Here is a 72089-nt window from a genome sequence, read left to right on the forward strand (position 1 = left end):
AAGGAAGGGAAATGGCAAGAGCAACCAGAGTGGGACAAAGAAAAATAAGTCTGGAGAAAAATTCAAACTTGTTTACGCTACTTATACTGACCTAACGAACACTAGGGAGCGCATCCTCCTGGCAAATTCTACTCGCCTCCCATGGAAGAAGCCAGAACCATTGAAAAACTAGAGGGCGAAGAGAGATTCTTCAAAGTTCTGTCGGCTCCATAATGACATCGGGCTCAACACTGATGACTGTTGACAGTTGAAGGATGAGATTGAAACTCTCATTAGAGCAGGACTGTTGGCCTAGTATGCCCGAAATAGATTGGTCCCTAATCAGCCCACAGGACCAAACCCTCCATCAATCCCCAAAGGTCCAGTAAGTCAAACTGAAGCTCAAGAAAATCAGGTCTACCCTCCTCTGATAGTAGGGGAGATATAACTACCATTTCAGGAGGGCCTCATTTGGCAGGAACGAGCAGCAGGGCCCAGAAGAGGTACATTAACGAACTAAAATCCCATAACGGGGTGGATTTTTTCCCTGAACAACGGTTGTCAAAACAACAGCAATTGGAAAAGCAACCAATCACTTTCACATAAGAGGATAGCCACGTCCAATTCCCACATAACGATCCCTTAGTCATAATCGTTCAGCTCGCCAACCGGAGGGTCCGGAGGACACTAGTAGATAACGGGAGTTTTGTGAATCTACTTTTTAGGTCCACCTTGGAAAAAATGGGGTTGTTTGTAATATAATTGAAGGCGACCTCAATGACTCTGTATGGGTTTTCTAGTGAAGGGTCAACAGCCATCGAGACGATCGAATTAGTGGTAAGATTGGGAGGGGGCTTCACGAACTGTCTCTAAGTTACTTGAGTTTGTGGTAATCAACTGTCCAGTTGCATACAATTTGATTTTGGGCCGACCTAAGCTGATGGCATTTGAAGCCATAACCTATATCCGCCACCTAGCAATAAAATTCCCCTCAGCTGCAGGAATATGCACCGTCAGAGGTGATCAGCTCATTGCCAGGGAATGCTATAGCATTTCTATGAAGGGAAAATCATAACTCGGGTAGCAAGCTATGGCCATAAATAACGGAGGTGAGGAGTCCCAGGAAGTAGAAGTTACTTGTGGGGTGGAAGAACCTCAGTAAAAAGAGGACACTAATGACACCCAACGCGATGACATTGATCCATAGATGGGCAAAGACAGATCAGAACTCCAAGCTATAGAGGAGCTCGAGGAAGTAAATATTGACCCCAATGAAGCTTCAGGAGTTGTAAAGATTGGGAAGAATCTTAATGATAAAAGGAAAAAGAAGAAGCTGGTCAATTTCTTACAAGAGAATTTGGACGTTTTCGCTTGGTGACATGAAGATATGGTGGGAATAAGTCCAAGTGTAATCATGCACACTTTAAATTTGGACAGGAACATGCCTGCGAAATCCCATAAATGGAGACGCCTGGGAACAATCCGAGCTGAGGCTCTTGAGGAAGAAGTAGCTCGACTACTAAAGTGCGGGTTTATCCATGAGGCAAAATACCCGATCTAGGTCGCCAATCTCATGCTGGTCCCAAAGCCAAACGGGAAATGGAGGACTTGTATCGACTTCTCTGACCTGAATAAAGCTTGTCCCAAGCATTACTTTCCACTACCAAGGATTGATCAGTTAGTAGATGCCACGACAGGTCACGAGCTCATGTCATTCATGGATGCGTATTCTGGATATAACCTGATCACGATGAATCATGCAGACCAGGAACATACCAGCTTCATGACCCCAAATAATGTATATTGTTATAAAGTCATGCCTTCGGGCTGAAGAATGCTGAAGCTACATATCAATGCTTAGTCAACAAAATGTTCGCTAATCAGATCGAGAGAAGTATGGAAGTGTATGTCGATGATATGCTTGTTAAATTAAAGGTTGTCGATAACCATGTGTCTGATCTTGAAGAATGTTTTGGAATATTGAGGAGGTATGACATGAAGCTGAATCCTCATAAATGCACCTTTGGAGTGGCATCTGGAAAATTTCTGATATTCATAGTCAACACGAGGGGGATAGAGGCAAATCATGATAAAATTAGATCGTTGTTAGAAATGCCCTCACCCAGGTCGCGTAAAGAAGTTCAAATCCTGATTGGAAATGTGGTAGCCTTGAATCACTTCATTTCAAAATCTACTGACAAATGTTTGCCATTCTATAACTTGCTCAGGGGAAACAAAAAATTTGAATGGACTAAGGAGTGAAAACAGGCATTCCTCGACCTAATAATGCACCTGGCCGAGCCCCCAATATTATCTAAGCCTATGTTTAAAGAACCTTTGTTCCTTTATTTGTCTGTGACAGAAAATGCATTCAGTATCTTGTTAGTCTGAGAAGAAGATCGTGCTCAAAAACCAATATATTATATAAGCAAGAGACTTCTTGGAGCTAAGTCACAATACCCACTGATAGAGAAACTGGCGTTTTTTCTGATATTGGCTTCTAGGATGCTCCAGCCATATTTCCAGTCCCATTCAATCAACGTCATGACCGATCAACCTTTAAGGCAGGTGTTGCAAAAACCTGAAATGTCTAGATGTCTTTTGAAATGGGCTATCGGCTTAGCCAATTTGAGATATTGTATGTGCCACGGACCTCAATCAAAAGTCAGGCCCTTGCTGATTTTATGGCTGAATGCACCGGATTTCAAGAGGAGCTTTTGAAGGAATCGGTACAGGAATTATGGAAAATTTTCGTGGATGGATCGTCAAACGAGAATGGATCGAGAGCTAGGATCATCTTAATCTCCTCAGAAGGGCATCGATTTCATACAGCTCTAAGATTCATATTCAAGGCATCCAACAACAAAGCCGAATATGAGGCTTTACTTGCTGGGCTGAAGGTGGCAAGGGAGCTCAAAGCGAAAGTCGTCCAATGCTACAGTGATTCCCAGCTCGTGGTTAATCAGGTGTTGGGGAAATATCAAGCTCATGGTACCAAGATGGCGACCTACCTAGCTAAGGTGAAAGGAGAACTGTTAGAATTTGAGTACACTACTGTTGAACAGATCCCCCGCGAGCAGAACTCTAATGCTGACGCTTTGGCACGGCTTGCCACCACAAAAGAATTTGAGACATTGAATGTAGTGCCAGTGGAATTCTTGGAGAATCCGAGTGTAACAGAAATGGTAGAAGTCAAAATGATTGACACAAGACTGACCTGTATGACTCCCATAATGGAATACCTCACAACAGGAAGGCTACCTGACTATAGAAAGGATGCAAGAAAAATACTATATCAAGCTCCACGGTAGGTGATAGTGGATCGGACGTTGTACCAATGTGGTCATTCATTGCCTCTCCTACGATGTGTTATGCCTGAGGAAGCTAAAACCATTTTTGCAAGAAGTGCACGAAGGTTTTTGTGGAGATCATGCTGGGGGGAAAAACCTAGCACTGAAAATACTGAGGCGGGGCTATTTTTGGCCCACTCTAACAAAAGACTCAATCTCGTATGTTTTGAAGTGCGACAAATGCCAGTGTTTTGACATAGTTTCCCGAGCTACTCTAGTTGAGCTAACGATGATCTCATCCCCATGGCCATTCACAGTATGGGGAATCGACCTAATAGAGTCCTTACCTATGGGAAAGGGAGGAGTTCGTTACGCGGTGGTGGTGATCGACTATTTCACCAAGTGGGTAGAAGCCAAACCTCTGGCAACCATCACTTCAAAGAGAGTCCTAGACTTCGTAGTGAAGAGTATTATATGTCGATTTGGGCTTCCTAAAAAGATTGTGCCAGACAATGGGACACAATTCGATAGTGATCTCTTCACTGACTTTTGTGAAAAATACGACATTATTAAGAGTTTCTCCTCAGTAGCATATCCACAGGCCAATGGAAAAGTGGAGGCTGTGACCAAAACCCTAAAGGCTAGCCTGAAGAAGAGGTTAGACGAGGCCAAAGGATTATGGCCTGAACAACTCCCGCAAGTACTTTGGGCCTACCGAACTTCTCACAGAACCTCCACGGGACATACTCCTTTTTCCTTAACTTTTGGAAGCGAGGTCGTCCTTCCAATCAAAGCCATGGTAGCCACTCACAGGCAAAGTACATTCAACCAAGAGCAGAATGAGGGACTACTTAACGCATCCCTCGATCTAATTGAAGAAAAATGAGAAGAGTCGCAGTTACAGCTCACCCATTATCAACAAAAAGTCACTCTCTATTTTAATTCTAAAGTTAAGATGTGTAGATTTGGATTGGGCGACCTGGTTCTTCGAAGGGTATTTCTAGCAAATAAAGATCCCAAGGATGGTTGTTTAGGCCCGAATTTAGAGGGACCATATCACGTCGTTGAGGTTTTGCGTGAATGAACTTTCAAGATAGCTCGGCTAAATAGGGAAGTAGTCCCACGGACCTGGAACACCCTACATATGAAAAAATATTATCAATAGCACCACCATCAATGTAAGGATTATTTATAAAAAGTCATTTTATTAAATAATAGGTGGATTATTAAATAATTTTTAAGATTGTATGAGTTCGTGTTCTAGTGTTTGTAAAAGCAACTAAGAAAGTTTCTACATTCTGGTTACTTGGGGGGCATATAACACGAGATTGGAAAAATTAAGCTTGCTTGATAAGTTTAAATCATTAAAATCCCTGGACACAACCATGTCCAAAACTTAGAGGCTTGGAAAAATTGATTATTCGACGGCTTTTTAAGAGCTCGGGTTTTCAATAAACCTATCGCAAACTAAGTTTAAATCATTTAAAATCCTTAGACACAACCAGGTCCAAAACTTAGAGGCTTTGAAAAATTGATTATTCATCGGCTTTTTAAGAGCTCGAGTTTTCAATAAACCTGGCGCGAACTAAGTTTAAATCATTTAAAACCCTGGACGCAACCAGGTTCGAAACTTGGAAAGTTGGGAAATTTTTTTAATATCAATGGCTTGTTAAAGCTCAAGCTATCAATAAACCTAACAAGAACTAAGTTTAAATTATTAAAAACCCTCGATATAACCAGGTTCAAGGCCTAATTCTTAACAGGTATGATACAAATCAGCACACAAAACTTAGATATAACCAAGCTTGATAAATTCTATCCCGATCTAAAAATCAATTCCTAAAATCTCGAATGTATAAGTCTAAGGATTCATAAACATGAGAGATAATAAAGGAAAGATAAATGGATTAAAAAGTTAGATTTATATTGAAATAAAGCAAGCAAATTATCCCGAGGAGAAAAAACCTCGAACTAAGCCCGAAGGCAATTGTTTAATAAAAAAAATGTTAAACAAATACAAAAGAGCTATCATTGACCTCCATTAGCTCGCCCCGAAGAGGTGACCTCATCGCCATCTCCCTCCGCTGCTCCAGAAGCGTCACCAGTCTCCGACGGTTCTTGCAAGAGTCGAGCCTTGAATCTTGTAAGATACGGATCCCACAGCTCGGCTCCCATGAAAGAGAAGTTCACATCCGGGTTAAAGGCCCATCACTCATATAGCATCTCTCCCATGGCCGATGATGAGGCCGCCTTTTCTTCTTTGACTGCGGCCTCAGCCTCAAGCAGTTTTGCTTTGTCTTCATCAACCTCGCCCTGAAGTTGTGCAGTTTGAGCCTGGAGGGCAGAAAATGCAGTCTTTGCAGCCTGCTCACTTTCTTGGGACGAGGCAAGAGTAGCCTTGGCATCATGCTCACTCTTTTGAACTACCGCCAAGGCAGCTTTGGTGGCCTGCTCGCCTTCTTGAGCGGCAGTCAGGGCAATGTTGGCAGCGTTTAGATCAGCCTGAAGCTCATCATATCTAGCCCTAGCACGGTGTAGGATCTTGGAATTTAAATCTAGATGCATGCTTCCTATTATTTTTCCAAACACATAATAGAAACATAGAATAACATGACATACATATGAACATTAGATCCGTAAATTAACATAAACACAATGATGTAGAAACTTATGAATACGCAACAGAATTGGAACAACTCCTTCCTTCAATCTCTCTAACCCTTGATTCCTTTCTGTAGCAGAGTATTATCAAGAGATTGAACTAGATCAGCAACACGGTCTTCCTCACCAAGCCTTTGATCAACCTAGAACTAGTGTGGGCTGGTTCTCAACACATGAGATAGAGATCTAGAAAAGAAGAAGAGAAAGTGGCTAAGAAAGGATTAGAGTGTCTAGGTTTTCACTTACCCAATGAATCAACTGAGACTGACCTCTAAAAACCCTAGATATCATATTCCTTATATAGACAACTTAATGGGCTTTATTTAAATTTAAATTTTGAATTAATTAAAATAATAAACAAAAAGATAAAAGCCTTAGGCTCCTACAAATGGACTTGGGCCCAATACCTTTATTTTGAATTTAAATCATTATTGGACCTAAATTCAAAACTTTTTATTTATTTTTTATTTATTTATATTGGCACAAATTTATCAATATTAATAAATTTACCCAAAGATTCTCTTTTATTATCTAAATCTTACATCTCTATAAATTTTCCAAAATTGACCTAGTCAACTTTAAAAAATCCTAATTGATAATTAAATCAATTAATTGAGACATTCTAGATGATTTACTCAAAGGTGATGCGGGGACCATGGATCCATGAAATCAAGCTCCAATAAGTTACCGTGAATTTATTTACGAATAATTTCACTACCTTATTAATTCCTCGTGACTTCACTATAGACTTGGAATTGAACTCTTGAATTCATAGAATGTATTTTCCAAACCATAAATACGTTATCCATTGTTATAACCATTACAGTTAGTCAATCCTCTATCGATGATTTACTAACAAGCTAGGTGAAAATTACCGTTTTACCCCTCATCAGTGTTTTATCCTTAACTCCCACTAAGTTCCTTATAAATGATATTTCCGTGAACTTAATCACAGAAATGAGATCTCAATCATTTAACCTTTTGAACAAAGCAATTACGGAAATCATCTTTTCACTTCTCATACAGAAGTTATAGATTTCATACTTATGAATAATACTCCCACTCAATTACATTACTAAATCTCCAAGATGTAAGTATGAGCTAGACCGTAGGGTAAGCTGGTAACGAACAAGTCAAAAGATTTAAATAATATAATTAGCAGAATATTATCACTCAGAATTAAGATTGACTTAACATATGGTCAACGTTGTGATATTGATTAGATTCGATAACAACGATACTTATTTATCAATCAATAATCAATATCGGTCCTAGTCCGATGTAACCAAATACATCCGATCATAACTACTTGGTCAATGCCTTGGACAAGACATCACACTCCTAATGTGTAAGTAGATCATATCGTAGATTTCCTAATCAGTGAAAATCCAATGCACTGATCTAATCTAGGACTTGTTCTTTTGAACATATAATTACAACTATAATCTACTGTGACCTAGTCACCATAATTGTAACTATCCATATGTTCAGGATTTTATGAATGTTTGTATTAATTGAATAAACATGTAATAAAACAAGCAAACAATGCAATTGAATAAACAAAATAATTTCTACTTCTTTTATTGATAATAATAACGTGTTACATAAGAAATATGGTTTTATTAAGGGCATAAAACCCAACACACGGGCTATGCTGCGATACTGGGCCAGGATAGACTGCAAAATAACAAAACAAGTCAGAGATATACCCTTGATCACAATTAGAAGAATTTTTTCACCAAGGAAAGACAACTTACAGTGAGGTTTATCCCCCTAATTCCATGACATTCTCTGGGCTGCGCTCCTTGATGGTCCCCAGATCCCTTGAGCTGGCCTTATATGCGTGGTTCACCATATGGCTCGCAGTCTCATAAATGATACCCCGAAAGGCTTCAGGGATCTTCTCCAGGTCCTAAGGATCCACTGGTATTCAGACGGTGGGAGCTGGGACTGTAGGAGCTAAGGGCTCAACTTGTATCACTTAAGCCTGAGGATGCATGAAGCAAGGCGGAGGAGGAGAAAGTTGCTCGGTAGTGACCGTAGCTGTCAAGGCTGACTCTCGAGTCGAGCTCGTCTCCTTATTTTTGGTAGGGGATTTTAAGGTGTTTCCCGCTACAGGGGGTTTTCTTCATGATCCTGAGCCTCTTTACGACGAGGCCTAAGCCGACTTTCTTGGTCTAGAAAGCAATTCAGAAGTCAGGAGCTCTGAGTTGTTCCATCTCTTCACCTGAAAAGAACAAAAAGGAATTAGTTCACAAATAAGGTTGTCAGAAATCTATAAAGAAAGAAAATAAACAAAGATCCTACCCTCTGGGATGGGGGAGGAGTCTATTATCATGACCTCCAGCCTTGAAACTAATGGAGGAGAGGGGGATTCTACGACTAATATTGTTGGGATCCTAAGGGGTTCAAGTTCAGGTCCTTCCTTGGGGCAGGATTCCTCTACATACTGTATAAATCTAGGGGCAAATGCACCCTAGAGCAGAGAAGGCCAGGTCCTACGGTTAGTTCCATACTCCTCAAAAATGGTGGATCTAAAGTTTAAAGTGTTGTGTACAACGACTGTGCCCTTAGGATAACTGCTATCATGGCGTACCACTAGGCGGTCTACGCACTGCAGTAAGGTTATATTTCGATCTGGGTTATAGGGATGATGATGAACGAGCTGGTTTGGATTAAAATGAACTAACCTAAAATTGGAAACAACCCTATCTAATTCCCTAAAAGGGTATGGGTAACCTTGGCCGGAAGGGTCGGCTGCTGCCCCTGATGCAACTATTTCTAGATTGGGTTCCCGGTCAACCTCGGGAGCCTGCCTTTTTCGCACTAAAGGCACTTCGTCCTCTTCACCCTTCTCGTCCTCAATGGCTGGCAAGACCTCTTGAGAGGATGGGAGCTCGGGGATCGCCAAAAGGATAGCCTGGGTCCTCAAGGCCAGTGTTTGGACTTCGCCAATCGACTGGCAAGCCACCTGGCGGTAATCCTTCTCATGGGGGGGGGGGGGGGGGGAGCCCATATAGCTTTTCATATTGACCCCCGAGGGTCACAGACCTTCCCATCCTTGCAAATATGGCTGCACGAGAAACAAATTCAGTTAAGACAAAAAAACAATATATGTCTTAAGAGGAATAGAAAGTCACAAGCTGAATTCGCAAAGATAGAAGACTTACGAGGTCAGTTGAAGTAGCGGTGTTCGCAGTTACAAAATCCATTCGACATAAAGAACAAGTCTTTGTAGTCATTTGGATGATTGGGAAGCTTGATAACGGAGGCTGAGTTAGGGAACCGCATGAGGTAGTAGAATCTGTCACCGCGTCCTTTTTGGTCGGGGCTTCCCTTGAGGCAGAAGAAATAAAGAATGTCTGCTGGAGTGGGGACCTCCCACTCGTATTTCAGGAACAAATACTTCAGCCCTCCCAAAAGTCTATACGAATTTGGAGGGAGCTGAAATGGAGCCAGCTTCACATAATTTAGAAAATCCACGAAGTACTGGTCCAGGGAGAGGAAGGCCCCAGCCTTCAGGTGTTCATCACTCCAAGCTACGAAGTCATCTTGGAAAGGGGAGCAGCTCCGTTCCCCTTTGAATGCAGGTCAGGCAAAGAGAGTTCCCGTTCTGACCTTTATGTTGTGGCTCAACATAATTTTGTTCACTGTCCCCTGAGTCGTGATCTTGGAAACGATACGCTCAGCCTCGAAGTATGCACTAGAGTCAACCATGATCTCCTTCTCTACCACCGGACCAAAGTGCGGGATGGGAGATTCTGGGGAAATCTGCTTCCCTTTGTTCTTTTGTTGGGAGGACAAGCTCGAGGCATTCTTCTTTGGGGCATTCTTCTTTTGAGAAGCCATCAGATCGCCTAACGATAGAACGACCTAGTTAGTAGGCGACCTATGATGATCTAAAACTGGGACGCTAGAGTACGAAGAGGGAAACAGTTTACTTATATATTCGAGCTAAGGTTAGCCTCAGCCCCATCGCGTGATGCCATGCAATATTCTAAGCTGCGCGCCTCGGTTTCCTAACCGACCCCTGATATTTAGGGATCCGTGTGTCAGAAGGCCAGACCACTACTTTCCTTGGGAGGCGATTTAGTGCAAAACCACCCAAGAAACGTAACCTCTAAGCTATCTTATTCTAAACCTAAAAACCCTTCATTTTCTTTATCCCCAAATGGGTGTTCTTTAAATTAAGGCACCATTAGGATTACCCAGATTTACCCAGAAATTTCCCAGGTTTATGAACGTTCTATTTCTAAAACATTTTAGGATTCGCCCGTCGAACCTAAGTCAAAACCTATTCCCTAAGAACATTTGGAAGTAGCCTAACAGTAACTACAATGAATGTTGTGGATGAACGTGGTGAAGAACAAAAATTCCATTTAAAAAAAAAAAGAAGAAGAAAAAACTCTTCAAACCAAAGAATGAGATACTTATAGTGTGTTCTTCGACGGTAAGGTGTAGACTCGGTGACGGGAAGCTCCTGGAAAGCTTCTGAGTGACTAGGTAAGATGAACGGTTTTTGGGATTTCTAGGAAAGAAGAGAAGCTTGGAAGTGCAGAAAAGGAAATTTTTTAAATGAAAGGTGGTGAAATTGGAACTCTGACCACCCCTTTTATACGTAAATTGTGCAGATTAATCTGGGCCATCCAATTGGGTTAGTTCAAGATCCAAGGGCCAAGGTTAAATAGACCAAATGGCGACAAAAAGGTGACAATACAATTATTGCAGTCCTCAAAACCCGAACAGACGCCAATTGCAGTACACCATGTGTCCAGTACTCAAGTAGTGGGAAGGATTGGTTTTGTGTAACAGAAGTCTAAAAGCCCCTATTGTGTAGGTAATAAAGTGATGACGTCATACACGAGCAGGAGCTTGGGGGCAAATGTTGTACCCTAATTTTAACCCCAATTCATTCACTCAGCTTGGGTAAAGCTGGCAAATATATATACGGAGAAATAACCAAGGGAATGATATTTACTTATTATCCACGTGGGCAACTCCAGTGTTATGTGGTCACGCATGGTGATTAGGCACCCTGGGTTTAACTCGAGCTACGAACACGAAGGTTGTGAAGCGCAAGCTCTGAATATTAAAACAGCTATTGAAGCACGAGCTTGGATGGGATATCCAGCTCGTGGTAGTTCTAGTATATTGCATATCCGCGGATCCCCAGCGACTCGGGATCCCTTTATACGCATATTTATGACCAAGCTGTCATATTTAATATCCCAGATATTAGGAGTGCATGATCAGATCATATCCGAATATAAATGGGAATTATTTGTATTAAATGTAATAATTATGTAAATACGTGACCCTGTCCAGAGAATTCCCTTATAAATACTGGGAATATTGGACAGAAAATGGATCATTATTCTGTAATACTGAAACTCTGCCAAAATAGAGAGAGAAACAACAATAATATAGACTAGTGGACTAGGTGGATTTTAACCACTAAACCATGTAAAAGTTCTGTAACGCCCTAAACTCCAGGGACGCTAAACTCGCTAATCGAATCATTTGGCCATAATCGTGTAACTAAGTATGATTAGCGGTTTAGGGATTAAATTTTTTGATTAAGATATAACATTTCATTAGAATGTTTACTGTATACATTAGGATCCCAAAAATATAATTTAAAGGTTTGTTACAAGGAAATATTTACAACCAGCCGATCTAAGCGGCAAAATAGGGTTTAACCCTAGTTCCTCTTTCAACCCTTGGCCGTGGCAGTCGAGCAGCCGTATATGTACACATCGTCACCTAAGCTCTCCAACTCAAGGATGGTCCAGCTTTCTTTCTTTACCTGCACCACATAGCACCTTTGAGCCGAAGCCCAGCAAGAAAACTCAATATGCTCATGAACAATGATAACATGTCATCAAATCATAAAGTGCATGCCTAGCAATAATAGCCTTAATCACGCATGCAAATAAGTTCTGATAATGATGGGTATATAACATCAACCGCTGATCATAATAATCATCCAGGGCTTTTAGCCCTAAATAGAAGACTGATAGTTGTAAAAGTCACTAAGGTGGGTTTCGTTCCCACTAGCCATGTGACGATACGGTCACCTGGGCTTTACAAATAAGTGATCGCGTCACTAGCTTAAACAAAATAAGTGATATATAAGCAAATCACCAATGCAAACCAATCGAGTGACCATAGAGTCACTACTGTGGGTTTTGTATCCTCTAGCCATGTGACGATAGAGTCATCTGGGCCTTCTGGCCCTGGCTCTGAGTAACTAGTCATAGAACTAGGCAAGAGGGAGTGACCATAAGGTCACAACTGTGGGTACCGCTCCCTTATCCATGTGACGATAGGGTCACCTGGGCCTTTGGCTTCAGATCTGAGTAACTAGTCATAGAACTAGGCGAGTCATTAATGCTCCATATGAGTCATTCAATGCTGATGTCGATTAGATATAATCTTTTATCGGCTCTGTGTTCATGACGCTTATGTTGTTTCTCACTCTTAGGTTAGTAACACGCGACCAGTGCCGATTCTGACTAGTCAGTGCCATACACAAGTAAGCAATGCTACCACACATATATCATATGTCAAATATTCGAATGTAGGGCATTCAGCATGCTTACTTAATAATTGCTAGCATAATTAGGATCATGCACAAACACAGAGACTCAAGCTCTGGTCAATCTCATATTTAACATTCATGGCATGCCCTAACCACATATATCTCGTGCATCACTAATAGGCAAGATTTGTTAAGCATTGAATATGCAATCAATATCCACATTTAAACACTCAACATGCCTCAATAATAACTACGCATGTCATATATATAGGGTGCAGTTTTCTTACCTTTAGTCCAAGCACATGTTACCAATAAACGAGCCACAAGCACGATCCTGATTCCAAGCCTCTAGTGATAACCTAGTCACAACCATAAATGATGATTCAATGATTTCAATCTCTAAAACCCAATCCCGAAACCAAGACCAAGCCTCCAGGACGTCGAATCCCACTAAACTGGGTAGTAGGAACGATCCCGAGGCCTAAGGTTTGAGTTCCCATGATCAAAACATCACTTCGGCCACAAATGCCCTCAAGTGTTGCAGCCCCAACTCACTGAGCCACGGCCCCTAGCCATAACAGAGGTGCCAGCATCAGGCACCTGCACCAATCGCCGCAGCCCTACTAACCAAGCGTCGCGGCCCACAGGCCTTTCAGAATCCTCTGTTATATTATTTCATATAATATAATATTAGATTAAATAATGTGACAAAATGTGATTTGTCACACAAATGTGATTTGTCAAACCTTGTAACATATTATTGAAAGTCACAAAATTGGACACATGTGTGATCCCAAATGTGACATATTTTTGGAGTTACAAAATCAGTTACAAATTTGTAACTCCCAAATATTACCTAATAATGTGTATATTATATGTTACACATTTGAGATTGGATTTCACAAAGTCATGATGATATATGACTATTGGAGACATGTTTTTAACTCCCAATAGGTGTTTGGAGGTTACAAAATCATGTGGGAAAGGATTTGGGACATTTTGGAATGTTTTGGAAAAATCACATTTTTGGCTGAAAAAAGGCTGTGGCCACGGCCACTATCTTTCCCTGGCCGCAGCCTGGGGGACAAAGGCCAGTGGCCGCGGCCACTGATGATCCTCGTCGCGGCCAGTGAGGCTGACAGCCTATGTGAATTTTCAGATTTTTTCCAAATTGAACGGTTCTAACATCCCAAATAACTCTCAAATCTCCATTTTAATTCCATAAACATCCAATTAAACATTGGTAACAGCCATGGGGGTTGGTGGAATTTGAAATTCAAAGGGGTATCTCAAACTCTATAAATAGGAGCCTAATGCTCACTTGTAAGACACACCATTTTTCCATCCACAAAGCACTTGGCTGGAAAATACACCTTGAGGCTTGATTATTCCAGAAAGCATTTCCAAAAATCTGTAAGAGATCCCTTAGTGCTTGAGTTAGGGGGAAATAAGCTTTTGGACAAAGGTTTTAAACCTTGCTCAAGTTGGTGATCCCCAACCCTCTTCGCTTAGGTTGTGTAAGTGAGAGTTTACTATTGTTTTGTTCTTGCATTTTTTCTCTATTTGCTTTTCTTCTTATTTTCATTTTCTATTTAGTTGTAACTTTTGTTTAGAGTTGTAATCTTCTTTTCTTTTGTTTCAAACACATTTCCTTTACTTTTAATCTTTTGTTTAGAGTTGTATCTTTCACCATTCTTTTCTTCTCTTTCTTCCTCTTCCTTTCTTTGTCTGTTTGTATTTTCAGTTATAGAGTTGTAACACTCCTTTTAATCAATTATTATTTATTTGTAATATATTTCATAGAGTTATATTATCTTACCTTTTCCATTGAGGCAATCTATTTTTTCCTAACATCCTCCACCTGCTTCATCGAGCCTGGGCCGCGACGCTCAAGAACAAGGCTGCGGCCCACCCACGAACCAGCCACTTTTCTCCGATTTTACCATTTTAAAACCTTCCAAAAACCTATCCAAACATCTCTAAACTCAAAAATCAAGGTTCCCAAACATCCCCATGTTCCAAAACCCATAAAACCCAAGCTTCAATTCATTCAAAAACTCATCAAAATACAAAATCCAATTCAAGCTTAAAAACTTTAAAAACTTAGAACTTAAAACTTAAATTACCTCTGATTGAGTTGTTCCTAACTAAATCCTCTGGCTAATAAGCTTCCAATCTTCCCTAGGATCGCTATGCGTTGATCCTCACTTGAATCCGAGTCCTAGAACTCAAGTTTCCTTCGAAAATGCGATCGGGAGACGAAAATGGAACTTAGAGGGAGAGAGAACTTACTGAACGTTCTTTTTATTTCTTAACAGGTTGCTTCAAGCTTAAGTAGCCTCAAACAAATCCTAACGCTCGGGGTCCTGAAAACGTCCCCGGGGGAAAAATAGTCAAAACCTCCATAATTTCCCCTGGTCTTACTAACTCCCTATTTATCATCAAATACTTATTCCCATTACCCAATAACCTGGTAATGCTCTAAATACCCCTTAACTCACTCCGAGTCAAGAATAAATCTCGTTGTGACTTTCCCACTAGCTTACCTCCTAGGATCGTCTCATGCTGAGTAACCCTAGCATAACCAAATAATAATAAAGCACCACACACATATCACATATATGCCAAATATGCCCAAAATGGCCAAAATATGAAAATCACCCAATTAATCAAAAATGGGTTCACACGCATATTTAATACACCTAAGCATGCATATAATCATTAAATAGCATAATAAATCAATTACGACCCTCCCGACCTCCTAATCAAGGTTCTAAACCTTATTAGGAAATTTGGGGCATTACAATTATCCCCTCCTTACAGAAATTTCGTCGTCGAAATTTATCTGAACTGCCCAGAATAAGAATTCCGCACAACTGATTCCAGTTTCCCAGGTTGCTCCTTCGACCTCACTGTTCCTGTAACATTACCTTAACTTAAGGTACTCTTTGTTCCTTAGAACTTTATTTTTTCTGTTTCATATCTGGACTGGCTACTCCTTATAGGATAACTTAGCCTCAATCTCCAAATTCTCACCACTCAACTCATGAGTTCCTTTTAACCCATGTCCTCAGCATGGAAATACAAAGTACACTATATACAACTGACAGTACCAAAGACAAAGTCAATCCAGGACTCATACTGTAAAAATAATGTAGGGCTCCACTTGCCTTTATCTCCTCACCCCTTTCCATGGTAATACTTGAAGGAAGATACAATCTTCTACTTGGAACTCCATGTTCCTACTTTTCAATTTAGTAATATTTTTCCATTTACTCTGGGAAGCGAGCATCCAAGCTCCAACCTCTAATAATTTCAATGGTCCCTTGAACTACCTCAGGATCCAAACTCAACACCTCATCTCATAAGGTACCTTTCCAATACTGGATGACTCTCTTTCTCTCTCTGATTTACCATCAGTATGAGAATAATGAACTGTACTGAATTCCATCTATATACTTATTGCCTTCTACCACTTTCCCCAAAACATGGAAATAAAAACAGAGTCCTCATCTGATAAGACAGACCTTGAATTCTCAAGAAGGCATGTTATCTCTCTCACAGAGAAATATGAATACTGATCAGCTGTATTATTCATCTTTGCTGATAAAAATGAACTCACTTGGAATACTGGTCCATAATGACCCAATGCCATCTCACGTTGACCCACTAACCTGGGCAATCCCACGGCGAAACCCATCGCGATGCTTTCTTATTTCCATTATAAAATACTCAAAGGCTACAATGGCCCCACTGACTTCTAATACTCTGTCTTGACCTGCTAACAGGTTAAGAACTTTGCCATGTATTCCATTATGTCTCTCTCTATCCTAGGCCATCAATATTAAACTCTCAAACTTTGGTACACTATCATGATGCATGAATGAAGTGAATAAGAGAATAGCATGAGATTCATCCAGAATCTCTCAATTAATCTCAGTGTCCATCGAATTCCAAAACTGATCCTTATACCTCAATAAATTCATACCTGACACTGCATAATCCTTAGCTAATCCAGCTAAGACATTCTCCTCAATTTTTCTATCTGTGGTTCACTTAATCGTTTTCCTTTTGATTCTTTCCGAAATTGTAATTTCAAGCATAAAACTGGCCACTCGGCCCACCAGAAACTCTACACTAGTTCTGGTCAGATCCTTTAACCAACATGTTGCATAAGCAATCACTTTTCTCTGTCATTGAGGTGTCATAACCATCTACTAACTAATTCTGATCTGCAAGAAGACTTAGAACTCTTTCCCAAGGCACATATAATATCATGCCCATCCAAGGAAACTCTTACCTACTGAGACATTCCTTGACCTTGGCAAATCTCCACAGGAAATACATCACAATACCATCGTCCAAGACGATCACAAATCCCATTCAAATAATCTTTTGAATGCTCTATCCATCTAATTCATCAAGATAACTCAACATTAATTAAACTCTCAAATCATAACTCAGCACTCCTAGTGCCCTTATCTGATATAAAAACAGTCTTCTGTATATCATTCTCCCTGGTCTCTAATTGGTACTAACCAGATCAAAGATCCACCTTGGAGAATACTACCTTACTCAGCAATTGAGTCCTCATATCTTACCACTCTGCTGAAGCCATTCAAACAACGCCCTAGACCTGACTCCATCCCTAGCAAGTCCCCTGGAAGCACATCCAGAAACTCACAGACTAATCCAATCTGTCCTGATCCCACTATCACAATCTAAGTGGTATCCACCACACTAGCTAAGAGTTATATGCATCCCCCCTGCAATAGATCTCTAGCTCTAAATACAGATGTCATAAGCATACAAAATCCATGCACAGTGCCAACTGTCACAAGGCTTTCCACTCTCAAGCCCAAGAGTTACTATCCTTTCCTTGCCATTTAGCATTGCCCCATAATTACTTAACCAATCCATATCCTGAATCATACCGAAGCCAGCCATAACCAGCTTTATCAAATATCCAAATACAGGGCATTCAACATGCTTACTCAACATTCACTAGCATAATTATGATCATGCACATTTACAGAGACTCAAGCTCTAATCAATTCCATATTCAATATTCATGTCATGCCCTAATCTCATGTATCGCATGCATCACATGCATCACATATTGGGTGCAATTTTCTTACCTTTGGTCCAAGCACAGGTTACCAATAAACGAGCCACAAGCATGATACTGTTTCCAAACCCCTAGCAATATCCTAGTCACAACCATAATATAAAACCTCATCAAAATGAGTAAATAAATACTTCCGGACCAAGTCCTAGCCTCCAGGACGTCGAATCCTACCAAACTCGGTAGTAAGATTGATCCTGAGCCCTTAGGTTTAAGTTCCCATGACTAAAAACTCACTTTGGCCACTTTTCCCCTTTTGAGCTGCGGCCCCAAACATTAGAGTCGTAGCTCCACTCAAGTCAAGGCCCAAAGCCCTTCTTTGACTGCATTAGAGCCGCAGCTCTCCCCAATGGAGCTGCAGCTCAAATAGCCCAGCAGCCCCATTCACCTACTTCTTCAAGCTTGAGTCGTGGTGCCCAAGAACAGAGTCGCGGCTCGACCTCGAACCCAGCCAGAAAACCTCATTTTTCTCATTTTAAAACCTCCATAAACCTATCCAAACAAATCCAAATCCCAAAAACAAAGTTCCCAAACATCCCCATGATCCAAAACCAACAAAACCTAAGCTTCAATCCATCCAAAAACTCATCAAAACACAAAATCCAATCAAAGCTTAAAAACTTTAAAAACTTAGAACTTATAACTTGGATTACCTCTGATTGAGTCGTTTCCCGACTAAATCCTCAGGCTAATAAGCTTCTAATCTTCCCTAGAATCACTATGCCTCGATCCTTGCTTGAATCTGAGTTCTAAAACTCAAGTTTCCTTCGAAAATGTGATAGGGTGTCGAAAATGGAACGAGAGGGAGAGAGAACGTTCTCAACGTTCTTTTATCATTCTAACAGGTTACTTCAAGTTTAAGTAACCTCAAGCAAATCTTAATGCTCGGGGTCCTGAAAACTCCCCCGAGATAAAATAGTCAAAATTCCCAGAATTTCCCATTGATCTCACTAACTCTCAATTTATCATTAAATATTTATTCCCATTACCCAATATCCCAGTAATGTGCTAAATACCCAAAATACCCCTTGACTCACTTCGAGCCAAGTATGGATCTCGTTGTGACTTTCCCACTAGCTTGCTTCCTAGAATCGTCTCGTGCTGAGTAACCCCAGTATAACCAAATAATAATGAAGTACCAAACCCATACCACATATATGTCAAATATACCCAAAATGGCCAAAATATGAAAATTGCCCAATTGAATAGAAATGGGCCCACATGCATATTTCATACACCTAAACATGCATATCTAGTCATATTATAATGTTATTCACATATTCACATAATGATACACATAAATATCACATAATTCCAAAATTTTCCATCCCAGCCCCCTAATCAAGGCCCTAAGCCTTATTAGAAAATTTGGGTCGTTACAACTATCCCCTCCTTACAGAAATTTTCCTTGAAATTTAATCTAAATAGCCTGGAATATCAATTCCGCATAACTGATTCCAAATTCCCAGGTCGCCCCCTTGACCTCACTGTTTCTTTATAATACCTTAACCCAAGGTATAACTTTGTCTCTCAGAACCTTGTTCTTTCTGTGTCATATCTGAACTGGTTATTCCTCAAAGGATAACTTAGCCTCTAATTCTAGATTCTCATAACTCAACACATGAGTCTCATCTACACATGTCTCATTGACATGAACAATATGAAATACACTGTATATGGCCGACAGTGCCAAAACTGAGGTCAACCCAAAGGCAACCTGACTGATCCTATCCAGGATTTCAAACGGTCCTTACTAATCTAAGGCTCAACTTGCCCCTTATTTCCTCACCCCTTTCCCATGATGATCTTCTAAGGAAGATACAGTCTTCCACTTAGAACTCCATGTTCCTACATTTCAAATTACATAACTTCCCCATTTATTCTGAGAAGCGAGCATCCGAGCTCTAACCTTTTAATAACCTCAATGGTCCTCTAAACTACCTCAGAATCCAAATATAACATCTCACCCATCTCATCCAAATGAATGGGCGACAAAAATTCTCTACCATACAACATCTCATAAAGTACCCTTCCAATAATTGGATAACTCTCTCTCTGATTTACCATCAGTCTAAGGATAATAAACTATACTAAACTCCAACTGTATATTCATCGGTTTCTGCGACCTTTCCCAGGACTTGAAAGTAATAACAAGGTCCTTATCTGATAAGACAGACTTTGAATTCCATGAAGGCGTACTACCTCTCTCACACAGAGATCTGTATACTGGTCAACTATATTACTCGTCCTTACTGATAGAGATGAGCTAACTTAAATATTGATCCATAATGACCCAATCCAAATCACGTTGGCCCACTATCCTAGACAAGCCCACTGCGAAACCCATCGCGATGTTTTCTTACTTCCACTATGGAATACTCAAAGGCTGCAATAGCCTTACTGATTTCTGATACTCTGTCTTGACCTGCTAACAGGTTAAGAACTTTGTCATGTATTCCATTATGTCCCTCTCCATCCCATGCAACTACTATAAAGCTTTCATATTCTGGTACATCTTCATGATGTTTGGATGAAGAGAATAAGAGGTAGTATGAGATTCATCCATAATCCCTCGTTTATTCCCAGTATCCATCAGATCCCAAGTCTGATCCCTTTTTACCACAATAAACTCATACCTAACACTGTATAGTCCTTAGCTAATCCAACTAAGACATTCCCCTCAATCTTCCTATCAGTAGTTCACTTAACTGTTTTCCCTTTGATCCTCTCTAAAATAATAAGCTCAAGTGTAAAGTTGGCCACCTAGCCCACCAGTAACTCTACTCTAGTTCTGGTCATATCCTTCAACTAACATGATGCATAGACAATCACCTTTCCCTGTCACTAAGGTGTCATAACAACCTACAAACTGATTCTGATATATAAGAAGACTCAAGACATTTCCACAAAGCACATGTAATATCATGCCCGTCCAAGGAAACTCTTGCCCTCTGAGGCGTTCCTTGACCTTGGAAAATCTCCAATTGAGAGTATGCCACAATACCATCGATCAAGACGATCACAAATCCAATTTAGATAATCTTTGAATACCCTGCTCATCTAATTCATCAAAACATAACTTGGCATTAACTAAATCCTCAGAACATAACCCAACACTCCCAATGCCCATATCTAATATAAAAGTAGTGTTTTGCATATCCTTCTCCCTGATCTCCAGCTAGTACTAACCAGATCAAAGATCCACTTTGGAGAATACCATCTTACTCAATAACTGAGCCTTTAGTTCTTACAATTCTACCGAAACTGTACAATACAGTACCCTAGACCTGGTTTCGATCCTGGCACCAACCTAATCACCATTCTATCTCTTTATGTAAAGGTAATCCTGACAAATCCCATGGAGATACATCCAGAAACTCACAGACTAATCCAGTCTGTCTTGGTTTCACTGGCACAACCTAAGTGGTATCCACCACACTAGCTAAGAGCTATATGCATCCTCCTGCACTAGATCTCTAGCTCTAAATACAGATGTCATCAGTATAGTGCCAACTACCACAGGGTTTCCCACTCTCAAACCCAAGAGTTACTATCCTTTCCTTGCAATCTATCATTGCCCCATACTTGGCTAACCAATCCATATCCAGAATCATAATGAAGTCAGTCATAACCAACCCTATCAAATCAACTGATAAGTCCCTTCTCACCATAACCTAACTTATCACGACATAACCATGAACATCAACTCAATGCCTCTCTATATGCAACAAAGAAAAGGACAACATGGCACCAAAACCAGTCAGCACAATACAAAAAAATTAGAACTAGAAAGCTGACCTGCCACCAATGAGGAACCAGCCTCAATCTCAGTCTCAGTCTCCAACTCAGACTACATCAGAGTGAATACTCGAGCTGGAGTCAAGTTATCCACCCCCTTTTGCTCATCCATCCTTCGTCCTGGGAAATCCTTCATAAAGTGTCCAACCATTCCACAAAAGAAACATACCTTTGCTCGGCATTCTCCCAGATGACGCCTCTGACACCGAGTGCATCCTGGGTAGACTTTCCAATCCTTGTCCTTGCTTGTACCAATAAACGGAGGTATCACTGCTTGAGCCCCGTGCTCTCTAGCACTTTCCTTCCCAATCTGATTTCCTGTGCTCTCAACAGCAAGAGCCTTCCCTACCACAAGAGCATAGGTAGAGATTTCATGCACTGGGGCAACTCTAATGCTCTGAGCTATTCTGGAATTCAATCCCTGGATAAACCTTTCCTTCCGAGCTACATCTGTGGGTACCATATCAAAAGCAAACTTGGCCAACCCATCGAATCTGTTAACATACTCGGTTACTGCTACATTTCCCTGAACGAGGTTCAGAAACTCATTCATCTTAGCAGTCTTGACTGCATCATAGTAATATCTTTCATTGAACAGCTGCCTAAATTCTTTCCAGTCCATCACAGTTGTATCTCGTGTTTGGGATACTACTTCCCACCATGTCCGGGCATCATCCCGCAATACATATGTAGCACAGATCACCCTATCGTGACCTACCACCCCCATACTGTCGAGGATGGAACTGATCATTCCCATCCATTACTCAGCTCTGAATGGATCTAGGCCTCCCTCAAAGATTGGAGGGTAATACTCCTGGAATCTTCCATAGAGAAATTCCCACATGTTCTCAACCCTAGGCTGAGCCAATACTGGTGCCACTCCTGGCATAGCAAAGGAAGAGGTGTTCCCTGACAGATTCTGCTGCTGTTTCAAACACCTAATCTCTTCCTCTTGCCTTTGCAATCTTAATTGCATATCTGTAAACACCTGCTGGAAATTATGAGGGGCAGTTGAAGAACTCAAACCCTGGCTGTAATTCCCAGCCTCAGTATAACCACCACTGGGTCTCATTATCTGCCTTGGATACATACCTGCTGATTGAATCTGCAATCAATAACTTGACCCATTAAACATGATGAGCATATTCAAAATCCTTCCCCACGGGAACAATCATACCGCACTACATTCACAACCACAGTAGTGCTAAAAACATGCCCATAACATTCGTTCATCAATTCATAAGCCCTACTCTTCCAACATACATACCATGCTTTCAACTCCAGCATGCAAATAACACATTTATATATTCACTGAGCAGGTAATCATATAATCATATCAATAGTCAAGAGCCAAGCTCTATCAGAATCTCATGCTCCCTAATATAATATGCAGGTAAAGCATTTAAATTCTATTTAATCAATTAAGCACATAACCACAAAAATAGTTACCATACCCAGAGTGAAGTTGTCTTTAGTGACGAGTGTACATGTCCAACTTGTCTACAGGAACCCTTAACCCTGGCTCACTCTAATACCAAGTTATAACGCCTTACTACCCAGGGACCATTATGTTGTGCATTTTAAATAGTGCTAAACTCGCTAACCGAGTCATTTGAACATAATCGTGTAACTAAATGTGATTAACAGTTAAGGGTTAAAATTTTTGGTTAGAGATACAACGTTTCACTAAAACGTTTACTGTATACATTGGGATCCCAAAATATAATTTAAAGGCTAATTACAATAAAATATTTACAACCAGCCGAACTAAGCGGCAAAATAGGGTTTAACCCTAGTTCCTCTTTAAACCCTCAACCGTGGCAGTCGAGCAGCCGCATATGTACACATCATCACCTAAGCTCTCCAACTCAAGGATGGTCCAGCTTTCTCCTGCCTTTACCTGCACCACATAGCACCCGTGAGCCGAAGCTCAGCAAGAAAACTCAATATGCTCATGAACAGGTAATAACATGTTACTAAATTATAATAGGCATACCTAGCGATAATAGTCCTATTCATGCATCCAAATAAGGATTGTGGGCTCTGCCTTTTGTATAGTTGACTTATGGGCCCTGCCCTATGTATAGATGACTTATGGGCCCTGCCCTTAATATAGATGACTATCAAGTTATAATGAGAATAGATGGCTAATGTGTCCATCTAAAATAAGTGACTCAAATAAGTGATGTTTAAGTCACGCACTAACACTTTATGATTCTAATAATCATGTTGGGGCTTGTAGCCCTAATCAGATGAGTGAGTCACACTTTGGGCTCCGCACCCTAATCAGATAAGTGACTAATGAGTGAGTCACGAACTTGGGCTCAGCACCCATAGCCATGTCGTTGCAGTCACCTGAGCCTTTTGGCCCTTGCTCTAAGTAACTAGCCTTTAGACTAGACAAGTGCTTTTAGTTTTCATCGAACTTGAGGTTGGTCAAGCATTAATGCTCATGATGATTCATTCAATGCTTATATTGATTAGATCTAATCTTTTCAGCTCCGTGTTCATTATGCTTATGTTGCTCTTGACTCATAGGTCAATTCCATACGACTAGTGCTCAGTACTACTGCCGAACTTGACTAATGAGTCACAACTTCACAATCAATACTAACACCATTGTCGATTCTGACTATGGATTCAGTTCCACTCACAAGTAAGCAATGCAACCAGGCATATATCATATGTCAAATATCCAAATACAGGGCATTCAGCATGCTTACTCAACATTTACTAGCTTAATTATGATCATGCACATTTATAGAGACTCAAGCTCTAATCAATTCCATATTCAATATTCATGTCATGCCCTAATCTCATGTATCTCATGCATCACATACTGGGTGCAGTTTTCTTACCTTTGGTCCAAGCACAGGTTACCAATAAACAAGCCACAAGCATGATCCTGTTTCCAAGCCCCTAGCGATAACCTAGTCACAACCATAATATAAAACCTCATCGAAATGAGTAAATAAATACTTCCGGACAAGTCCTAGCCTCCGGGATGTCGAATCTTACCAAACTGGGTAGTAAGATCGATCCCAAGCCCTTAGGTTTAAGTTCCCATGACTAAAAACTCACTTTGGCCACTTTTCCCCTTTTGAGCTGCGGCCCCAAACATTAGAGCCGTAGCTCCACTCAAGTTAAGGCCCAAAGCCCTTCTCTGACTGCATTAGAGCCGCAACTCTCCCCAATGGAGCTGCAGCTCAAATAGCCCAGCAGCCCCATTCACCTGCTTCTTCAAGCTTGAGTCGCGGCGCCCAAGAACAGAGTCGCGGCTCGACCTCGAACCCCGCCAGAAAACCTCAATTTTCTCATTTTAAAACCTCTATAAACCTATCCAAACATATCCAAATCCCAAAAACAAAGTTCCCAAACATCCCCATGACCCAAAACCAACAAAACCTAAGCTTCAATCCATCCAAAAACTCATCAAAACACAAAATCTAATCGAAGCTTAAAAACTTTAAAAACTTAGAACTTATAACTTAAATTACCTCGGATTGAGTCGTTTCCCAACTAAATCCTCCGGCTAATAAGCTTCTAATCTTCCCTAGAATCACTATGCCTCAATCCTTACTTGAATCCGAGTTCTAAAACTCAAGTTTCCTTCGAAAATGTGATCGGGTGTCGAAAATGGAACGGGAGGGAGAGAGAACGTTTTGAACGTTCTTTTATAATTCTAACAGGTTACTTCAAGCTTAAGTAACCTCAAGCAAATCCTAATGCTCGGGGTCCCGAAAACGCCCCCGGGATAAAATAGTCAAAATTCCCAGAATTTCCCCCTGATCTCACTAACTCCCAATTTATCATTAAATATTTATTCCCATTACCCAATATTCCGGTAATGTGCTAAATACCCAAAATACCCCTTGACTCACTCCGAGTCAAGTATGGATCCTGTTGTGACTTTCCCACTAGCTTGCTTCCTAAGATTATCTCGTGCTGAGTAACCCCAGCATAACCAAATAATAATTGGAGTGTCTTTAGCTTGGACAACCCGCACTAGTTCTTTATAATCATCACCTAATGTTTCAAGGATCTTATCAGTAAGATCTTCCTTATCAAATGGAGAACCCAGGAGAGCTAGTTCATTAACTTTGGCTTTCACTTTTTGTAGGAATTCAGTGATAGTTTCATACCCTTTTGTCATGTGTTTGATTTGATTCTTCACTTACTTGATGTGACCACGGGATGGTTTGGCATAGGTGTTAGCTAGAGTAGACCATGCTTCTTGGGAAGTTTTGCAATTGGCTACAAATGGAATAATAGGAGGAGTAACGGAGTCAATAATAGCATTGAAGATGAGTTTGTCATGTCGAACCCAGAGAGAGTGTTCTGGATTGGTTGAATCAGTGTTATTGTTTGTAATGGTAGAGGCTGGACATGGCTTTGAGCCATCCATGAAGCCTAATAGATCATATCTGACAAAGAGGGTTTCAAATTGCAATTTCCATGAAAGGCAGTTGGAGGATGATAACTTTAATGGAGTTTGGGATCAAACATTAATAGTGATAAGAGTATTGTTTTGGTCATTTGTGTTTCAGATGGTGGGTGTGGAACCAGAGTTTTCAATGGACATGGTGAAAAAAAATTGACAAGAGAAGAAAGATGAGAGGATCAGTAAAGTTCAATGCTCTAATACCATGATACGATTTGTAAAGTGATGAACTCATATTATTCCACACGAGATTTGATACATATTTAAAGACAATAGCTACAACTAATTGTCCTATTCTAAATGCAAAATGTACATAGTAAACGATACAACTAATTGTCCTATTCTAAAGGCATGGAAATATACAGAGTAAATCAATTGAGAAATATTCAAAAAAATATGAATAATATAGTTACATAAAGAAGTTGTGATCTGTGGAATATATTACGCTATTAAAGTCATGTTATAGCATCATGGAAACACTTAAATCCCAATCCTCCACAAGATTTGGGATTGTGTAGAGACTCCCAGGAGGCCAAACTCAAGAAGCATTTATCCAATATATCATTTCCACCAGAACCTTCTAGCTAACATATCAAGCTCATTACATAACCCCTTTGGTAAGTAGAAAGAAGATATACTATATGAAGGGATACTCTACACCACAGAATTAATCAACATTATTCTTTCGCAAGCAGAAGCTTGGACCTCCATCCTTCCCATTTAGAATAACTTTCATCTTGGTGAAATTGAAGTCATTCCTTGTTCTTGGTTGGGAATAGTGGATTGCTCAGGATTGTTGCAGAATCTGGTGTTTCACCATACCCCAGAAAGTCCATGATTTGAGACTTATGCGCTACTTTTGTTTTTGGGGAGAAAAACACAATAGATTTAGTACTTGACCAAGTACAATATTTCTTCAAACATTCTCTGACCACTTGAGCTTTAGACACGCTAGTTTTGCAGAAGATTATGGTGTCATCAGCATACATTAAGTGAGAAACAGGGTGCATGTGCTACTTCAAAACCGGTTAAACTGCCAAAAATCTCTACTTTTAGAAGCAGTCACGAGAGGATCTCACTGCACAAAATAATCAAATATAGAGACATTCAATAAAGTTGTATATTTAGGAACATTATAAGAGCATTGGAGATGGAAATTTTTGATGCATTGTTAAAATATAGCACATTTCAAAGAAAAACTTCTCTAATAATGTGCTAAAAATTATGTTAAATTTGACACATACTAAAAATTGATCAAATCAATAATCATTTTTTTAATATAAATATTAATGAATGAATTTAAATATGCAATACTGCCATTAATTATTATTTTTTAAATATTTAATTTATTAATAATTAATAATGATAATTACTTTTTATATTAATCTATATCTTAAAATGTTACTATGTATTGGAGGAGTACAATTACGATCAGTGTGAATTCATTTTTTGTGCGATTTTCTTTTATTTGACGGGGATGATATAAGCTGTATACACTACAAAAAAAACGTTCTATACCGAGAACATGTTACCGAGTACAAGTTCTCGGTATAGATCATTTAGACAACCGCCTCCTTTACGCGGTTTTTTTGTTTTAGTCTGTGTACCGAGGACCTTATACCGAGAACATATTCTCGGTATAGGGTCGTTACCGAGGTCTTTACCGAGAACGTGTACTCGGTATAGATAATTCAGACTCCCGCCTTTTTTACGCGGTTATTTCATTTTAGTTTGTGTACCGAGGACCATATACCGAGAACATGTTCTCGATATAGGGTCTTTATAATCTTCATCTTCCCCAAACAGAGAGCTCATTTCTCTGAAACGGAAAAAAACCCAAAACCGTTTTCTCCGCCTCCCATTTCTATTTTCCTGGATTTCGGCCCCCACAAACTTTGTTTTCGGTCAAAGTTTCCCTTCCAAAGGCGATTTAAGTGGCTATAAGGTTTATTGAGGTAATTATTTACAAATATTTCTTTTTTTTTTTTTGTATAAATGTTTAAATTTTTTTTTCAGTTTTGGTTTTTTATAATGAGTTTTTTGTGGTATGATTTTCAGGTTTTGCATTGTATACCAGCGGTTTTAGAGGTATTTCACATTTTCTTTGTAATTTTTTGGTTTTATTTATATTTTTTGCATAAATATATTTAGGGTTTTATTTATAATTTGTTTAATATTGTTAATATATTGTTATTTGTTATATTATATATATAATTTCTGATTATGTAATTAAAATAGGTAAAAATAATAATTTGTGATGAAAATTTGTTAAAAATTTAGTGATATCCAATTTAGAGGAAATAATATATTGTGTAGTATTTTAGTAAAATACATATATAGTTTTAAGATTTAGTTAGTTTAATCATATGATAAATAATTAATTTATTAGTATGAAAATTTAATAATTTATTTTTTAGGTATATAATTTGACTTTTAGTTATAAATATATGTTTATATGAAAATTTAATATTTGATTGTTTGTTTTTTAGATTGGGTTAAATAATTTTAGTTTTAGATTATTAGATTTGGTTAATAAATTTTGATTATTAGAGTGAGTTTTGTTTATTTAATTTGAATTTTGTTGTTGTTGTTAATTTTTTTATTCTTAGTGTTGATGAATATTGATGCTTTGTTTTTGTTGTTAATTTTTAGTAGAATTATGATATTTTAAATAGAAAATTGAATAATTAATAAAATTTAGAGTAATAATTATAAATTATATAGTCATTTACAATGTATTTGTATTGCTTTGTGTATATTCTGCGACTGGATATTTTTTTATGTGTTATTTGCAGGTTTTTAAATTTTGGGATATATGAAAATACAGTCGTTATGCTGCCCAATTTTTTTTAGAATTAAAAATACTCAATAAAATTTATAATTTAAGAAATAGTTAATTGATAAGTTGTATAATATATTTTTAATCATGATTAAATCAAATTAACAATAACATTATGCAACCAAATTGTATAATGATATTTTGTAATTTTTGTTTGAAGGTTGGGTATTCGGTTTTTGTTGGACTAAAGAGATTGCTAGTAAAATATTGAAGGCATTGGTAAGTTGTTTTTAATTTTTCTGTATTTTTTTAATTTTTTTTCAATTTTTGAATAATTTATGTTTTTTTATATAAATAATATAATATTAATTTTAATAGAAATATGAAATTATTATATTAGATAGAATGTATTTATTTTTAGGTTTTCAAAATAAGTATTAGTAAAAATGATATTAGGAATTAGAAACTTGTTATATGATTAATTAGTATTTTTTTTAAATAAATTCTATGTTGTTTTGGTGAATTTTATGTGTAGTAAACATATTAGTAAACATATTTAATATTTTTATAGAATTGTAAAATTTAGAGATATTGTCAATATTAGTAGAAGTACTCAATAAAATTTCTAATTTAATAAATAGTGAATTGATAAGTAAAATAATATATTTTAAAATTAACATTTAAAAAATTAACATTAACATTATGCAACTAAATTTTAATAAAAATAAACATTAATTAAATAATTTAAGTAATAATTAAATCCTAAAGTAAATAAATAAATTTTAAACAAATCTTAGAAATTGTGTTTAAATTAATCAAACTATTCAATAAAGCATAAGTAAAATATGTAATTTAATAAATAGTAAATTAATATGTAAAAAAATAATATTTGTTAGTTGTTTTTAATTTTTCTGTATTTTTTTAATTTTTTTTCAATTTTTGAATAATTTATGTTTTTTTATATAAATAATATAATATTAATTTTAATAAAAATATGAAATTATTATATTAGATAGAATGTATTTATTTTTAGGTTTTCAAAATAAGTATTAGTAAAAATGATATTAGAAATTAGAAACTTGTTATATGATTAATTAGTATTTTTTTTAAAATAAATTCTATGTTGTTTTGGTGAATTTTATGTGTAGTAAACATATTAGTAAACATATTTAATATTTTTATAGAATTGTAAAATTTAGAGATATTGTCAATATTAGTAGAAGTACTTAATAAAATTTCTAATTTAATAAATAGTGAATTGATAAGTAAAATAATATATTTTAAAATTAACATTTAAAAAATTAACATTAACATTATGCAACTAAATTTTAATAAAAATAAACATTAATTAAATAATTTAAGTAATAATTAAATCCTAAAGTAAATAAATAAATTTTAAACAAATCTTAGAAATTTTGTTTAAATTAATCAAACTATTCAATAAAGCATAAGTAAAATATGTAATTTAATAAATAGTAAATTAATATGTAAAAAAATAATATTTGTTAGTTGTTTTTAATTTTTCTGCATTTTTTTAATTTTTTTTCAATTTTTGAATAATTTATGTTTTTTTATATAAATAATATAATATTAATTTTAATAAAAATATGAAATTATTATATTAGATAGAATGTATTTATTTTTAGGTTTTCAAAATAAGTATTAGTAAAAATGATATATTTTAAAATTAAGATTAAAAAAAATTAACATTAACATTATGCAACTAAATTTTAATAAAAATAAAAATTAATCCTAAAGTAGTTAAATAAATTTTAAACAAATTTTAGAAATTTTGTTTAAATTAATAAAACTATTCAATAAAGCAAGCATAAGTAAAATATATAATTTAATAAATACTAAAATAATATGTCAAATTTAAATAATTTTAATAATATTTACACTGAAATATATTATAGTTAGATATCATAAAACAACATAATTAACTTCAAAAAGCATAAGACGTTAAAAAAACATATTTAATTATATTTGCTTTTTTCTTTGGTAATAAGAAATTATTACCAAAGATATAATAGTGTTATTATCACCTAGTGATAATATTATATTTTTTTAGTGTTCATCACAAGAAGCCTTAGACCCATTTAGAGAGGGTGAGTCATTGAAGACTCTTACATTTGCCTCTCTCTGAATTAGGACACACACAAATTGATTGTAAGTTTGATGATTAGTGTTCCGTGCAGTGCTACATTCATACAATGTCGATCGACAAGAGTTGGATTAATTTGACAGATCGATTATCCGATGAGTATGAGGCTGGTGTGATGGATTTTCTCCAGAGAGCTCGGCAGTGCGTTGACTCAAGGGGATTGGTGAAATGTCCGTGTAGGAGGTGTGTCAACGTTGAATTTCAGACGATTGATGTATTAGAAAATCATCTTTTTGTAAATGGTTTTCTACGGAAATATACCAATTGGCATTGGCATGGAGAGGATGAAATAATACCAATGAGAGCTCGGATAGATCAAAATGATGAAGATGAAATGATGGATGTTCTCACTGATCTTATGCAAAATGACAATGACGAACAAGCGGAGAATGAGCGCGGTCAAGAGATACCTACAACAGACTACAGGAGTGGGCAACATTATAACGATTTGTGTGCGACAGTTTAGTAGGAACAATAGTTGGGCTGGAGAATAAGACCAAAGACACAGTTAGTGCCAGAGTAGACTTGGAGAAGATGAAGATGAGACCAGAGTTACAGCTGAGGAAGTTGAATGGTCGGATATAAAAGCCTGCGGCCAAATTCACTTTCACTGTTGAAGATCGCCAAAAGTTTTGTCGATTTCTTAAATCAATGAAGTTTCCATATGGTTTTGGATCTAACCTAAGGAAAAATGTGATTGATAATGACAATAAGATAACTGGTTTGAAATCGCATGATTGTCACATCATTATGCAACGCCTTTTGCCAGTTGGTGTGCATGCATTCCTAGAGAAATCAATGAGTACAACTATTATTGAGTTATGCACTTTCTTCAAGCTCATTTGTGCGAGAACTCTAAAAGTCTCAGATTTAGAAAAAGTCCAAACTTCAATTGTTGAGATTGTTTGCAAGTTAGAGAATATTTTCCCACCTGCTTTTTTCGATATCATGGTCCATCTACTAATACATTTACCGGAAGAAGCAATACTTGGAGGACCGGTTCACATGAGGTGGATGTATCCTTTTGAAAGGTATATGAAAAAATTGAAGAATTATGTCCGTAACAAAGCACGTCCAGAGGGGTCAATAGCAGAAGGATATGTGGTTGATGAGGCATTAACATTTTGCTCCATGTACTTGAAAGGTGTTGAGACAAAGTTCAATCGTCCAGACCGAAATGTAGATGTTGGGCCATCACTTAAAAAGATGTCGGTTTTTCGATCTCAAGGTCGTCCAATTGGTAAGAAATCATTGACAATTTTGGAAGATGAAGTGAAGAAAATAGCGGATTGGTATATTCTAAACAACTGCAATGAGATCTTGCCATATCTTCGGTAAGTAATTAAAGTAGTTCATCATTTCATTGCATGTTTATTATAACACTTATTAGTAGCTCTTAAATTAGTTGTTTTTGTTTTTTGCAGAGAGCATAGGGAAATTCTACAGACTAGAGGTGTTGAAAACCTAGACCAATTACATAGAGAGGAATTTCCTAATTGGTTTTATAATAAGATTTATCATCTTCGACAAACAGGATCCTTGGAAGTAGATGAAGAATTAATCTCTTTAGCAAACGGTTCTTCAACTCGTGTTGCGTCGTACCCTGGGTGTGTTGTAAATGGAGTAAGATTTTTGTGTTATGACAGGGACAAGAATCGCAAAACTCAAAATAGTGGAGTCTTTGTAGCGGGTGTCGAAAATAGTACTTATTACGGCCAGTTGGAAGAAGTTTTAGTGATGTCTTATCTTTCTGGTTGTTCTGTTGTATTATTTAAGTGCAAATGGTTTGACACTAATCGGTCTTCAGGATTAAAGTTTGAGCAAAACATAACGAGTATCAAAACCAGTTCGGAGGCCTTCAAAGATGATAAATTTATCTTAGCAACTCAGGCTAACCAAGTTTTCTACATTGAAGACCTTAAAAATAAATCTCATTGGAAAGTCGTCCAAGAAGTGCATCACAGAAATGTGTGGGACATCCCACTAGTTGAAGAACAAGCGGAGGATGTAGAAGTAGATGTTATGCATGACACTAGTTCCTCTAATTTCCAATTATTCGTTGATCTTGGACCGTTGCCACAAATCAGCTTTGAACGTACGGGGGCTCCATTACAATTTGTTGAGATAGATAATGTTGCAATTGAGGAGGAGAGGGAGGAGGAAATGGAAGAAGAAGAGGAGGAGGAGGAAGAGGAAGTGGAGGAGGAGGAGGAGGTTGAATATGAAGATGATGAAGAGGAAGATGAACACATAGAAACCGATGATGATAGTGAAGATTATTATAGTGATAATTAAGTGGTAATTTTATAATATGTTGAAGTAATTATTTTTAACAATAAATAATTTTATATTGTCATTTTTAACTGATAAATGTAATTTTAATATCGATTAATTTGACAGATATGGCTGATGTTGTTGCTCAATCTCACGGGGGTGATGGTGGAGGATGCGATCCTCCACGTGGACCGTCAGATATCCCAGCTGATTGTGAACGAGGTAATACTTTACACATTGATATACTCCTTAAAATTTAACAATTAATCCATATTAATTTTAAAATATTGAATTTGCATACAATAGCGCCTCCAAGTAAACGTGGACGCCATAAATGATTGAACACGCGGGAAAAGAGGGAACAGTTGGGGCGTCCTCTCCCTCTCGAGTGGGATGTGCGGGGGAGAACATATAAAGAGATCGGAGAGTACAGCTCAAATTTCTCAAGAGAGCTCGGATTACTTGTTCGACAGTACACAGATCCGGACTGTCCTCAATGGTCAAAAGTACCAAATGCCTCGAAAGAAAGAATACTTGCACATTTGGAAGTAAGTAGTTTATGTATTTTTATGTTAATTCTCATTTTATGTTATATATCATATTTACTAATAAATGTTTGTAAATTACGATGATTTGTTTGATATTAGACGTACTAGATATGGAGAAGGGCATATGCCTGGGATCTTGAGAGGCATTGATACTTCGTGTGCTAAAAAGTATTCTGACTGGAAGTACGATATTAAAGAGCATTTAACGATTAATGGGCCACAAAATCGTTATGGTGGTTGCACGGATACGCAGTGGCAAAAAGCATTTGATTTTTTCTGACGCCCAGAAATTACGGTATTAATTTCTTGCTAAACTTAACTATCTTAATTAAATATATTACTAACGATAACCTTTTGCAGAAACGTTCTGCGGTCAACAAGGAAAATAGAAGGAAACTGAAAGAGCTTAGCTATGGAGGTTCTCAGTCAATCCCAGCCTTACGCTATAAAAAGGTTAGTTAGTTAATTAATTATTTTTTATGTTATTTTTCTTATTTACGTTTAATTTTTAATTTTATAAAAATATATGTAACGTGACAGCGCAATTTAGAGACTGGGGAACTTGAGTCCATCCCGGATAGCTGGATGGATACTCACCATAAATCAGGCATAGGGGGTGACAGAGACAGCCAAAAATACTTGGGTACGTTAAGTTTTTTTAAACATTTTTCAAATTTTTAATTGTTTCAAAATTTTAATTACATTATACATTGTATCACAGGAGGAATTGCGTGCATACCGCGACACACAGCAGACACAGGCAACTGATACTGAGAATTTCACACCAGTTTCGAGTGCGCCTGAAGATGAAGACATATCTTTGGTACAAAATGTCTTCGGAAAACGATGGGGCCACCAGAAAGGATATGGACGTATCCTTAACATAAGGGACCGAACTCCATTTGATTTTCGTCCTTCACAAACTAGAGATGAAGAGTTGTCTGATATGAGAGAGCGTCTTCGACAGTTAGAGGAGCATGTCCGGACTCATTGTATCACCCCGGGATCTCAATCTGCCCCACCACCACCCGATGATCCCGATGTTGGAGCACCGACTCAATAGGACTTATGTATGAATTTTATTACAATTGACTATTACATTATCATGTTTAAGACAAGTCTTTATTTTGATTCAGCGAATATACTCTTATGTTTTTATTTATATCTTTAATATAAGTGTTTTAATTTTATTCTATTTTTTATTATATTTAATTCAAAATAAATAAATAAATAAGGGAATAACAAATATAAATTTAATTTTATTTTTTTGTATATTTAATTCAAAATAAATAAATAAATAAATAAATAAGGGAATAACAAATATAAAAAAAAATTGGGGACAAGTCTATGCCGAGGACATTGTCCTCAGTATATACCACCAAGATGTCGGTATACACCAGTACGATGACAAATTGGGGTTGGTTGTACCGAGGACATTAGTCACTTTCTACCGAGGACATTGTCCTCGGTAAAACTTATACCGAGAACATTTCTAATGTCGTCGGTAGAAGTTTTGTTTTACCGACGCGGATGTACCGATAACTTTATACCGACGACATTGTCTCGGTATAAGTTGTACCGAGGACATTTGGGCTTATACCGATGACATTTGTTCTCGGTATAGGCCCTGTTTTTTGTAGTGATATTTGGTTCATATATTTCTTATTTATTAAATGGTTGCTCTTGAATAGCCTAAGAGACTCCTCCACATATTATGATTTGTGTAGTTTATGTTTCTTATCAAAGAGCATTAACTATTTGTCAAGAAAAAATAAATTATTTTATTACAAGTATACCTATACGAGTCAAATCCAGGTTTTTCCTCTTAAATTTATATATATATATATATATATCTTATGCATTAGTCTGTATGGGATTGGATAATCCTGATGAATTCACACGAGTCGATGAGTCAATTCCACGTAAGTGCTGTACTCTTTCTAATTATTTCCCTGTTTCATAATCCACCCAATTCGACGAGTGGATGTGAAAATACAATATAAAAACTCCAGAAATCAGTGCTACACACCCACCACTCAATTCATTTGGCAGATAAAGATGAAAAAAAAAATCTTTCAAATAATTAATAACTGATAAATGTATTTTTGTTTTCTTTCCCATGAGACAAAAAATTAAAGAGTATCTAGAGAAAACGAAATTGATAAAGAAAAAAAATATATGTACAAATAAAATAAAGACAATCTAATTTGTAGAGCACAAAAAGCCACCGTGTCACCATAATTTATGTGACTACGAAAATTAAACTTATTTTTCATTTCCACACAAAAATAAATAAATACTTATTTTTTATTTCCAAAAATGGAAACCAAAAATACCCGAAATATTTGAGGCTTTGGAAAGGTCGATGTCTGAACGCAAAAGAAAAAGCTAACGGTCTCTCGTTCGGTGATTGACCAATGCTTAACTAACAGAACGTCGACGTTTTCTCCGGGAAAATGAAGCCACAACCCCACACTCACTGTGGCTTCGACGTTGGTCTTGGTAGACCATTCTACAATATAAACTCTAGGAATTTCAGGGAATTCGTCCCGGGAGCTCTATTATCCGGTCGAGTTTCCGGCGTGAAACTGCGCCAACTGACCATCCGTCCGATTTTATGTTGCCGTAGCCAACCTGAAAATGAAGATTTTTCCAGTGAATCTTTCCGAAGTGAGGCGTACTCGAGACGACATGTGCTACTCGCTCCGTCTCTGGCGCTCGGAGCGTGGTTTCTGCAATCGGCGATGGCGAGTGGAGAGAACGCACTGCCGAATTCGCAAACGCCGCAGCCACAGCTGCAGACGAATGTAACGGACGTGGCTCCGAAAGCTGTGGAGGAGACGGAGAGGAAGAAGGAAGAGGAAGAGGAGGCGGAGGAGGAGGATATTATAAATTCAAGGATTTACGATGCGACGGCGATGGGAGAGCCGATGGCGGTGGGGAAGGACAAGAGGAAGGTGTGGGAGAAGCTGATGAACTCTCGGATTGTGTATTTAGGGGAAGCAGAACAGGTTCCGATTCGAGATGATAAGGAATTGGAGCTTCAAATCGTAAAAGGTTTGAGAAAAAGGTGTGTGGAAATTGAACGCCCTTTATCTTTGGCTCTGGAAGCTTTTCCTTCTACCATGCAGGACCAGCTCAATCAGTATATGGACAAAAGGTATTAGCCCTGCCAACTCATTCAGATTATATTTCTTCAACTATGTCATATATGCATGTAAGCTTTCATGAATTATTTGGTTGAACCTTTAGCTAATCGTGTTTTGTGAAGTAAAGTCATATTCAAGTTTCAAATTTAGTGAGAAATAACGTGTCATTGTTATTAGTTGTAACGGTTGATTTGAAGCCATGAAGTATATGAGCTCTAACACTGCACTAATTGGGTTGACCTTTGCCAAATGGCTAACTGATGACATTTTTCATATCATCAATTTACTAAGAATACCCAGCTTGTGATCTTACTCTATTAGATATATTAGTTCTTGCCTTCTGGCAATAGATGCACCTTAGCTTGGATTCTGATTTGTTGGATCATTGCTCAACCTTAAGACTTACCTCTATATTTGAACCAATGATGTCACCTAAAAGGTCCATAACCAATTCTTCTGTGCATTCCGAATTAAATTAAAATATTAACGATTTATTTTGTTTATGTGTAAATGATTGCAGAAACCTTCCATTTATAGTTAATTTCTGTATAAATAGAATTATTAACTATTAGGAAAAGGGTTTCAGGAAAGTATGAAATGAATCTTATTAATGAAATAAGCTTAGTTATAGGGTATTTATACAATATAATACCAGCTATTATGACAGCTGTAATCAGTAAATAATAACAAAAAAGGAAACTAACTAAGCTGTACAATATATCTAATAACAGAACCAAAACTAACTCTTAACACCCCCGCAAACGTAGATTGGATAGTCCTTGAACTCTAAGTTTGTCTCTTAAGAACAAAAATCTAGTGTTAGAGAGTGTTTTGGTGTAGATGTCTGAAGTCTGTTCATGAGCTGGAACATGTTTGACAATAATCTGGCGAACTTTTTCCATGGCAAAGTATAAGTTCAGCTCTATGTGTTTTGTCCTTTGATGCAAAATTGGATTGGCAGACATGAGGACTGTACTTAGATTATCACACCATAAAACTGGTGGAGCTGCAAGTGGCACTTTGAGCTCAGCAAGAAGAGCTTAAATCCAGGGAACTTCAACAGTCAGGGATACTAAACTCCGGTACTCTGCTTCGGTACTCGACCGAGATATGGTTGCTTGCTTCTTCGATGACCAAGAGACCAAATTAGAGCCAACATAGACACACAAACCAGTAGTTGAGCGCCTGTCATCCACATCTGTGGCCCAATTAGCATCAAAAAACCCAACTAAAGAGAGGTTTGCAGGATCAGTTTTCTGGAAATGTAGGCCAAAATCTAGAGAATGCTTGAGATATCTCAAACTTCTCTTTACTGTACGCCAATGAGACTCAAGAGGAGTATGCATAAACTGTGACACTTTGTTCACAGCAAAGGATATTTCGGGTCTAGTGATGGTGGCATATTGAAGAGCTCCAACTTAGCTGCGATAAAGCTCGGGGTCCTGTATTGGATCACTGCCTGAAGCTGATAATTTTTCCCCACCAACCATTGGAGTAGGAAGACCATTAGCAAACTACAACTTGGCATTACAAAGAAAATCAGTAATGTACTGCACCTGAGAAAGATGAAGTCCTTGAGTTGTATGAGAGACCTCAATTCCCAAGAAGTAGTGAAGATCACCAAGATCCTTAAGTGCAAAAATGGAATTGAGATGCTGAATAAGTTGTTGAACCTCCTCAGATGAACTTCCTGTCACTAGAATATCGTCCACATAGACAAGAACAAATAAAGTAGTGAAGGAAGTGAGCTTAATAAACAAGGACTGATCAACTATCGAACTCTGAAGCTTCAAGGAAATAAGGGTAGCTCTCAACTTGTCAAATCAGGCCCTTGGTGCCTGCTTCAAACCATAGATGGCTTTATGTAGCTTGTACACTAAAGGAGGAGACTGCTGAACCTCAAAACCCGGAGGTTGGGACATATAGACCTCTTCTTGTAGATGGCCATTCAAAAAAGCATTATTTATGTCAAGTTGTTTGATTGACCAGTTATAAGAAAGAGCTATAGTTAGTATGACCCGAATAGTAGTAGGCTTAATTACTGGACTAGAAGTCTTAGTAAAATCAAACCCAAATTGTTGGCTGAACCCCTTTGCAACTAGTCTAGCCTTGTGTTTGAGAATAGTATCATCAGAATTTTCTTTAAGCTTAAATACCCACTTACAGCCAATGGCTTTTCTGTTTGAGGGCAGCTGTACCAAGAACTAAGTACCATTTTTATTCAAAGCTTGAATCTCCTCTTCCATAGCAGATTTCCAAGAAGAATTTCCAATAGCATTAGCAAGTGTTAAAGGCTCCTTTGAAGTGATATAAACCTTTGGTTTATAAACTCCAGCCTTGGAGCGAGTGACCATCTGATGAGTATTTGTTTGATTTGTCACTAATGTTGATGCATCTGCTATATCAGTAGAAGAAGGTTGGGAAGTTATAGGTAAAGCAGGAATAGATGGAGAAGTGGCAGCGGAAGGGATTGGCAGAGCAGTGGTGTTATGAGGAGAAGACGTAGGTGTAGAAGGATGAGTGAGAGGAGGAGAATGGGAATGAATAGAGGGTGAGGTAGGCTGAGATGAGAGTTTAGGTTGGGACAGATATTCTGAGACCACATAAGGAGTGACAATAGAACGAATTTTAGTGGATAATGGAATAGAAGCAATAGGTGTTTTTGTCAAGGAACCATATGATGATGGAGGAGTAATTTTGGCAGATTTGGAAAAAGGAAAAGAGTACTCATTAAAGAGTACATCTCTGGAAATATAAAGTCGTCTTGAAGAAGAGAGACATTTGTAGCCCTTGTGTTTGAAAATGTACCCCAGAAAAGTACAAGAAACGGATCTGAATTGAAGTTTATTGGCATTGAAAGGTCGATTGTTGGGAAAACACTCACAGCCAAACACTTTTAGTTTGGTATAATCTGGTTCTTTGTTGAATAATTTCTTGAGAGGATTAGAAAGAGATAACACTGGGGTAGGTAAACGACTAATGAGAAAGGCAACTGTTCTAACAACTTCATCCCAAAATTTTAGGGGCATGAAAGCACTAATAAGGTCAGACCAGTCTCAATGAGATGCCTATGCTTTCTTTTAGCAAGGCCATTTTGTTGGTGAGAAGTGGGACAGGAAACTCTATGGTTTATGCCATTTTGAAGGAGGTACCGAGTAAATGCTCGATACTTACCTCCCCAATCAGTTTGAATGACCTTTATTTTGTGTCCTAGTTCATTTTCAACTTGGGTTTTGGAATTGATAAAAGTTTGCAAAGTATCAGACTTGGATTTCAACAAATATACCCAAGTATATCTAGAATATGAGTCAATAAAATGTATATAATATTTGTAGCCATTTGAGGAAACTATGGGTGCTGGACCCCATTGATCCGAGTGGATGAGCTCAAGAGGATTATGATATTGACTATTAGAACTAGGAAAGAGAAATTTATGTATCTTGCCTTGACAACAAGATGAACAGAAATCAAGATGATTTTTATTAATATGAGGAAGATTATCAATCAGCTAGAACAAATTTTACAATCTTGGCACTTGGATGCCCCACGATTATGCCAAAGTAAGAATTGAGAATTAGAAGTAGCTGAAGTAATAAAAACAGATACAGTGGGTAAAGAAGAAAAAAAATGGCACAAAAATTGATAAAGATGAAGCACTTGAACTGGTAGGAACAGAACTTGGATGGATGAGTTGAAAGGCTGAGGATGGAAACGCATAAAGACCATTCTTAAGAGTCCCTTGCATCAGAATTTTCTTGGTGACCTGTTCTTTGACAAAAGAGACATCAGAGTGAAATTCACAATAGACATTGTTATTACGAGTAAGCTGAGAAACAATGATTAAGTTTTTAGTGATGTGAGGAACATGAAGTAATTGATTAAGAAAAAGGATTTTAGAGGAAGAGGAGGACTGAATAGAAGACTTACCGACATTAGAGATAGATAGGCCAATCCCATCTCCAACATGTAATTGTTCAGACCCAAAATACTGACCTTTGCTCATGAGATTTTGATCATTATTTGTGCAATGATTTGTTGCGCCAGAGTCGGGGTACCATCCAGGATCATTCACAGTATCAGTGGTAGCAATAAGAGCATTCATAGCAGATGCAAACTTGTCTATCAGAGCAGCACCAAAACCTGGAAACTTTGGATTGTACCTCTGATAACACCTAGATGCAAAATGGTCTGGGCGAGAATAGAGTTGACAAACTAGTCTACCACTTTGTATTTGAGAAGAAGGAGATGGAGATGGGGATGGTGGTCTGAACGGAGGCTTGCCTGATTGAGAGTCAGAGTTGCCACGACCAACAACATAGGGATTCCAATAGGGATTGCGACCAGGATTAGAACCTGAATTGGGGGAAAACCAGATTGAGTGGCACGACCATAACCAGATTGAGAAGAACTTCCAGGCTTTCTATAGGCAGCATTAGCTTGAGGACTGGAATCAAGATCCCTAGAATGCTTTTCAAGACAACTCTCTTGAGATAACAACAAAGATTCAATTTCGCCACAGTGTAAGAAGATTGGCGCGAGTTTATAGGGAGAACAAACACATCGTAATCAGATGGTAAACCATTGAAAATGGCTTTGATATGTTCTTTGGGAGTGGTGTTGATCTATAAGAAACTTAATCTTGAGAAGATAGTCATTCAAAGAAAGAGAGCCTTTCTTGAGATTATGTAATTGAGTCTGATACTGATCAATCTTAGCATTAGTTTGAGTAGTAAAATAGCAATCAAGAACAGACCAAACCTGAGCAGAGGTTTGAGATCCAACCACTTGAGTGAGAATACTCTCCGTCATAGATGAAAGAAGCCTCAAGCAAAGGAGATTATCATGTTGCTTCCACTGAACATGGGCCATGTTAACATTCTTAGCAGTACGATCTGCATCCGTGGGGTACTGCAATGGCGACTGATACTCAGTATCGATGTAATCCTCAAGCATGTGACCACGAATAGCTGCAAGAATCTGAGGTCACCACAGTAAGAAATTATGACTATCGAGCTTAACGGAGAGATTGTGCGAGAACACAATGGGAGCAAATGAAGAAGATGCAGAGGAAGTTGGAACAGCGGATGCCATAGCAGAAGCTCCAAGGAGAAACAATCGAAGAAGACAAAATCGAGAGAGAAGAAGAGTCGACGGAAAAAAAAACGAGATCTGAGAGAGAGATTCACAATGGTTCTGATACCATATTAGGAAAGGGTTTCTGGAAAGTACGAAATGAATCTTATTACTGAAATAAGCTTAGTTACAGGGTATTTATAGAATATAATACCAGCTGTTATGACAGCTGTAATCAGTAAATAATCACAGAAAAGGAAACTAACTAAGCTGTACAGTATATCTAATAACAGAACCAAAACTAACTCTTAACATTAACGATCTCATATCAACAGTATTTGTTAAATAGACCAATATATGAACAAATATTAACAATAGTATACTTTTTCCTCTATGATTATGTTTCTATGAAAATCATTGCAGCATAGATGGAGAAACCTTGAAGTCTTACACAACACATTGGCCACCTGAGCGCTGGCAGGAGTATGAGCCTCTTCTAAGTTACTGTCGTGATAATGGAGTTCGACTTGTTGCTTGTGGTACTCCGCTCAAGGTCTTTTACATTTCCCATATATGTAGGGCATTAGAAATTATTAAATTATATTTGTGTGTGGATTGCATACTTTGCATGTGTTATGGTGTGGTAAATTATTATATGCTATCGTAGGTTGTCGGGCTGGCCGTCTTTCTGCTTTGCCATAGTTTTGCTCTTCATGCATTCATGTATTATGATTTTATTGCGTCTGTTGATTCTTGTATTTAGGGAAGCCATTGACAAGATACTCATTATTATAAATTAAGTAGGTTTTGCGGACTGTACAAGCAGAAGGTATAATTGGACTTTCAAAGGCTGATCGCAAAAAGTACACTCCTCCAGCTGGTTCAGGCTTCATCTCAGGCTTTACTTCTATCTCACGTGGATCACTAGTTGATTTGAATTATCCAAATCAATCTATTCCTTTCGGTCCAAGCTCCTATCTATCTGTACAAGCTAGAGTGGTGGATGATTATACCATGTCCCAAAATATCTTGCAAGCCATGGTGGATGGAGGAACCACAGGTCTTATAGTAGTCGTGACAGGGGCGAGCCATGTTGCATATGGGTCCAGAGGTACTGGGATGCCTGCAAGAATTTCAAAAAGGATGCCAAAGAAAAACCAAGTGGTTGTGTTACTTGATCCTGAAAGACAGCAAATCAGAAGAGAGGGAGAAGTTCCAATTGCTGATTTTTTGTGGTATTCTGCTGCCAGACCTTGCGACAGGAACTGCTTTGACCGTGCTGAAATTGCTCGAGTTATGAATGCTGCTGGCAGGAATCGAGATGCCCTTCCTCAGGTTACATATTCTCAGTAGTCTTGCGATGCATTACTGCAAAAATTACAACTTTTCTTGGAAGTTCAACTATTTTATGCAGTGGTTTATACTATTTAGTCTTACTTGAAATACGCATTTTGACTTTTACAAATGACATCTTACATCTACTTGGGTAGGGTCCAACATATGCTTACTAAATCATCTTATAATGCTCGTACATTATTTGCTGTTATTTTTATTTTCTTTTTGACTACGTACATAAGTAGAAAGTATGGATATATTTCGTGGAAGTAATTAAACAATGAAGAGTTAGGTACGTTATAATTTAATTTCTTAGATGATGGAGTTTGAGGGGGAAGGGGAGATGTAATTCTTGGTAGGTGAGATTTTTGGGTTTGTAAGTTGTGACCACTCTATTATTCAATCCCTTAATGACCTTCTCAAGAGACCATATTCTGTCATGTTTTCAGGACCTTCAAAAAGGGCTGGATCTTGGTTTGGTATCTCCAGAGGTATTACAAAATTTCTTTGATTTGGAGAAGAACCCTCTTATTTCAGAACTCACTCATCGCTTCCAGGTAAGCTTGGATCTGAAAACAAAAAGTCACTTATGTTTTGTGATTTGAAGAATTAAAATTGTATTTTATGAAAGAAACACCTGCTTGCATGCCTAAATCATGTTCATGGTTTATGATTTGATATGATGAAGGTAATGCTTTGTAGGCAAATAAGTTGACTCCACCTCATTTTTATGCAGGGTTTCAGGGAAAGATTGCTGGCAGATCCTAAATTTTTGAACAGATTAGCAATAGAAGAGTCTATCTCTATAACTACAACACTTTTAGCACAATATGAGAGGCGGAAAGGAAATTTTTTTGAAGAGTTGGATTACGTTATTACAGATACTGTGAGGGGAATAGTTGTCGATTTTTTTACAGTATGGCTTCCTGCGCCAACTCTATCATTCTTTTCACCTGCTAAGGAAATAAATGGCCTTGATAGCATGGATGTTATAACAGATCTCCTTGGATCCATTCCTGATAATGCATTTCAAAAGAGTCCTGTGGGAAAGTACTGGAATATCAATCATAGACTTGCATCAGTTGTTTTTGGTGGCTTAAAGCTTGCTAGTGTTGGATTTATTTCCAGTATCGGGGCTGTTGCCTTCTCAAATGTTCTGTATGGAGTTCGTAGAGTCCTTAATCCAGAAGTTGTCAACATACAACAAAATAAAAGATCTCCAATACTAAAAACAGCAGTTATTTACTCGAGCTTTCTTGGAATATCAGCAAATCTTCGCTATCAGGTACAGTAGAGTACAGTAGAAGTTTCTGCATGTAATTAACCTCAGTTGTTTTTCTGTTTTGCATTATCAATATCGTGTTCGCATATAAATCTAACTGTATGAATCTGTTTTTTTTTTATTTGTTTCTCATTTCTCTCAATACTAGAAACACAGGCATGATAAACTTTTTTTTTTTAAAGGCTAGGCCTATAAGTATTCTACTGTATTAAGAGGTTATGTTTTCATAGAAAAGCCAGGGGATTAATGAAGATTGTTGTTCCTTTATTTTGTGGCCTCTAACTTTCAACAAAGGTTTTGTGATATGATGAATCAGCATCTTATGTTATTGCCGTCATTACATCAAATGGTGTCAGTTTATCATTAACGATAGCTTGGTTTTCTTGAAATATTCATGTGGGGTGAGTCTATGCTGATTTCAATTATTTCTAATGCAGTTTATAGCTGGAATTGTGGAGCACCGAATTTCTGATGAATTTCCGTCTCAAACTATATTTGTAAATTTGCTATCATTTATTGTTCGGACGATCAACTCCTACTGGGGAACTCAGGTAACAGCCATCTTCTTTTGCTTTTGTACTTGTCTTCACTTAGTAACTTTTCTACTTCTGAAAAATACGCTGAGAGATTGACAAACATGTCTAATTCTGTCCTTAAGGTAAATTTTGCTGTAATATACTTCTATTTGTTTGGAATTATAGTTTATCATTACTATTATAAAGGAATTGAAACCAGAAAATCCGGGCATAGCTTATAGAAAAACTTTCTGAATTCTTTTTTATAAACCTTTCTCAAAATTCTTATTTTTCGGCCACCTTCAAGTTTTAGATACATTTTGTTACTATAAATCCATACATGTTTTCTTTGAATTTCACTCACTGCATCACAGTAGCTATAATGAAATAAGAGGATTTATCTTGAACTTGGCATAACATTGTTTCTTGAATGCTGCAGCAATGGATTGATCTGGCACGTTATACGGGACTGCAGTCTCGAGCGAAAAAATTACCCTCTTTACAAAATTCTGATTCTCCTAGTCACGTCGCATTGGAAGGGAATAACACAGAAGACACCAATATAGATGAAATAGAAAATCAGGACGGTGACAATCCCATTATATAGTCGTAGAATCATAATCTTTCTTATATTCTTTTTATTTTCCCTTCAAATGCTGACAAAAAGATTAAAAAAAACATAAACCAAGAAACAGAGTAGCCCTATGTGTTATAGAGCTCCATACCCAATTTTTGTAACATTTAATGCAATTCTTCCCATTTTGATGAAAAGGCAAGATTTATAAAGTTAGCTGGCATGTCTGTTTGGTGTACTTTTAAAATCTCGCACAATTTAAAATAAATAAATAATTGTAAAGGAAACCGGGAAGGATGTAGCCTCTAACGCTCCTTGGGATAATATCCATGAACCAAGTAGAACAGTCTGATTGACATGGGCAACAATGTTCATTTAATTAATTTCTTTTTAGGCCTTGGTCGCAAGCTGGGGTTCGAACCACAGACCATTGACTCACATAATTTCCCAACCACAAGGGAGACTCAAGTGGCTTGGGCAATAAAATTTATCAAATATCTTTTTCGACAAAATGACTTTAATCAGTTGCTCCTCTCAAATCAAATAGAACAACCTTACTGTAATGGGCAACAATGTTTATCAAATATTTTTTTTAACCAAATGTCCTTAGTCAGAGTCTCTCCCTCGCACAGAAATTCTTACGTCAGAGTGTAGCAGCACTTATATCTTGTTCTTCCTTCATCCTATCTAGGAGTTTCTGTTTGAGCTTTTGTATGGCAAGTTCAAGGTTTTCCAGCTGTGTTAAGGAGTCAACCTTTAGTTCTGGACAATCTTTAAACAATAGACCATGTTAAGAACATAGACAGTTGATTCATAATCATACCTCTTGTTTGGCAAATCTATTTTGTAGAAATAACCCACTATACAAATCAAAACTATCCTTCATAGTGTTTTCTTTCTGCAAATAATTTGATGTTAGTCCCCTCTCTCCTCCATTGCACATTCTTTTGTTTAACTAATTTAAATAGGTAAAAAGAAAAAAAACATCAATATGAACTGATTGATTATACCAATTGAATAAGTGTCTCAAAGCCTTTTGTGTTCATAGGGGTGGACTCAATCCTCATTTCCGACAATACCCTGAAAAACATGTAGATGCTTGAGACTTGTTGATAGGTTTTGGTTTACCTACTGATAGAAAGCTGAAAAAAAAAATACCTGCCAATAGTGTGAGTGAGAAATTGGCTCTTGGCAGCCACTTTGTCATGGTCCTCGCAAGACATTTCCAGCATTTGGCAACCCTGGATACATACTGCCTTTTGTTAGCGAAGACACTTCAAACTAAGACATCTCCAAATGCTTTTTCTCAGTTTACCATGTAAAATGTGATTAGAACATTAAAGTGGCAAGAATCCACATTATGATCAGATTGTAATTAGAGAAGGGGACGGCATACTCTTCTGAGTATTAAATAGTTAAACATGCTGTTTTTTTAGCTTAAATTAGTTATGGAATGGAATGTAAATTAATCAAATGTCGCTATTTTAGTGTATTGACTATTTCATTTGAATATGGAAGAAAATACTATTCTAATACAAGATTAAAAAAAATTTAATAATTTTTTTATCAATTTTTTTTATTCATTTTAATTTTTATTCCATTTCTATTCCTTTTCTCATTTACATTTCATCCAACCAAGATATTAGCTTAGGCAAAATAACTAATTACCTCACTTTCAAAAATTTGGAGAAAGCTTGAGCAAGTAGCTTCGTTCCTTATTCGAACCCTCTCGAACACAAACGTTAAACCTTTCCACCCATTTTTCCCACTCTCTGGTCCAAACATGGGATGAGTACAAAGCACATCTGACTCTTCAGGAAGCACCTGTTAAGCATTACAAACAGGCATTACACGTACCCTTTTCTACCTAGAAATATATATATATATATATAAGTTAAAAAAAACTAAAAAACATTTGCTTTTAATTAGCGTACTTGCAACAGAAATGTTTTTGGATACTCTTTAACTGAGAGTACATCTACAAAAAGTGTGTGTCGTTTCAGACACTGAAATGACATTGACTTGACAACCTCGGATAAGGACAGAATTGAGGTACATATCAAAACGACGTCGTTTTCCGCTTCAAGAAATGCTTCTACATCCCTGTTAGGTACCCAAGTAATGAAAAATAAAAATTAAAGACATAGCTCTATCTCTCTGTCCATTTTGTACGCAAAATATTTACCTGAAGAAAGAGACACCCAAGGAGACACAAAGATCAGCGTAATCTGTCCGAGAAGTTGCTCTTAACGTATGGCCCTGTTTGATTATAGTCTTTGCCAGAAACTGGGCGAAGGGACCAAATCCAACTATGCCAATTTTGAGGTTTGTTGACGGTGAAGATGGTGAAAACGAGGTAGATGAGGAGGAAGAATACATGGTTGTTGTTTGACTGTTCGTAACGAGGTTTTTAGGGCTAATAAGCTAATAATTCAGCAATAAATAACGAGAGGCCATTTTAAAGTCTTTGAATTTTGTGTGCTACGTAGTTCTATCCGACATGTTCGGTGGCCCCCACCCCCACAGGCTGCCTAGGTATTGTTCTTTGGTAAAACCATTACATGCATTTATAAAATAAGTGTCATAACATAACACAATATATAGCTAACATGCGAACACCAACTGAAACAAAATAGCCCGCCCTATCTGTCTTTTATACTTTCTTTTCTATTTTTTTTTACTCTGTAAGCTAGTTTTTAAACTCACATATCTTAGTTGATCGAGGTAATAAAATGGAATTGAATGAAAATTTTCATTTTATTTATTTGTTTGGTTATATTTTAAAATATGGAAATATCATTTTAATGAAATGATTTTCTACATTTTTTGTGAAATGATTATTTTCATTTCATTTATTTGTTTGGTTATATTTTAAAATATGGAAATATCATTTTAATGAAATGATTTTCTACATTTTTGTGAAATGACTATTTCATTTGAAAATAAAACAAAAACTCATTCTAATATAAGATTAAAAAAAAATTAATTTTTTTATTTATATTAATTTTTATTTCATTTCATTCCTATTTTTTTTTCAATTTTTATTCCCTCCAACCAAACAACTCCCATATTTCAATTGTGTAAAATATACATATGAAATAATGATATAATTTATTTTTAAAAATAATGATACATACAAAAATTTAGTATAATATGAGTTTATGTGTCCCTACAGAAAGTAAAATGTATCCTTTTCCTTCTAAAAGTAAATATTAAACCAACCACCTCTGAAATGAGGTGGGTAGATCAATTTAGAGCTGCATATATTATTGGTTCTTATTGGCACTACTTTTTTTTTTTTTTTTTTTAAATAATGGATCTTCTCCATTCATTTAAATGTATATCAGATTGGCCAACCTAACTTGTCCACTCAAATAATTGATCATTTTAATTGTAAATGATTGAAATGAGCCAAATATAAGGCATATAATTAATTGTTTTGATGTGGCTTAAGCTACAAACGAATCGACAACTATAGTTACATGACTTCAACCTCCCTTGTACAAATATACTTTGCTCTTAATTGAAAACCAAAAGCCTGAGCACCCGAGCAACCATAAATTAGAAGAATCTAGAGTAAGCAACATGCACCCTATCTATCTATCTATATATATATATATATATATATCAAAAGTTTCACTCAAATACACAGTAGAAAATTTCAACATGAAATATAAATAATAAATTAAGACTGATTTGGAGCAAATATAGGTGAGAGGGATTCCATGATCTATACCTGCATGGAGAGGTGTGGTGCTGCAATAATGGATGATGGCCTCCAGGTCCTCAATGCTTTAGCAGTAAACCCAGAAGAAAGGAGATACTACTCGAATCGTTTTAAATGACAAAATAATAAGTTGATAAAAACATAAACAATGCTCTTTTTGTATAAGGTATATGATTCGAGGTGATAGTAGATGCTTGATTGTACAAAAGCTCCGATCTCATAAAAAAAACCAAGCCATCAGATTTAAGCATATCTATGGCCAATATCAAAAGGGTGTGCTGCTGGCGAATGTGATTCTTAGTTAAGTTTCAGGGTGCATCCACTTATTTGATCTTATTGTTATTATAATGGAATCTTCATTTTAATCTCTTCTTTGGCATACAATTCTTTGGGAAACTTTACATGAGGTCAATTATAATCCCAAAGATTCCCTTTCAAATAAAAACAATTAAAAGTTTTGAATATCTCTATCTCAGCTGAGTATGTCAACATTGGTTCTAATCCTCTAGATATACTTTGAAAATTGAAATCAGGGATGTTTAAGAAAAACATCAAAAGGCCTGCACTGCGATTTTGGACACTATGTGAACTAGTATGCATGCAAGTGTTGAATTTTCACTAAACGAAACTCTTATGTTTGAGTGTAGCAGCAGTTATATATCTTGTTCTTCATTCATCCTATCTAGCAGCTTCTGCTTCAATTTCTGAATGGCAAGTTCAAGGTTTTCCAGCTGCATGTATTTAAGGAGTCAGCCTTTAGTTTTAACTAATCTTTAAACAAATAAGTCATGTTAAGAACATAGGCAGTTGATTCCATACCTCTTGTATGGCAAATCTATTTCGTAGAAATAACCCACTATACAAATCTAAACTAGCCTTCAGAGTGTTCTCTTTCTGCAAATAATTTGATGTTAGCCCCTCCATTGCACAATATTTCTTTTGTTTAACGGTTTAAATATAGGTCGAAAGAAAAAACTTTGATGAACTGATTGATTATACCAATTTAAGTAGTGTCTCAAAGCTTTTTGTGTTCATAGGTGTGGACTCAATCTTCATCTCCGCTAATACCCTAAAGAACATGTAGATCCTTGAGACTTGTTCATGAAAGGTTTTTTTACCACAAGATCATGATTCTACCAAGATATACCTGCCAATAGTGTGAGTGAGAAATTGGCTCTTAGCAGCCACTTTGTCATGCTCCTCGCAAGACATTTCCAGCATTTGGCAGCCCTGGATACATGCTGATTTTTGTTAGAAAAGTCACTTGAAACTAAGACTTCTCTAAATGCTTATTGTAGTTTACTATGTTAATTGTGTTAGAACATAAAAATGGCAAAAACAGATATTATGATCAGATTGTAATCAGAGAAGGTAACCCAGCAATCTCAGAACCAAGACAAGTCGGACTGGTTTATAAAAAGAAGAGGTCATTGCTATTTCAAGGAGAGAGCTCTTCTCATAAGAATCCAAAAGTATTAATCTCATCTCCAAAAACACACTCAGCAGAAAAGGTAAAAAGCTACTTGTATCAAATGATGTGTCCTTTTTCTACAATCAATGCCTGCATCAGATGGGGGCAGCATACCGAGTATTAAATAATTAAACATGCTGTTATATTAATTAGCTTAAATTAGTTATGCCTTTTTTCTATAGCAGCATATGATGGGAACAAAAATGTAAAGAAAGCATTATTAATTAGCTTAGGAAAAATAACTAATTACCTCACTTTCAAAAATTTGGAGAAAGCTTGAGCAAGTAGCTTCGTTCCTTATTCGAACTCTCTCAAACACAAACGCTAAGCCTTTCCAACCATTGTTCCCACTTTCTGGTCCAAACATGGGGTGAGTACAAAGCAAATCTGACTCTTCAGGAAGCACCTAATAAGCAATACTAACAGACGTTACACGTACTGTTTTCTACACAGAAATATATATTAAAGCACAAATTTTTTTACTTCAGAGTTTTCTTAATTGGAGTCAGTTAGTTTAACGTACTTGCAGTAGAAATTTTTTTGGATACTCTTTAACCGAGAGTACATCTACAAAAAGTGTTGGTCGTTTCAGGCACTGAAACGGCATTGACTTGAAAACCTCAGACAAGGACAGAATCGATGTGCATATCAATACGACGTCGTTTTCTGCTTCAAGAAATGCTTCAACATTCCTGTTAAGAACCCAAGTAATGAAAAAAATTAAAGAATAGCTTTTGTCTCAATACCTATCTATTTTTAATGCAAAATATTTACCTGAAGAATGAGATATCCAGAGAAACACAGAGATCGGTGTAATCTGTCCGAGAAGTTGCTTTTAAAGTATGGCCCTGTTTGATTATAGACTTTGCCAGAAACTGGGCGAAGGGACCAAATCCAACTATGCCAATTTTGAGGTTTGTTGACGATGAAGATGGTGAAAGCGAGGCAGATGAGGAGGAATCACACATGGTTGTCATTTGGCTAACTGACTAAGCTAATAGTTCAGCAATAAATGATGGGCCAATTCATTCAGTCTTTGAATTTGGTATCGCACGCGTCTGTAGAAATCCTCGGTCAATCAAGATCACCCGTCTGTCAGATTATTGTGTACATAAAGTACAACAATATAATTTTGACACTACTTTTCATTTTTCTTCCATTAAAAAACTATTATCTTCTTAGTTTGTCTTTAGTTTGTAGACTGAGGTGTTAATTTGTTTTAAGGGGTCTGTTAGTTATTAATTTAAAAGTTTGTCAATTGTGGTAGGCCCAATCTTAAAATATTGAGATAATGTAAATCTTTTTTTTTTTTTTGGTATGTTTTGTTTTATCAAAATATAAATTTAATACTCTTTATTTTTTATTTTATATAATTGGTTAATCTGTGTACGTTTAAATTTTTAATATTTTCGTATTACTTTATATTTTAGTGATTTATTTAATTATTTATTATTTTTAAATAATTTAAATATATTTTCAAAATTTATAAAATAAATATTTAATTAAAATTTTAAAATAATTTTAATAAACAAATTTAATTAATTAAAAACAAATAAAAATTAGAATTAAAATTAAAATATTAAAAAACTAATTAAAGTCTTATTAATTAACTTTAAATAAACCTAAATTTTAATTTAATTAATAAAAAAAAGACTCATATTTAACTCAATCTTACCCTCACCATCTAAGTTCCCACCCTCCCAATCTTACCCACATTTTTTTGTTTTAAAGTTTGATTGATTTGTTAATTAAATTAAAATTTAGATTTATTAAAAGTTAATTAATAAGATTTTAATTAGCTTTTTAATTGTTTAATTCCATTTTTTTATTAATTAAATTTATTTTTAAAATAATTTTGTTTATTAAAATTATTTTAAAGTTTTAATTAAACATTTTTTTTCTTCTGAAAACTGAAAATATATTTAAATCATTTAAAAATAATAAACAATTAAAAATCAAATAAATCATTAAATGATGGGTATTATGGGAATATTAAAAATTTAAATGCATAAAGGATACCAAACTATGTAGTTTTTGCAAACAGAAAGTATCGATTAATAATTATCTAAAATAGATGGAACCAAGTTTGTATTTCGATAAAACACAAAGTGCCAAATAAATATTTAATATATAATTAAATACTATAACACAAAAAATACCACTCTAATTTTATTTATAATATAATCTAATTAAATCAATTTAAACGACCCCAAGATTAAAAAAAAAATCAATCTGAACAAAATTTAAAACAGATTAATCATAATATATCCTTAAAAAATTGACTTTAATAATAATAATAATAATGAACGTTATTCTATTTCTATTGTATTTTTTTATATAAAAAAGAGTGATATAATTATATTATTATAATACAAGTATATTTATTTATAATTCTTAATTAATAATTTATTCCTAGCATCTTTGATCTAACTCTTCCCATGCACGTTTGGTGAAGTTTCTTTCTTTTCAAAGGATTTGGATATAAAGGGCATTATATTTACAACAAAAAATATTATATCTTAGTAGAATTATATTTATAAAGTGTTCTAAATATATACATTTAAATCTAAATTAATTAATAATTAATAAAATATATCATATTCAATATTTAATAATTGATAAATGAAAATGATATAAATATATAACTACAATGTACATGTCAATATAATGTCGAAAATATATAAAGTTATTTTGCAAGTCTAAATTAATAAATAATTTTATCATGAATTTTTAGTATATAAAACAACATATATATAAATATATTTAATAATAAGACAATTATTACTACATAGATGCATATTTTCTAAAGACGGGATCAAGAAATATTATAACTTATTGCAATGTGAAGTATTTATAACTGGTTCCAAATTGAGACATAAACTTTTTAGGACTATAGGAGAGTTATTCTATTATAGAGTGACATTTTATAGAGATTTTACTGTATAAGCACCCCTACTAATTAAAAGAATTTTTTAAACACTTTTTCTCAATATTTTTTTTGACATTCTTTAAATTCTTTTTTTTTATGTTAATTTCAAAAATTCTATTTTATCTTATTTTCAAAAAAATAATTAAATATTGTATAATTTTTTAGAAAGAAACTATTACTATGACAAGTTTTTATATTTTTTTTGTTTAAAATTTTATTTTATTTATATATTTAAAAATATATTATTTATATTTATTTTTAGAATATTTTAAAAAAATAGAAAAATGTGAGCATAAGTTGAAAAAAAATTATATATTAAGTTTTTTTACAAAAATTGGGTGTCTTAATCAAATTTTGGGGTGTAAATATGTAACGCCCTTATTTTATCATAAATATAATACAAAGAATCAGCTTTGATATATAAAAACATAAAAAGCTCGAAGATATCCAGCTCGATGAGAAGGACACCACCAGAGTGGTGAAAATTGAGAAGAACCTCCCAAAGGACGTGAGATAGTAATTAATTCGCTTCATGAGGGAAAATCAAGATGTATTTGCATGGTCACACTCCTATATGATTGTGATCAGCCCCAATATTATAAGTCATGCATCAAACATCGACAAAAACTTCCCTCCAAAGCAATAGAAAATAAGACTCCTCGATGACGAGAGGAAGAACCTTGAAAGAGAAGGTCGAACGGCTAAAAGTAAATCGGTTTATCTGGGATGCTTTCTACCGAGATTGGATAGCCAACCATGTCCTAGTCCCAAGGCCCAATGGAAAGTGTCGAACTTGCATTGACTATTCAAACCTCAACAAGGCATGTCCAAAAGACTGTTTTCCCCTGCCTCAAATTGATCAACTTGTGGACGCAACCTCGGTTCATAGTATCATGTCATTCATGGACGCATATTTTGGATATAGCCAAATAGCCATGCATGCACCCAACCAGGAGCACATGAGCTTCATGACTGATAAAGGGTTGTATGGTTACAATGTGATGCCCTTCGGGCTCAAGAATGTCGGGGCTATGTATCAAAGACTGATAAATATAATGTTTGCCAATCAGATAGGAAACAACATGGAAGTGTATGTAACGCTCTACTACCTTGGAGTAGTTACCATGTGATTTATAAATTTGTCATTAGCTTGTTAACCGAGGTTTTAGGTTAAAAGTGTGATTAAATTGAAATAAAGACTCATTTGACAACATTAATTATAAATGATTTGGACATTCATTAAATTGAAAAAAATATACATTTGGGATCCCAAAACACTGTCTGAAAATGTTTACAAGTCAAAATATGAATATAGTCAACCTAAGCGACAAAGCAAAAATTACATCATATTCCTAAAAAATAACCCTGGTCGCAGCAGCCAGGTAGGTCGAACATGTACACGCTGCTCCACGCTCTCAAACTCATGGTTGGTCGACCTTCCCCTAGCCCTTACTTGCACCATAGAGCACCTGTGAGCCGAAGCTCAGCAAAAACTCAACGCATAATATACCATAATTCATTCACATAATTAAACATTTCAATAGACAACATAATAAACATATAGAGGCCTATGTCGACCTAGGTGATTTACCAAGCACTGGGTTCACGGTCTTCACCGATCAGTTGGATACTACACCCTAGAGGATCTCGCCCTAGCGGCCTACACTTAGCATGCTTAATGCCGATCTCGGCCCTTGCCGTCCCTGGCCTTCACCGTTCTTGCCCTTTGTCGTTCCCGGCCTTTGCCATTCTCGGCCTTCATCGTTCCCGACCTTCACCGTTCATTTACAGTCATGCATAACATAGCATAATAAATCATAAGCACACATATAAACACAAAACACAGATAATCGGGCCATGCCCTGCTCTACAGGCACCAACAGTTTTCTTACCTGTGTCTTGAGTTGACAGATCAATGCAATCCTAAGCACGATCCCCTAACCCGAGGTTTGACGTAAAACCTAGTCACAATGCATCCATAATAACAATCCATCAAGCCCTAAACCAAATAAGAGCTTTGGATTAAAATACTAGCCTCCGGGACCTCGAATTATACTAAACTGAGTAGTAGAATCCTTCCCAAGCCTTAATATTTGGGTTCCTGAGCCTAAAACCCTAAATTGGCCAAAATTGTAACGCCCCAACTCCAGGGACTGTTACGGTGCACATTGCAAACAATGCTAAACTCGCTAACTGAGTCATTTGGCCATAAATGTGTATCTAAGTATGATTAGCAGTTTAGGGATTAAAAATTTTGGTTAAAATATAACGTTTCATTAGAACGTTTACTATATACATTGGGATCCCAAAAATATAATTTCAGAGTCTATTACAAGAAAATATTTACAACAGGCTGATCTAAGCGGCAAAACAGGGTTTAACCCTAGTTCCTCTTTCAAATCTTGGCCAGGTGTTGGCCGAGCAGCTGCATATGTACACGTCATCACCTAAGCTCTTCAACTCAAGGATGGTCCAACTTTCTTTTGCCTTTACCTGCACCACATAGCACCCGTGAGCCGAAGCCCAGCAAGAAAACATGAATATGCTCATGAAAATATTATCAGATGATGTCATTACATCACACAGAGCTTATAGCTCTAAAAAGATGAGTGACTGATGATTAAGTCACTAGCCATCAGGTGAAGAGGTGACTAGTGAGTCACAATCTGGACAGGTGACTGATGAGTCATGCTCTGGTTAGGTGACTAATGAGCCACACTTGGGATAGGTGACTAATGAGTCACACTCAGGATAGGTGACTAATGAGCCACGCTCTGAACAGATGACTGATAAGCCACGCTCTGATTAGGTGACTAATGAATCACACTCTGGATAGGTGACTAATGAGCCACGCCTTGATTAGGTGACTAATGAATCACACTCTGGATAGGTGACTAATGAGCCACGCTCTGATTAGGTGACTAATGAATCACACTCTGGATAGGTGACTAATGAGCCACGCCCTGATTAGGTGACTAATGAATCACACTCTGGATAGGTGACTAATGAGCCACGCTCTGATTAGGTGACTAATGAATCACACTTTGGATAGGTGACTAATGAGCCATGCTCTGGATAGGTGACTAATGAGCCACGCTCTGGAGGTCCCATACCCTTCTAGCCATGTGACCTATGGGTCACCTTAGCCTTTTCAGCTCTGGCTCTAAATTTCTGGCCTTTGGCTAGACAAGCACTTTTAATATTCATCGAACTTGAGGTCGGTCCGGCATTAATGCTCATTTGAGTCATTCAATGCAGATGTCGATTAGATCTAATCTTTGTTGGCTTGCATTAAACGTGCTAAAACCATCCTTGACTTATGAGTCAATGCCCTGACTAATGAGACAGTGTCATTCACAAGTAAGCAATGCTACCAGGCATATATCATATGTCAAACATCCAAAGATGGGGCATTCAACATGCTTACTTAACAATTGCTAACATAATAATGATCATGCACAAACACAGAGACTCAAGCTCTGATCAGTCTTATATTCATCACTCATGGCATGCCCTAATCACATGTTTCTCATGCATCACATGCATCACACTTAATCATCCAGCATGCCCCAGCAATAATCATATGCAAATGAGCAAGATTGTCAAGCATTCAATATGCTATCAATGTTTACATTTAAACATCCAACATGCATAAAAAATAACCATGCATGTCACACATGGGGTGCAATTTTCTTACCTTCGGTCCAAGCACAGGTTACCGACAAACGAGCCACAAGAACGATCCCGATTCCAAGCCTCTAGTGACAACCTAGTCACAACCACAAATGGTGATCCAATGAGTTCAAGTTCTAAAACCAATCTCGGAACCAAAACTTAGCCTCAGAGACATCAATCTTCACTAATCCAGGTAGTGGGAATGATCCCGAGGCTTAAAACCATGTTCCCGGGGTCAAAACACGCAAACAGGCTCAAAATCCTGCCTGATCCGCGGCCCTAGAACCTTGAGCCGCGGCCCCCAGTAAAATCTGAAGCAAGGGCCACGGCGCCCAGCAGGAACAACTCCTGCCACCAGCTTCATCGAACTAGGGCCGCGGCACCCAAGAACAGGGTCGTGGCCCAACTTCGGGGCAGCCATTTTTATTCGTTTTTAACCTTTTAAAACCTCCCAAAAACATGTCTAACACATTCCCAAATCATCAAATCAAAGTTCCCAAACTTTCCAATGGTCCAAAACCATCAAAACCTGAAGCTCAAACGAACCAAAAACTCAACGATTCACAAAATCCAATTCAAGCTTAAAACTTTTAAAAACTTGAATTACCTCTGATTGAGTTGTTTTCAACTAAATCCCCCGGCTAATAAGCTTCTAATTTTCCTTAGGACTGCTATGCCTCGATCCTCACTTGAATCCGAGTCCTAGAACTCAAGATACCTTCGAAAATGCGATCGGGAGACGAAAAGGGAACTTTTAGGGAGAGAGAACGTACATAACGTTCTTTTTATTTCTTAAAAGGTTACATCAAGCTTAAGTAGCTTCCAATTCCTAGTGCTCGGGGTCCCGAAAACACCCCCGGGGATATTATAGTCAAAGCTTCCAAAATTTCCCCCTGATCTTACTAACTCCCAATTTATCACCAAATATTAATTCCCATTACCCAATAACCCGGTAATGCACTAAATACCCCTGTTGTGTGCTTTGTGTTGTGTGGATGTTCCAAGGAATGACTTGCTTTGTGCTTGCTCATACTTCGTTATTGCCCGTTGCATGTCCGAGATGTGTATGTGGCTAACCACTGAGTTTGTTTGCTTGTAGGTGTGTGTTGTAGGCTAACTTGCTAGCTTGAAGTGTCTACAAGTGCCGCACGTTCCGTCTACTTGGAGTACCCAAATAGTCGGCCCGTGACAGTTGGTATTAGAGCCAAGTTAGAGAGAGAGTTTGGCAAAACACACTAATGGTGAGCAACAGTCAGAGGATTGAAGCACTTGAGAAGTGTGTAGGGGAATTAGATGGCCTGGACGAAAGGGCCAGGGATCTTTCCTTTACAAGTCATAACTTTAGATCATTAGATGCAAACAATCGCATAGCTGCGCTAGAGAAGGAAAACGATGTTCTACTATCCAGAATAATCGCGTTGGAGCAAAGAAACACTCCAACAAGTACTTTTGTTTCCCCTTGGTGGGAAGAGCGCATTGCGGCGGTGGAGCGCATGTTGAAGGAACAACAAGTTTCCATTAATGACACTATGGAAGATTGCAGGGAGGCAGTTAGCATGCTTAGAGAAGAAATGGCTGAGCTAACTACAAAGGTAAACCTAACCATGCGAGCGGTTGGGAATGTCCCTGCAACAGGGCCGATAGGTATGGAATATGGCGAAGTTAAAGTGCCCGAGCTGAGGCCCTATAATGGGGCCAGAGACGCAAAGGGCTTGGAAAATTTCCTCTTCGACATGGAACACTATTTTAGAGTTGTGCAAGTCGATTCGGAAGAAGCAAAAGGTCGCCATGGCTACCATGTACTTGTTTGGGGATACCAAGGTGTGGTGGAGGACAAAGTATGACGACATAGAGAATGGTAGGTGCACCATCACATCTTGGGTAGACCTGAAGAGAGAACTGAAGACGCAATTTCTGCCAGAAAATGTCGCCTACATGGCTTGACACTAGCTGAGAGAGCTTAAATAAGTCAGGACAGTCCGAGAATATGTGAAGAAGTTTTCGGGACTAATGCTCGATATAAAGGACATGTCCGAAGTAGACAGACTCTTCTGCTTCCTTGAGGGATTGAAACCGTGGGCCAAGCAAGAACTTCAAAGACAGCATGTGTCTGACCTAGCCACTGCTCAAGCTGCTGCTGAATGCTTAATAGACTACACTTCGGAGAGCAGCCTGCCGAAAAGGGCTACCCCTCCAACTAGCTCAAGTAGTGCTGGAAGTAAGAAGTCTGGGAAGTCATGGCAGGGCAAGAGTGGGGGAGAGAAGAGGACAGCAGAGTCCAATTCTTCCAGCGGTACAATTGCTGCTGCAGGGAAGAAGCCGCTAACTTGTTGGCTCTGCAAAGGCCCACATAAGTCGGCAGTTTACCCTTACAGGGGCAAGTTGAATGCCCTCATTGGCCAAGAAGAACAGGGCGAAGGAGAAGAGGAGGATGAAGAGTACGTGCAAATGGGCCCTGCCCGCTTGTTGAATGCTCTCAAGAAGCATGGCGAGAAAAGGAAGAAAACCCTGGGAAAGGGGCTAATGTTCGTGGATGCCACCATCAATGACAAGCCCGCCAAAAGCATGATGATCAATACTGGCGCCACCCACAACTTCATCTCTGAACTCAAACCCAAGCGACTGGGACTAGAACTGGAGAAAGATGCAGGTCGCATGAAAGCAGTCAACTCCAAGGCCTTGGCCACAACTGGCGTGGCTAAAGGTGTAAAAGTTAGAATCGACATGTGGGAAGGGCAGACTGACTTAGTGGTGGTTCATATGGACGACTTCGATGTAGTTTTGGGAATGGACTTCCTAACTGAGAAAGGTGCCATTCCAATTCCTGCCACTGGGAGTTTGCTCATAATGGGAGAGACTCCTTCAATGGTGCTTGCAAAGGTGAAACCACCCCTGGTGTGAAGCTTCTATCAGCTTTACAGTTCAAGAAGGGTGTGAAGAAGCAAGAGCCCACTTATGTAGTGGTACCCACCGTGTTCGAAGAAGCCGTGGAAGAGATTTTTCCACTAGAAATTACGAGGGTCTTGAAGATGTATGGGGACATGATGCCAGATAAACTCCCCAAATCCTTGCCACCAAAGAGGGGGATTGATCACCAGATAGAGCTGGTTCCGGGAGCGAAACCTCCAACAAAAGCGCCTTACAGAATGGCACCCCCTGAGCTAGAAGAGTTGAGGAAACAACTAAAAGAGTTATTAGAGGCAGGCTTCATCAGATCGTCGAAGGCGCCATTTGGCGCACTTGTACTATTCCAGAAGAAGCACGATGGGAGCTTGAGACTGTGCATTGATTATAGGGCTCTCAACAAGGTGACAGTTCGCAACACCTACCCCATCCCTCTGATCGCTGATTTGTTCAACCAACTAAGTGGAGCCAAATACTTCACAAAGTTGGACTTGAGATCGGGCTATTATCAGGTGAGGATCGTAGATGGGGATGAACCAAAGACAACGTGCGTTACTTGATATGGAGCATTTGAGTTTCGAGTAATGCCGTTTTGGTTGACAAATGCACCTGCCACTTTCTGCACACTGATGAACCAAGTATTCCATGAGTATCTAGATAAGTTCGTGGTGGTGTACTTGGATGATATCGTGGTTTATAGCGCCACGATTGAAGAGCATCAAGAACACTTGGCTCAAGTGTTTTAGAAGTTGAGAGAAAACCAGCTATATGTGAAGCGCGAGAAATGCTCATTTGCACAGGAGATAATCAAGTTCCTAGGCCACGTTGTGGAACGTGGTCGAATTCGTATGGATCTGGAGAAGGTGAGGGCAATCCAAGAATGGAAAGCCCCCACAAACATGAAAGAACTCTGCTCTTTCTTGGGCCTAGCCAACTACTATAGGCGATTTGTGGACAGCTACTCAAGAAGAGCGACACCCTTGACCGAGCTGCTAAAAAAGGGTGTGACTTGGGCGTGGGCTGACAAGAGTGCTGAAGCCTTCAGGAGTTTAAAGGAAGCCATGATGAAGGATCCTGTTCTTGCCTTACCAGATGTTAGCAAGCCCTTCGAAGTACAGACAGATGCCTCAGATTATGCTTTGGGAGGGGTACTAGTACAAGAAGACCACCCAGTAGCATATGAGAGTCGCAAGCTGTCTGAAGTTGAGAGGCGATATACTGCCCAGGAGAAGGAACTCCTCACAGTTATCCATTGCTTGCGAGTGTGGAGGCATTACTTGCTAGGGCCGAAGTTTGTGGTGAACACGGATAATGCAGCGATTAGTCATTTCCTTACTTAGCCAAAACTGACCCCTAAGCAGGCTCAATGGCAAGAGTTCGTGGCGGAATTTGACTTCCGTTTTGAGCACAGGGTAGGACGCTTGAACCAGGCAGCTGACGCCTTGAGTCGCAAAGCAGAATTGGTGACTCTAAAGATCTTGGCTAGTTTTTCGGCTAGCGTGGTGAACACTCTACTCAAGGAGCGCATCAAAGAAAACCTGGAGAAAGACCCGGTTGTCAGAACCATCCTGAAGCTCGTAAAAGAAGGCAAGACTCGCCAGTTCTGGGTGGAGAATGATCTTCTGTGGGCCAAAGGGTGTCGCTTGTATGTTCCGAAAGCTGGAGATTTGCGGAAGACATTACTAAGCGAGTGTCATGACACCTTGTGGGCAGGTCATCTAGGGTGGCAGAGAACGCATGCCCTTTTGAAGCAGGGATACTACTGGCCACAAATGCGAGATGATGTAATGGAGTACACCAAGACCTGTCTCGTCTGTCAACAAGACAAGGTCGATAGGAACAAGACACCTGGGTTATTGGAGCCATTGCGAGTCCCAAGCCGACCATGGGAGAGTGTGTTGCTTGAATTTATAACCGGCCTACCGAAGACAGGGGATTTAAGTGCGATCTTGGTGGTCATGGACAGATTCTCGAAATACGTAACATTCATCCCGGTGTCGAAGTACTGTTCGGCAGAGGAGACAGCTCGATAATTCTTCAAGCATATTGTCAAATATTGGGGAGTGCCCCAGAACATTGTTAGTGACCGAGATGGAAGATTCACGGGGACCTTTTGGTCCGAACTATTCAGTCTCTTGGGGTCACAATTAAACATATCCTCGAGCTACCATCCACAGACAGATGGGCAGACAGAAAGATTCAACGGGATGTTGGAGGAGTACTTGCGCCACTTTGTCAATGCTAATTAGAAGAATTGGCCGCAACTACTCGATGTAGCTCAATTTTGATTCAACTCTCAAAAGAGTTCTTCATCGAATAAGAGCCCTTTTGAAGTTGTTAATGGACAGTAGCCACTGTTGGCCCACACAGTGGACGAATTCCGCGGTCGAAACCCGTGAGCCTTTCACTTCACAAAAGACTAGAAGAAAACGACATAGATTTCCCGAGCGTATTTAGAAAAAGCATCAAGAAGAATGAAGAAGTGGGCAGATCAGAAGCGCAGACCACTGGAGTTCAAAGCAGGTGACTTAATGTTAATCAAGCCAAGGCCCGAAAAATTGAGATTCTGAGGAGACAAAGACATCAGACTCGTTCGCAAGTACGAGGGTCCGGTCTCAATCATCTCAAAAGTTGGCCTAACTTCCTACAAAGTCGACCTACCAGCATGGATGAAGATACACCTGGTCCTTCATGTCAGCAACTTGAAGCCGTATCATGAAGATCCAGCCAATCTAGAGAGAAACTAGTCAACCAAAGGAGGAGTCATCATTTAGCCAAAAAGCAAGTGTCAACAGGAAGAAATCCTGGCAGGAAGGTCAATCACCACTGACCGTAAAAAGCATAAAGAGTATCTGGTAAAATGGAAGGGGCTTGCAGATGACGAGATCAGCTGGGAGAGGGCGGAAGACTTGAAGAAGCTCACACAGAAGATTTAAGATCTACAAGCTACTTCATCGAGGATGTCAAAGAATTGAGTGGGGGAGAGTGTGGCATGCTGCCCATTTGGCATACCCACATGGGGCCATTTTGTAAGTGAGCATGCCTTGGTGCTTGATCATTAGTCAAGTCTTGCACCAAGCAGCCTCATGGGATAGGGTAGTGGAAGCTTTGTAATTATGCATATGTCTCCCAAACAAAAATCATATATGTTACTGGGAAGACCTTGTATCCCTAGAAAGCTCCTTAGGGGGAGGTGACTTGGTGACTTAGGGAAGCACCATGGCCACCAGCAGATAGGGGCCAAAGCTGTGTACTCCTTTGCCTTATTAAGTCTATATATTAATAAAACGATGTTTATCCATACTTGCCCTTGTATGCTCCCTTGTTGCCTATGTGTTACTTGTTTGTTATCTTCGTTGGGCCATTGCGTGCCACTTGCCTTGTTGTTTGCTTTGTGTTGTGTGGACATTCCAAGGAATGACTTACTTTGTGCTTGCTCATACTTTGTTTTTTCCCGTTGCATGTCTGAGATGTGTATGTGGCTAACCACTGAGTTTGTTTGCCTGCAGGTGTGTGTTGTAGGCTGATTTGCTAGCTTGACCTGTCTGCAAGTGCCGCACGTTCCGTCTACTTGGAGTACCCAAATAGCCGGCCCCTGACACAGCGCACCCTTTCAGGGCCGTGGCGCTAAGGGGTTTCAGCGAACCCCCAAAACGTCCCGAGTTCATGTGGGCCGCGACACTCAAGAACAGCGCCGCGTCACGACCCCGTGAACCCATAATTTCCCCAACATTTCAGATTTTTAATCTCTTACAAATCGACCCAAACGTGTCCCAAAGCCAGAATTGAGTCCCAAATCACTTATACTAAACTCAAAGCAGTACATAAACCCAAAGAAACTGAACAAAACCTCATTACAACCCAAATTCAATCACCTAAGTTCCAAACCCCAAAACTCTAACAAAAAAACAGAGAAATTCATAAAAAGCTTGTTCTAATCCTTACCTCTGTAACGATTTCGACCTTGAGCCTCTTCCTAGCACTTCTAGCTTCAATCCTCAACAACTCCTAGCCTTGAACTCTCAACTTCTGGGTAATTTTTTTCCAAAACCCTCAAAACTCCTCCAAAGACTAAGAGAGAGAGAGAGAGAAATGTGAGAGAGAGTGAGGACTGAGAGATTACTTGGTTTTGGTGGTTTTTCAGAGTCACCTAGCCTATCCTAAGGTGTCACTTGCCTCAAAATGACCAAAATGCCCCTTAGACCAACACTTGCCCTTTAACACTCCTAAGGGCAATCCCGTCATTTGCCTCATCCCGCTAATTTCTTGAGTGTTCCTATAAATTCCATTTAATCTCGACATGCCCTAATTGTAATGCCCCGAATTCTCCGATGTGGTTAACGACGTGAATAGTAGGCCGGGAGGGCCATACTTTCTTAATTGTGTTATTAATTGATAAAATGCATGTATATGTTGATTATATTATGATATGATGTGAAATGCATGCATGTGAGTCCATATTTTTAATTACAGGGGTGTGATGGTAATTTGGCCCGTTGAGGGTAAATTGTTTATTTGGATGCATGTTGGTGATATGTTGTTAAGGCCACATTATAATGTGGATTTGTTCGAGCTATTCGGCATGAGACAATCTTTAAGTATTAAAGTAGTGGTTTAGTCATAATGGGATTAAGTTCGAGGCTCGGGGTGAGTCTCGGGATGTTTTAATGATTAGAACGTTGCCGGGAGTAAAAAAGGTAACGGGACATGAATTATTGGTGTTTGGGAATTTTGAGAATAGCGGGAATTGGAGGGCGTTAATTATGATTAACGAAATAGGTGAAAGATGACGATTTTACCCTTGGGGAGACATTAGAAGCTTAGAATGACCTAGGGGTATTAAGGTCATTTTGCTTGGGTTATATATGTTTCAAGTGGCTGTAGAAAGTTGTAGAACAAAAACAGAGCAGCTTCTTCACTTTCCCGTACATCCACTTCTCTTTATTTTTCTTTGAGGTTTTTGGTCCCAAGTTGAGGTAGCAAGCTAGGAAATCAAAGCTTGGAGGTTGTGGACTTAGCTCGTCATCTTAAGAGGATTCAAAACCAGTTGGAGGTAAGGAGTTGTCCATGAATTTCAGGTGTACTCTGTTTTTCTTTTATAGTTTTCAGCTCTAGATTTTGATGTGGAAAGTTGGAATCAAGGGGAGTTTTTGTGTATAGTTGATTGGGTTTTGGTGAGGAGGTGATGTAGGTGAGGTTTAGGGGTTGAATTGGATGTTTTGGCAAGGTTTGGGATGTGTTTGGAAGATTGGTTTCAAGAGGAATCGCAAGAATGGAGTTTCAGTGCAGCTGCTGGTCTGAAGCTGGCGCCCCAGCGCCAGCCCTAGCGCCCCAGTGCTACTCAGGGCAGAGAGCAGCCCTCTCTGTTTCTGGGATAGCGCCCCAGCGCTGGTGGGTGGTGCCTAGGCGCTAGGCCAGTTTCAGGGGGTGTTGATTTTAGGGTTCGGGATGGTTTTTAAGGCTCGGGGGTTGGCTCCTTTGGCCCTTTTGAGTAGTTTGAGAGTCCCGAGAGTGGGGGATTGGTCTCGGGAGTGTGGTTTAGTTTGTGAACCATTCATTGATTTGTTTTATTAATGGTTTCCAATTGGTTATGATTAGGTAACCGCTAAGAAGTCTAAAGGTTGATCGTTCTCAGGGGTCGTTCTTTTAATCATTCTAGCTCGAACCAGAGGTAAGAAAACTGCACCCCAAGTGTGACATGCATGGATATTCATGAGGCATGTTGGTTGTGTTAATATGGACTTGGATTGAATACAGAATGTTTAGCATATGTTGCTCACTTGTGCTTGGTACTGACTCTTTAGTCAGATTTGGCAAAGGTGCTAGTATCACCTGTGAAGCTGTGACTTATTAGTCAGGTTCGGCAGGGGTACTGGGCATTGGTCACGTTGAGCTGACTCATTAGTCAGGACGGCCTTAGCGTGTTAACGCAAGCCGACAAAGATTGGATCTAATCAACTATCAGCATTGAATGACTCAAAGAGCGTTAATGCCAGACCGACCCCGAGGGTCGATGAATGGAATAAGCGCTTGGAGGCTAGTGGCTTACCTAGCAGCCACTCTCCCACTTGAAATAGTGACATGCTTGACAGTCACTCAGTATGGTTTACCAGAACCTGTTGAAGGCTGGTGGCTTACCTAGCAGCCACTCTTCCATTTGAATTAGTGACTTGCTTGTCAGTCACTCAGTGTGGTTTATCAGGACCTCATGTGATGTTCACTCATTTGTTTGAAAGCTTTATGCTCAGTGTGATTATAATGATAATCATTTGATAATGTTTATGCAAAGTGTTATGTTTTCTTGCTGGGCTTTGGCTCATGGGTGCTATGTGGTGCAGGTAAAGGGAAAGAAAAGCTTACCTAGCCTTGAGTGGAGAGCTGATGTGGTGGTGTGTACATATGCGGCCGCTTGACCACCACGGCCAAGGAGTTCTCAGAGGAACTAGGGGGTTTACCCTATTTTTGCCGCTTAGGTCGGCGGGATTGTAAATTTGAAACAGTAGTGACCATCTTGTACTGAGAACCACTTGTAAACGTTTTGTTTAGCTCTGCAGAGCAGTTTGTAATGAAAATCTTCATTTCCTTTTTATTGGTTTTATACCTTAACCTGTTAATTACACTTAGAGCACATTTTTGACCAAAGGACTCGGGTAGTGAGTCAAATTTCTGGTCCAGCGTTCACCGTAACTGTTCTGGGGCAACCAGGGCGTTACACTAATAATCGCCAAATTACTACCCGTTATCCGATAACCCCAAACAAGTGCTACATTCCTAAAATACCCCTAGGCTCACCCTGAGTCGGGTATTCGACCCTGTTGTGACTATTTCGCTCCCTGGGATCGTCTCGGATCACACTTCACAAATATATCACCACAATCTCGTGGTCTCATTCACAACACACATATAATTCACATTTATGCCCTCAATGGGCCAAAATTACAATTATGCCCCTATTGACCGAAATTGGCCCACATGCATATTTAATTCACCTAACACATGCATTTCTAATCACATAGTCATTTAATCCACATAATAACATAATTAAATCAATTATTTCCCTCTTGACACACTAATCAAGGCACTAACCCTTAATAGAAAATTTGGGACGTTACAACTATCCCCTCCTTACAAAAATTTCGTCCTCAAAATTTACCTGAATAACTCAGGATATCGATCCCGCATATCGAACTCAAGCTCCCAAGTTGCCTCTTCCACTTTGTTGTTCCTCCACAACACTTTTACTAAAGCAATGGTCTTGTTCCGCAAGACTTTATCTTTTCGGTCTAGATTCTGAATTGGTTTATCCTCATAAGATAAATCTTGATCTAGTTCCAGGTTCTCATAACTCAGGACATGTGTAGATTCTGATACATACTTTCGGAGCTTGGACACATGGAATACATTGTGAACCCCTAATAAAGCTGGAGGCATTGCCAACCTATAGGCCACCTATCCAACTCGTTCCAGTATTTCAAAGGGGCCAACAAACCTAGGGCTTAACTTGCCCCTCACTCCAAATCGTTGCACCCCTCTCAAGGGGGAAACTCTGAGAAATACATGATTACCGAATTGAAACTCTACACTCCTCCATCTCAAGTCTGAGTAACTCTTCTTTTGACTCTGAGAGTTGAGCATTTAAGCTTTAATCTTCTCAATCGCCTCATTGGTCCTCTAAACAACCTCAGGACCTAGATATTTTCTCTCACCCATCTCTTCCCAATGGATGGGTGATCTGCACTTCCTCCCATATACCATTTCATACGACGCCACTTCGTTAGTCACCTGATAGTTATGAAACCTCAATCAAAGGGAGATACTTACTCTAGGATCCCCCAAAATCTAGTACACAGGCTCGCAACATATCCTCCTGTATCTGAATCGTCCTCTCAGACTGTCCATCCGTATGAGGATAATAGGCGGTACTAAATCGAAAATGCATACCCATAGTCTTATGCAGGCTCTCCCAAAACTTAGAGGTGAAGGCAGGGTCCTTGTCGAATACTATCAAGCTCGGAGCCCCATGAAGTCTCACAATTTCCTTCACATAAAATTCAGCATACTGCTCCACTACATAAGTTGTCCTAACAGGTAAAAAGTGGGCTGATTTGGTGTACCTATCCACAATCACCCACACGGAATCTGTAATAACCCAAAAATGCTAATAGGGTTTAGTGCCTTGATTAGTGTGCCGGGAGGGTATAATTGGATATATATATGTGTGTGTGTTTAATTGGTTAAATGTGTGACTATGTGGAGTGCATGATTTATTTGATTATGTGAATATATTATATGCATGTTTATGAGTATTAGATATGCATGTGGGCCCTTTATTGATTATAAATACATATTTGTAATTTTGGCCCGTTAAGATCATAAATGTGATTATATGTGATAATGGTTAAGACCACATTATTATGTGGATATATTTGCAGTACACGGCTCGAGGCGATCCTAGTGAGCGGATTAGCAAAATAGTCACAGTGGGGTTTAATACCTGACTAGGAGTGAGCCTAGGGGTATTTTATTAGGAACTTAGAATATAATTTGGGGTTTATTGAGTAAGGAGTAATTATTTGGTAATTATTTGGACATGTTGGGATTAATTTGGAATTTATAGGATGACTTGAGGAATTAGCGGGAATAGGGACGAAGACCGTTTTACCCCTGGAAGCTATTAGAGGGCTGAGAAAACTTGAGGAGTATTTTAGTTTTTTTAGCTAAGGTGTTTGATCAGCTGGGTCTTTGGAAACTATCAGAACACTACTAGAACATTTAGACATTCTCTCTCTCTCTCTCTCTCTCTCCCTTTCACTCCGTACTCTTATTCTCCCTCTCCTTGTGTCTTGAAGCTGGGGAAAAACAGAAGGAAACTCAAGGTTTAGGTTGGTTTGAGCTGGGGAAATCAAAGCTAAGGTCAAACAAGGGTTTCCGAGGAGTTTAGACTATCAATTCATGTAAAAATCTAACCTTTGATTACTCAATCCTGTTGGAATAATATTGAAACTTAGAGCTTTCATGAACATGGTTTCCAAGTCTGATTTTGGGTGTTGGAGGAGAGTAGGGAATTGTTTATAGATGGGATATAATGTTTAGGTTATAGGGATAAGAATTTCGGGTTCAATTCTGAGTTTGGTTGATGATTGGGGTATGAATTTTGAGGTTTAGGCTCGAGGAAAATGAAAGAAAGAGGCTAGTTTTTTGGGTTTGGGGGCTCGGGCCACGACCCTGTTATTCAGGTGTCGCCGCCCGTATGCTCGAAGAGGCTGGAGGGCCTCTATTTTGTCTAGACGCGCCGCGGCACAAGGTATAGCACACCACAGCCCGTGTCCTTTAGCAAAGAGGCATTTAGCGTCTGACTTGAGTGTGCCGCGACCATTAAGGGGCTTGGCCGCAGCTCAAATGCAAATTAGGGCTGTTTGAGGGTTTTAAGCTTGGGAACCCAAATGCTAAGGCTCGAGAAGGATCCTACTACCCAGATTGGTAGAATCCAAGGTCTTGGAGGCTAGATTAATATTATGAAGTTATTTATTGGATTGGAATTCGATATTTATCCACTATTTCTTGTGACTAGGAATAACCTTAAGGCTCAGGACTGAGGATCGTGCTTGGGGACGCTCTTTATCTATCACTAGGGACTCGAGGTAAGAAAACTGCACCCATGTGGATGTGAACGGGACTGAGTTTCTCTGTAAATGAACGTATGTATTCTGTATTTATATGGTTGTTATGCGTTATATGAAAGTACAACCTAAGGATGTTGGGGCTGATGATAAGCGTACTGAACGCAGCTCGGCCTAAGCGAGTCGGGATCAACTAGATAAACAAAGGGCTCGACCTAAGGGCACCCACACCTGAAAATTTGTATTATTGATTGAGATGTATGTTTATGAATACATGTTTAATGTTGTTTAGCTTAATGCTTGTACTCTGCTGAATGGTTGAATTAATTGGATTAAAGTTGATTGAATGCTACTGCTACTATATGTGTTTGTTGTTTATGGTTTTCTTATTGGGCTTTGGCTCATGAGTGCTATGTGGTGTAGGTAAAGGCAAAGGGAAACTGGACCAACCATAAGTTGGAGAGCTCGGCAGACGAAGTGTACATCGCCAGCTGCTCGACCACCACGACTGAGGGAAAGTTATAGGAATAGAGCTCTAAATTGTATTTTACCATTAGACTGGCTTTTGTTGTATCAACTTTTGGGAGTTGTATTTACCACTTATACCCTATTTTTGGGATCCCATATATCAAACATTTGTTTTAATGAAAATTAACCGTTTATGAACAAAATATTTTAACCCTATCCTATTAGTTGACTTTAGGATCACATTTACGTTCAAATGACTTGATTAGCAAGTCATGCACTATTTTAAAATACACAGTGTAACGGTCTTCGTCATCCAGGGCTTTACAGAATCATACTGTCCCATAGTCTTCCGTAGTCCAACCACAAAGTTCATAGTGATGTCCTCCCATTTCCATTTTGGAATCCCTAAAGGCTGCAGCAACCCTATTGGCCTCTGATTTTTTGCCTTTATCTGCTAACAAGTCAAACACTTGGCCACGTCATCCACCACATCCCTCTTTATTCTCAGCCACCAATACAAGGTTCTCAAAACTTGGTGCATCTTCGTTGTACTCGGATGTAAGGAATAGGGAGTGGTATGAAACTCGTCTAAAATCTCTCGCCAGATATCGAAATCCATCGGAACACAAATCCAACTCTTATACCTCAGTAAACCCATATCTGAAATAGAAAAGTCCTTAGCCACTCTGGCTATGACATCCTCTGTGTGCTTCCTCAACTGGGGATCCTCCCTCTATGTTTCCTTGATCCTCTCAAGGAGTGTCGACTAAAGTGTGATATTGGCTAGCTGACCAACTACTAATTCAATTTACGCTCTGGTCATCTCTTCAGCTAACCTCTTTGATATCTGCCTTGAACTGAATAATTGCCCAAGGCTCTTCCGAATCAATGCATCGGCCATCACATTTGCCTTCCTAGGAGGGTATAGAATGTCACTGTAATGCCCTGGATAACCAAGACCGTCACACTGCGTATTTTAAATAATGCTTAACTCACTAAATGAGTCTTTAGGCCATAAACATGCATCTAAGTGTTATTAATGGCCAAGGTTAAAATTTCAGTCAAAAGGAATGGATATTTTATTAAAAACGTTAAGTTGTACATGAGATCCCATAAAAGTGCTTATGAAGTTGTTTACAAAACAAATTGGTCATTACAATTCAAAAGTTACAATCCGCCGTCCTAAGCAGCAAAAATAGGGTTAAACCCTAGTTCCCCTGAGAAACACCTTGGCCATGGTGGTCAAGCGGCCGTATATGTACACATCGCCACCTAAGCTCTCCACTTAAGGCTGGGTAAGCTTTTCTTTCCATTTACCTACACCACATAGCACCTGTGAGCCAAGGCTCAACAAGAAAAATTATTACTGCATGCATGCAAGTATTAATAAATGATCATGGGGTCCTATGTCCTAAATAGATGACGGTTAAGTCATGCTGGGGTCCTATGCTCTGAATAGATGACTATTAAGTCATCCTGAGATCCTGTGCCTTAAATAGATGACTATTAAGTCATCCCGGGGTCCTATGCCCTAGCCATGTGACTATCAAGTCACTCTGGGCCTTTTAGCCCTGGCTCTGAATAACTAGCCATAGACTAGCCAAGCGCTTTAGTTTTCTTCGACCATTGGGTCGGACGAGCGTATAATGCTCTGTTGATTAGATATAATCATATCAACCAGCGCTCACTGCACTATTGCCACACTTGATTCATAAGTCAATGCCATACGACCAACACTCAGCACTATTGTCGGGCCTAACTGATAAG

General features: G+C 38.2%; 2 protein-coding genes across 2 annotated transcripts; one reads left to right on the forward strand and one right to left on the reverse strand.

The window, feature by feature from the left end:
• The first annotated feature begins 35922 nt into the window (after positions 1-35922).
• LOC133798195 (protein RETICULATA-RELATED 6, chloroplastic) lies at positions 35923-45766 on the forward strand. Its single transcript, XM_062236411.1, has 7 exons — positions 35923-36760; positions 42246-42375; positions 42627-43157; positions 43607-43714; positions 43894-44442; positions 44877-44990; positions 45394-45766. The coding sequence occupies exons 1-7, from the start codon at positions 36057-36059 to the stop codon at positions 45559-45561; spliced, it is 2304 nt and encodes a 767-aa protein (XP_062092395.1). The 5' UTR covers positions 35923-36056; the 3' UTR covers positions 45562-45766.
• Positions 45767-45880: 114 nt separating this feature from the next.
• Positions 45881-51959, reverse strand: LOC133795856 (arogenate dehydrogenase 1, chloroplastic-like). Its single transcript, XM_062233310.1, has 14 exons — positions 51501-51959; positions 51250-51418; positions 50977-51132; positions 50403-50485; positions 50255-50324; positions 50075-50149; positions 49912-49986; positions 47714-47952; positions 47463-47631; positions 47197-47352; positions 46687-46769; positions 46539-46608; positions 46352-46426; positions 45881-46264 (listed from the first exon to the last, which is right to left on the reverse strand). Exons 1-14 carry the CDS (start codon positions 51701-51703, stop codon positions 46172-46174), a joined length of 1716 nt encoding a protein of 571 aa, XP_062089294.1. The 5' UTR covers positions 51704-51959; the 3' UTR covers positions 45881-46171.
• Between the last annotated feature and the right edge of the window lie 20130 nt (positions 51960-72089).

This window comes from Humulus lupulus, chromosome 8 (genome assembly GCF_963169125.1).
Source record: "Humulus lupulus chromosome 8, drHumLupu1.1, whole genome shotgun sequence".
NCBI lineage: Eukaryota > Viridiplantae > Streptophyta > Magnoliopsida > Rosales > Cannabaceae > Humulus > Humulus lupulus.

Excerpts from the sequence above, each read along its gene's own strand:
- LOC133798195 (XM_062236411.1), top strand. The coding sequence starts at position 36,057 with ATGAAGCCACAACCCCACACTCACTGTGGCTTCGACGTTGGTCTTGGT. Across the intron at positions 44,443-44,876 it reads CAGCAAATCTTCGCTATCAG|TTTATAGCTGGAATTGTGGA; the intron begins GTACAGTAGAGT and ends TTTCTAATGCAG. Across the intron at positions 44,991-45,393 it reads ACTCCTACTGGGGAACTCAG|CAATGGATTGATCTGGCACG; the intron begins GTAACAGCCATC and ends TGAATGCTGCAG.
- LOC133795856 (XM_062233310.1), bottom strand. The coding sequence starts at position 51,703 with ATGACAACCATGTGTGATTCCTCCTCATCTGCCTCGCTTTCACCATCT. Across the intron at positions 51,133-51,249 it reads CAAAAAAATTTCTACTGCAA|GTGCTTCCTGAAGAGTCAGA; the intron begins GTACGTTAAACT and ends ATTGCTTATTAG. Across the intron at positions 50,325-50,402 it reads CTCACTCACACTATTGGCAG|GGTATTAGCGGAGATGAAGA; the intron begins GTATATCTTGGT and ends CATGTTCTTTAG.